Source organism: Nicotiana attenuata, unplaced genomic scaffold (assembly GCF_001879085.1).
Source record: "Nicotiana attenuata strain UT unplaced genomic scaffold, NIATTr2, whole genome shotgun sequence".
Classification (NCBI taxonomy): Eukaryota; Viridiplantae; Streptophyta; class Magnoliopsida; order Solanales; family Solanaceae; genus Nicotiana; species Nicotiana attenuata.
The window spans coordinates 25,331-97,419 of record NW_017672646.1 but is presented as its reverse complement, the minus strand read 5'-3'; the positions used below and the strand labels follow the sequence as shown (position 1 = coordinate 97,419).

Sequence of the window (72,089 nt, the reverse complement as noted above, 5' to 3'; positions counted from 1 at the left end):
CAGGCTGTATGCAAAGGTCCTCATAGTTTAGCCCCTCGATTCCTTTGCTTCCCTCGACGCCCTGAATCCGACTGGTCAGTTTCTTAAGTTCTTTGGCCAAGTTCCTGACAAGCAGATCCTTTTCATCAGACTCAGGTATGTATGAGATAGGTTGGGTAGAGTGTGGCATGGTCTCCACGTAGATAGGATTGTTATGGTGGCCTGGTGTATGGGTGTGGAAATGGTCGTTTGTGGAGTTCTGAGGTTCTGGGATGAGTAGTGGAGTGTTGTTTGGGGTATGGCAGGTATTACATTGGTTCTTTGGTGGAGTAGCGTGATGGTGAGGTGCGGGATGATTCTGCTGTTTTGGGATATTTTGAGAAGGTGTAGGGTTTTGAGCGTTGGGGAAGTTGATGTCTGGGGCGTTGAGGGAAAATGACAGGTTTGCCAGATTTCGAACCTGATCGAGCTCTTCCTGGAATTTCAACAGTTTCTGTTCAAGCTGTGACACATTCTCATTAGGAACCCGAATACCCTAGCCATCAGTGGCCTCTACTCGTTCAACTTTGTTCTCCTTCCCGATGTTGTTTAAATCTTCCATTTTATTCTTGCCTTTGTTCTTGCCTTTAGAGGGACTAGGAGGAGGAGTGGGTGGAGGGCCCCTGGATCTTGTGAAATAAGATGATGATGCCAGAGTGCACGAACTAACCTCTGGGGAGGAGAATAAAAAGAAAGAAAACAAAATAAAGAAAAAGGTAATCAAGTCAGTGAGGATCATAAAAAGTATTGCAATATTTAAACACATAGTGCAGGAACATAAAGCGTGTCCTAATTTGGGAACCTCTTTGTGCTCGAGGTAGGCCTAGCGACAAATTGATTTGGAGAACTTAGAATTCTAAATGCCTCATTTTATTGATAAAAATAGGCGAATCCCAAAACGACACTAAATAAGCAAGAAATAAAGGTCACTAATGGCCATTGGCCTTATTACATTCATAAAGCAAAAAAGTATATTCCTATCTATTTGGTCCCAGAAGGACCTTCCCCAGTCTCGACATCCTTTGCTCTTTCGAACAGCTTCCCCAATTCGCGAAGTCCCAGCAATAGGTATGCTCTGTCTAGATGTCCACCTTCGGTCCCTTCAACCTTTTGACAGTCTTCAACCCTTTTGAAAAATTTTCCCTCTAGTTCTACTATGCCTCGCTCTAAGTATCCTAGCCTTTTGTTGACACTGATAGCCATGTCTTTCCATTCCTCAATCAGCTTCTTGTTGGACTCGTGTATCTAGCGGTGTTCGCTCTCGCATTCACGGATCCTTTTGCACACCTGGTTGCATTTGACTTGCGCCTCGGCCTTTTCATCTATAATTCTGTGGCCTTGAACGAACCCTGGCTTGCTCAGACCATCCCAATTGTCTTCCAACCAACCAGAATAGAAAGGGGTACAACCGGCATGATATCTGTCTGGTTTAATGGTGTCTTTCTCCATTACGATCTTGCAGTGCCACATGTGCTGGGCTTGGCACTTGTGGGGACTATCATCATTTTGGAAGTCAGCTTAAAGATGGCTCATCTTGTCGACCATGGGTATGACTTGCTTCCTACCTGCTTGCCTCATAACTCGAAGAGGGACGTAAGGGTATGTTCCTCTTAGACCAATTAGTATCAAGAAAGGTGCATCTCTGGATCGGGCGATGAACTCCTCTGTCAGAAACCACTCGAACATCCATTGAACATGTTCTTCAGTCAGGTTATCAAAGAGCTCGACCCATTCTTTGGCATTCTCAGGCTGAGCGAACATGTAGGGGATGTAATTCATTCGCTTTGGATGGTGGAAAGCGATGTGGTCATCCCAGGCCCTTCGCTGAATTTCTTGTCGGTATTCGCCCTTTTGGAGATGTTCCATGAGCCAAAGCTGAAGTAGTAGATTGCAGCCTTCGAAGTGTCTCGCTCCTTGTTGACACTTCTCTAAGGCTCGGTATATGTCTGAAATGATCATGGGTACAATACTGAATGTCTGCCCACCAATCCCCTCCATTAGGGTCTTGGTTACCATAGCCAGCCTAGTATGGATTCTCTCTTTCTTCATTGGAAACACGATCAAACCCAGGAAGCAAAACATGAAGACGAATACTCTACGATGGATATGTCCCAAGGATGTGATGGCAAACTCGTCATGGTAGGTACAGTATGATTTGCTGTGACCGTACCTTTCATACAGGTAGTCAAAAGGGATGTACGATTCCTTTAGGTATACCAATTCTGCATTCTTCTTCAAACCCATCATTTTCAGGAAACCCTTGCCTGTGCGGTTCTCAGGCATTAGCAAACCCGGGGTTTCCCACACTAGACCGGCCGGTCCTCCTATCTCCTCTAGCAAAGGTGTCATTTCGATGTCCCCAAAGCGGAACACGGCTCTTTCACAATCCCAAAATAAGGTAGCAGCCTCTATTATCATGTTGTTAGGCTGGCTCTCCAGGAGGGATGGTAGATTACCCAGATATTTTCTGACGAGGATTTTGTCACTAGAATGTAAATCTTCCCACCAGCTCAGCAATCTTGGGTGGATATTGGTGGCCATGCCGAATCTGGGGACTTCGTGCCTCATGTTTCTGCAAGGCAAACAAGGTTAGGCCCTTACCCCCACTAGACTCGACTATTTAACATCAACAATTAGCATGAAGCATTCAGTTCTCCAAATAAATGCACAGAACGTGATGATATCCGTTTGGGTTTAGGGAAACCCAGTGGACTTTTGGACAAGGCTATCTTAAAAGCTATTGTGCGGACAACACTTTTAGCTTGGCTAGGTTTGACCATGATGCATGCAACAACAATAACAGAGTAAGGTTTCTATGGGGTTTTAGACTGGTACCCTTGAGCGGACAACTCAAGGGGGAAGGCACGGGACTGTCGACTGCACCGCTGATCGACTAGTTTTACCGCAAATAAGCCTTTTCGAATTTAGGGGGTAATGATATAGGAAGGGCGCAACCACTCATCAAGCGTTGCTATAGTATTTTGTTTGGAACGAGTGGAGTATGATGTTGAGCATGATTATGCAATAATTAAAAGCATGTTGTCATGTATTTGCACGTTAAGAAAGCGATAAATACAGCAGTTTTATAATTTAAAACGGTTATAGAGGAAGGAAACAAGAAAGATACGTCAGTTTGCTTTTGAAGAAGAAATTAAACGCTTAAAGGAATTAAACAAATAATTGCACATAGGAGGTACAAATTCACAAAAACGGTCTGAAATGGTAAAAGCCTTAAAATCCCCAGCAGAGCCGCCATGCTGTCGCGCCCCATTTTTCTCGCGAAATCGGGTTTATGATATTTTGGTTGAGACAACTCGTTCCTTTTGGGAAAGGGGTTTGCATTTTGAAGAGCCTCCACCTAACGATTTAAGGTGTGTTAGGGCACCTAGGGGGTTCATTGATAACTACGTTTGGTAACCAGAGACAGGGTAAGGGCTTGAAATTATCCTAAGGGGAAGGTGTTAGGCACCCCTCAGGATCCACCAGTGTGGTTCCCGGCCAAACAGCTTTTGTGGATTTGTACAATTTAGCAAATAAACAAGTATGGCTCAAATACTAGGGGACTTAAGTATAAGTACACGGATGTTTGAAAAAAACAGTTAATGAAAAGCTAGATTTTGAAAAGAATTACAATCTAAGCATATTTGTGAATGTAAGGGGGTATCCTAGGTTTGTTTATAATATGGATCACATCAATGAAATACCCGGTATGACATTCCTCAAAGAGGGGCTATACGTGGTATTAACGCACCGGTCATCATATCCATATCTACCCTTTCCAGCCACATGAAGGTAATTAAAGCGAGGTTGGTCTCGACCCCTATTGCATGCTGTTACCCGTCCCTTCCTATCAGTCCCGGAGGAGTTTAGGACTCCTATCCTATAAAAGGGGGGTTCTAGGCAGACCCTCAAGTTTAAAGGTAAAATACTAAGGCAACATATAATGAACAGATAGGACTTCAATTAAAGGGGAGCATGGAAGACAAATAAAAGGCTCAGATATACCTCCACACATAGTACACACAAACAGCATGACTCATACACAATTAAGGTCTAAATTCAGATCCTAAGCATGGTAGCAGAGTCTGATTTATTACATAACTCAGAGAGGAAGTCCTAATCAGGCTTGCCTACTGATTTTAAGCTTGTTAACCATTAAGCAGTAAACACAAAGAACAGTTTCCAGTTTTATAGAGGTTGATTACCTAAGGCTTGCCTAAGCGTAGGATAACGCACAACAATTACCAGAATTATTAAAACAGTTTAGAAGTTATTTTTACCTAAAGCATGTTATTCTAAATGTTGCAAAGATATACAGGGATTATGACCAGTTTCACTTAAACAGGATAATCAAACGTGAGACTATTTTATGTCTTTTTCATGCATCAGTAATTTAACTAGGTGTGATTGAGCGAGTGTGATGAGATCCTAAAACAGGGTATCTAGCATGCACATATAAAAATGCAGAATGATTTCAGGATATGCAGATTCCTAAAGCATGATTTCTAAATGCCCAGAAAGTTACATCATGATTTCAAGATGTGCAGGAGCAACAGTTTTATGTTAATGCTGTTATTTAGCCTAAAGCAGGATTTCTAAGTGATAAAATAATGTGAAATGAGATACTGAAACAGTAAACCTAAGAACATGATATCTAATGCATGACATGCTTTGAATGTGTTGGTCTTAGACATGGATTCTAATGCGCATATAGAAAATGTAAACCTAAGGCATGGTTTCTACCCATTGATGTTGATAACATATATAACTACCCTCCCCTTTTCACTAGTCAACCCCAATATTCGTTTACAACAAATTATTACAGACCAATATTGAAATGAATTACATAAGTAGAAAAATAAAATAAGAAGTTACACTATAGAGAGCCTGAAAACGGGCCCCAGATTTCCAGAACCTCAAATGCCAAGATTGTTTTCATAGCCCTTCTCATATCCGGGTGTGTCAGAGTTCCCTAAGGACCTCAAGGGATCCCGGGCAGTGCTCACACCCAGATTTCATAGCCAAGACAGAGTAAGTGCAGTGTGGAAAGGCCAGCTTTTGTGTGTCAAAGTTCAGAGGGAGCTCAAGGGTCCCAAGGCAAGGTTCACACAAAAGGGGCAGAATTTAGTGGTCTAAGAGTAAAGTGAGAGTGCTCGACATAGTTTTGAAAAGATTTAAGCAGGGAAACAGTTTGAAAAGAGACTTGTTTGAAATAGATTTTGTAAAACAACAGGGGGAGTTATTCAATAGGACATTTTTTGAAAAGAGAGTAGAGTAACAAGCAACAGTCCAAACACAGCACCCAAAACAAATTCATACAAGAAAACATAGGGCCAAGGCAGGTTCAACAACCACAAATAGGGGTAGTGGGATTTGGGGACACATAGGTCACATAGGTAAACACATAGTTGCAGGAGCACTTAAGTATATAATCAGCAATATGCTAAGGGGTTAGGGAACTGTAGAATTAACACAGAATCATGTAACTTAAGGATAGCCAACTACTTTGCACAGAGAGGTTCATGCCGGAAATCAGAGAAACATAAGTAAGGAAGGGCCATATTGGGGTATACTAGGAGGGGGATAACATTTCATAAACATGATAAGTCTAAGGGAGGGGACACATTCAGAAGCATGCTGATAAAGTGATGAAGTAAACATTTTTGTTGCAAGTCGACCAACAAAACCATAAGTGAAAACATACTAGAAACAGGATGAACTGAAGCAGTAAAAGAAACATATTGTTTTTGAAACTTGAATTGAAATCAGAATACCAGTAAAGAAGATAGTAAACATAAAGTGAGGAGCAAGAGAGTAGAGTAATCAGCCTTGGCTTGCAGCCGGCTGACTTAGAACAATAGCAAGTAACCGGAGAAAAGAGAGCAGAAGAGTGTTTTTTTTGTGTGAGAGAGAGTTTTTGAACCAATGTGTTCGTGTGTTGTGTTAATGAAAAGCAGGGTACCTATAGTTTGAAAACAGGTAGAAACTAAGGCAAGAATCAAAGTTCAGCAATAATTATGGAACTAGGTATCAATTAGTATCAAATCAGTATAGGTACTTCCTTTAATTAAGAAGTTTAAAATTCAACAAGCAGTGATAAAATAAGGAATGAAATCATGCAATACTGATCATGACACATAAGGAAATAAGCATATTACAAAGCATGTAGTAGAGGCTAGGTTCGACAAATTCTAATTAAGAAAAATGTCTAAGAATCAATTTGACAGCATAATCAACCACAAAATAAGCCAACAAAATATTTAGAGGTTGAAATCAGGAGGGAACAGAGTGTACCAATCATAGGAAATCAGGGATTCCCTTAGAAGGTAACACCGACCAAAGGAAAGTATCGCAACTGGACGAAGAAAACATAACACATACAAGAATAGGGTAAAGAATAACATAAATCCGGGATTCAAAGTGAGAGATGGTACTGATGAGAGTAAATAACCACAAATTTCTGGGAGTAAACACATAATAGGCAGGAATAGTCGAAGTCAAAAAACCTGATAATCAAACATAGGGTAAAAATCTTAGAATCACAGAATGTTCATGAGAAACATATATTAGTTGAACATATTTATCACAAACAAACTCAGAAACCTAGGATTAGAACTAGGAAATTTAGGGTTTTCAACATAATGAATCAAATAAAAGGAAAAACTTAAATAAACCGTGTAAGCATAGTAAAAATCATAGGATAATGCTGAAAATTAGAGGAAAAGTCATTTTAAAAAGGGGTTAAGAAACCCTAGTTTGAAGATGAAAAGGCGCTTTTGAAAAACCGGAGAGATTCTTAAGAAAACAGTGAAAATAACTCAAAATACACTCAGATCTATGGCAGATCTGAAGAGTCAAGAGATGAGTTAGGGTTTCAGAGAGAGATACCCCAGAGATGGAGAGATTCCGGCTTAGAGGCCATGGATCTGGCCGGAAAATAGAAAAATCTAACTCAGACGGGCCAAGGGTGGCCCGAGAACGGTAAGCACAGACCCTAGGTGTGAGTCGAACAGCCATTGGTCCTTTGAGAGCCTTAGGGTAGCAATAATCCGGCATGGGGGGAGAGCCATGGAGGCGAGGGGTGGTGGTGGAACCACCATTGATACCGGTGAGCCAACGACTGGCGAGTAGAAGCTTAGGTTTTAGCAGAGAGAGCTTGAGAGAATGAGAGATGTAATGGCGGAGAGAATGAGAGGGAAATGAGGGTTGGGGGGTAGTCTATTAGGTCAATTAAGGTAAGGACGGATCTGGTCCGTTGATCAAAATTGATCAACGGTCCAAATTAAACAGGGATTGGGTTGGGTAGGATAGTGGATTGGGCCTTAGGGGTATTGGGCTGATTTAATCAGGTTTGGGTCTGGTTTAATTTAGGCTAGAATTGAAATGAAAGTAGGCTATTTGTTAAATACCCAATTCAAATTAATTAAAATAATTTACAAAATAGCTAATAATTATATAAAATGAATTTCATGCACAAAAAATAATTAACAATGATTATTTAATATTTTAAAATACAAATGATTAATTTCTGGTCAAAAAATAGTATAAAATCATATGCTTGGGCTATAATTGCAAAGTTATTGCAATTGTAGCCAAACGATGCCAATTTGGCTGATTATGAAATAATTTGGTTTAAATAGGACCATAAATAATAAAATAAATCAAGAAATGCTTTTGAAATCGCTTGTGATGCAATTCTGTAATTATTTATTGGAAATAAAATGCTGGATAAATTAATAAAATATAGGAAAATTATGAAAAAATACCAATTGCTGTTGATGCATGATTTTGAAGGTATATATGCAATTTAAAAATATTTTTGGAAAAAATTGGGTATTAACAACCGCTGAAGGCACCCCGTGCAGGAGGTGCACTAGAAAGTGGCTAAGCAAAGTGTGCAACCTAAGACCTCGGAACAACCAGAGCACCACTAGAAGCTGGAAGTTCTGAATGAACTGGACGGCTCACATAGCCTTTACCATGAGGGGCCGTAGCTGCAGCGTGACCAGCACTAAATCCCCTCGTACCACGAGGCCTCTTGGCCTCCCTATCATCTCTTTCACGGTCTCGCATACCCTCCAACCTCCGGGCAATCTCAACCACCTACTAATACGGAGTATCTGACTCCAACTCCCTAGCCATGCTGAATCTAATACCATGGTTGAGCCCCTCGATGAATTGACGGACTTGCTCTCTGACAGTAGCAACCAAGGCAGGTGCATGCCTGGACAAATCACTGAATCGGACAGCATACTCCGACACTGTCATAGCACCCTTGAGCAGTTGTTCAGACTCCGCGTGCCAAGCATCCCGAAGGGTCTGAGGAACAAACTATCTCAAGAAAAACTCTGAAAATTGATCCTATGAAAGTGAAGCTGCCTCGGCTGGGCTACCCACCTCGTACGCTCGCCACCACTTATATGCCGCTCGCTTTAGCTGGAACGTAGCAAAAGCAACCCCACTTGTCTTCACAATACCCATAGTGCAGAGGATATGGCGGCACTCCTCAAGAAAACTCTGTGCATCCTCTGAAGCCAAACCACTGAAAGTAGGAGGGTGGTACTTCTTAAACCTCTCGAGCCTAAGCTCCTCCTCCTTAGATGTTGTTGCCCTAACCACGGGCTGAACTGGAGCAACAGGTTGTACCGCTATAAACGCTGGGACCTGGTCAACCTGGACCCGCTCAAGGGTGGCTCAAGCATATACGGGGCCTAAAGACAAAGTTTAATATGAGGCCTAAATTTTTAAAAGAAAGTTATAAGATATATTTTTATTTGAAGTCTATTCTTCTAACTTTTTGAGATATAAAGTTATTAATAATTTTTGTTATAATTGATTTTCTATAATAATTCTTGGTCGATTGATAATATATATATATAGCCAACCTATTTAATCTTTCTTGAGATATTGTTGATCTTAGATAAGATTTTATAAAGCAATAAAAGTATAGAACTATTAGAAGCTTAAAAGTGTTGTTGAATACTTGAACTAGTGAAATCTTGGAAAAAGAGGGTGAGTAATGAAATCTTGGAGAAAGAAAGTTAGTGAGAATATCAGCTGAGAAACACAAAAAAATATGTAGGATTTTCTGAAATATGAAGAGATTGAAAAAAAAAAGATTGACTTGGACAAATTAAGGAAGAAAGAGCAAATTATTAAACGAAGGAGTAAAAAATAGGAAAATGAAGGTTAGGAAAACTATTCATCTAGCCATTTTTAAGTAAGTCAAATTATTATTTTATTTATATATCTAAAAAAAAATTCTTTTCTTTATATTAAAAACTTAACTTTTATATTAAAAGTACTACTTTTTTTAAATACCTATGAACCTATTATTTTTAAAAAATGGGGGCCCCAAATTTGGGGGCCTAAGGCATAAGCCTTACTACACATAAGATTGGAGCCGACCCTGGACCCGCTGCTCTGCGTACGAGCCGCGGGAGGTTATGCTCCTCCCCCAGGCTGAGATGTGGCTGGTGCAAGTGGGATCAACCCCGCTTGAGCAAAGGTACCGAACATGCTCAGGAACCGTGCGAGGGTCTCCTGAAGTGCTAGGGTGGCAATAGGCGCCTGGGGTGCCTGTCCCCAGATTGCAGCTACTGGTGGCTCCTCTATCGTAGCTCGGGCAGGTGCTCTGGTTGCACCACGTGCCCCTCCTCGGCCTCTGCCCTGGCCTCTCGCGGCTCTAGTAGGGGGCGCGGGTGTTTGATCGTCGGATCCAGCAGTGCAAGTCCTCACCATCCGTGAGAGAAAATAAAGTGAAAGATTTAGCTTTCGAAATCAACCAATTCGCACGATAAGGAATCAAAGAAGTGAAGTTTTCCTAACAGTTCCGTAGCTTCTTGAAGATAATTAAAGACGTCTCCGTACCGATTCGCAAGACTCTACTAAACCTGCTTATGCCTCGTAACACCTATAAACCTAGAGCTTTGATACCAACTTGTCACGACCCCAATTTTCCCCTCCGTAGGATGTTGTGATGGCACCTAGTCTTTATAAATAGGTAAGCCTAACAATTAAGAATAATTGAACATATATAATTAACAGGTCACTGAAAATAACTTAATAATTGATAGAAACCTTCAAAAACGGAATCTCACAATACACACCACAAAACCGGTGGAACTGAGTCATAAGCTATACGGAATACAACTAGAGTACTACTACATCACTGTCCGAAAGGAAACACAATAGTAAATGAGAATAAGGGAAGGTGACTGCGAGGCCTGCGGACGCCGAGCAGGCATACCTTGAAGTCTCTGATAGGGCAGCTAGCAGAAAATCTCTAACGACTGGCACGAGCAGATGTACCTGGACCTGAACAAAAAAATATGCAGAAGCGTAGTATGAGTAAACTATAATAGTACCCAGTAAGTATCAAGCCTAACCTCAATAGAGTAGTGACGAGGCCAGGTCAAGACACCTACTAAGATATAAATAAAATTATAAAGTGTAATACGGATATGTAATGGAAAGTTAAGAAACAAGTAATACGGATCAAGATGATAGCATGAACTAGTACCGAAAATCAAAGAAATAACATAAAAGAAGCAACTAAAGGGGCTAGATGATCATGTACGGACAATAACTGCTAGAATAAATAAGAGTGAAACAACAAGATATATTCCCACCAAAACACTTTGCAACATGATATAACAACAAGAATCACAACGAGGTACTTCCTCGTGTATAATGAAATCAAAACCGAGGTACTGCCTCGTATAATCAAAATCACAATCGAGGTACCACCTAGTATTCACTTTTCTCAATTTCAATCACAATCTTTCCTTATACCGCCGCGTAAGCCTTACATTTGAAAATAAGTTTTGAAAAAAGTTTTTCCGAAATAGCTACACGCACTTTAGCCCACCTTATGATGTCGCGTGGCTTCACGTAGTTCCCCTACAAGCAACACGCACATAAGTCCCACCTTATACCCCCGCATGCGGCATATCAACCCCAAGCCTTATACCGCCGCATGCGCGTCAATATCATACCACAATAATAGTCGCACCACAAGTGCCCATATATCATAATTTGCCAACAACAACAATATCAATATTTTTACAATAATAGCCCATGGCTCCACCACAACGTATACAAGAATATCAACAACAACAATGGATAAAAAATGCTCAATAAGATAGATGTTTCAACAATAACCAACATCGCCTCAACGTATTAACGACTTTCACAACTTCAACACCAACTAACTCAAAACGAAAGAAATAATGTATAACCACAACATTAGATAAGACTAACTCACAATAAAAGAGATAATATTCAACAATGAGTCTCAAGTAATAGAAATCAACAAGTAAAGGGATAACATGAACAATTACTCCAAGTAATGAAAATATATAAGGAAAGAGATAATACGAACAACAACTTCAAACAATGATAATTAACAATAAAGAGATAGCATGTAACAATAAAGGAGGCAACAAGTTCAACTAAAGAGTGCAAGGATTTTAGCATGTAGGATGTAGAACAAATACAAAACAAGTCAACTAAGACATTTAAGGATTGTCTAACACAATTAGGGATAAATTTACTATGAGAATTTAGAACATAATATGGCATTTCACTTAGAGCATGAAATAGTCTAAGTAACCTAAATCGGTCAAATACCACGTACAACCCGTGTACCCACTCGTCACCTTGCGTACACGGGTTTTACTTAGCACAATTGAATCAAATAATACCAATTCTAAGGGTTAGTTCCCCCACACGAACTTAGGCAAGACATTTACCTCAACTAGGCCAATTCAACACTCAAAGTACCTTTTTTCTTAAAATCTGCCTCCACTCGGCTCAAATCTAACCAAAATCGACTCAATATCATCAAACAATGCTACGGAATTCAATTGCAATAGATAAAGATAAGATTTTTATACTTTTCTCAAAAAGCCAATAAAAGTCAACCCGGGCTAGCCCGTCAAACCCGGGTCCAATGGTAGATTTCGTCTATCCATGGCCCCACGAGTTCATATATGTGATTACTTTCAAAATCTAAGTCCAAATCGACTCTCAAAACTCAATTTCTTATTTTTCAAGAACTTGACAAAGTTTCATCAATTTTCACTTTGATTCACATGATTTTGATGTTAGAATCTATGATATGTTGATGGCATATGATTAAAAATATATTAGAATCACTTACCCAAGGTTTGTAGGTGAAAATCCCCTCTCCAAATCGCCTCCTACCGAGTCTAGGGTTCAAAAATGAGAGAATGAGTTTAAAAATCCCGTCCCTGAGCTATTTGTCCAGTCGCAGATATCGCAAATGCGACCTGGGGTTCGCAATTGCGAACCCTGCGAATGCGAAGAATCACTCGCAAAAGCGAAGACCTTCCATTTATGTTGTCATCGCAATTGCGATGAAAAGTACGCAATTGTGAACCTTGGACCTCCACAATGCGACCAAGAAGATCGCAAATGCGAACCAGCTCTCCCAGGTACCTATCGCAAATGCGAACATTGCGAACCCAGCAGACTTGGACTAATATCGCAATTGCGATCCAAAAACTCGCAAATGCGAGATCAGAGGCACATGTGAAAAAAAACCCAGCAACTTAAACTCTAACAACACTTCGCTAAGCGTCCGAAACTTACCTGAGCCCTCGGGGCTCCAAACCAAACATCCACACAAGTCTAGGAACATCATACGAACTCGCTCGCGCGATCAAAACACAAAAATAACATCTAAAACAATGAATTGAACTCTAAAACGCATGAATTTCGAAGAAATTTTCAAGAACTTCTAGAATTACAACTAAGCGTCTGAATCCTATCAAATCAACTCCAAACGACACCAAATTTTGCAGACAAGTTCTAAATGCCATAATGGACCTATTCCAAGTCCCAAAATCAAATTCTGAGCTCGATAGTTAAAAATCAACCTACAGTCAAACTTTTCAACTTTAAATTGCCAAATTTCGGCTAGGGGTGTAATGTGGGCCGGGCCCGGGACCGGGCCTTTTAGGCCGGTCCTAAGTAGGCCCGGGCTTCGTGGGCCGGTCCTAAGTGGTCCTGGGCTTCGTGGGCTTTTTGGTAGGAACCATCATGGGACCGGAACCACGAACTAATGGTCCCGGGCTAAGTGGGCCGATCCCAGGCCTATGTGGGCCTAAGTGGGCCCAACGGTTAATTTTAATTTTTAAAAAAAAAATTGTTATCTAAGGCAATTCCTTGTAAAATTATATTATAGAACTGTGACTTAAATTTTTAATTCGAATTTAAACACAAAATATTGCAAAGAGATATTCAAAGCAATGCGTTATAGTTTTATTATATCAATAACAAAACATGGCAATATCTTTCTTAGTGTTCCTCCCTCCATGAAATGAGCACAACAAGGTGCTAATACCACCATTGAGAAGAAAAAGAAACTAATCAAGATGTGCCAAAATACAAGTTACATATTAATTTTACATGGTATCTCTTACATATTTCATAAATCCTTCAAGGTTCGGAGGAATTTCCGTTGGTGGTGGCAGAAAAGAAGCTTGTTATCCATTGAAATTGACATTATTTTATCACTAATGCAAAAATATCTACAAATATCCGTAACCGTACTAGAATAAACTGCCTTGTGTGACGTGAATTAATTATTCTATAAGCGATAATGCGCCTTTGCATTATCCAATCCTCATCAATCCAATGACTGGTAACAGTAAGATAATCACAGTCATTACCAATTCTACCAATATCAGTAGTAATAACAACACGATAATTTATATGAGTAAATAAATAGCGGAAATATTGTTCATATTCATGTTTATATTTATAAATATCACTCTTTACGGTTGTGCGAGGCAATCCTTTATAACTCATGATAGGCGAGAAATCATGCGCACATGGTTGTCGATATGCCCCGCAATTTGTATTTGAATTCCTTTTGTATCCGCTTGTTCTCTTAATTCAATAGCCTTTAGCGGCGAGCGAAATGGGAGCAGCCTAAACCATGAAAACGGGGTTGTGGGAGAGCAATACAAGCGTCGTGCTGCTAGGCGAAGCAGCCCGAATGCTGCACTCTAGATGGCGAAAGTCCAGTAGCCGAAAGCATCACTAGATTATGCTCTGACCCGAGTAGCATGGGGCACGTGGAATAGGATTAAAAACTTTTCTAATATAATGCACAAAGCGAGGGTTAGAAGGAAAACTATAGGGTAAGCACATAACATTAACCATTTTTACCAATTCTTCCCGATCTTTTCTTGGATCATAATATAAAATACCACCGATAACAGTGTTAATTCCCGGTTGAAATTGATTTGACCTGATACTAAGGTCAGTCTGACTAGGTACACTTGTCCCCTCGGCCAAAGCTTTCATACGAAGATATTTAACTTTATCTTGAGGGTGTAGCATTATGTTTCTCCCCAAACTTCGCCCCCCCCCCCCCTTCTCCCCCGACCTCCAACATATTTAAAAGCTAACTCTTTGCCACAAGTTTTACACTTACCCCTATTTTTTTCTCTTAGTTGAATAAAAAATGGCCAAACAAGAGATGTTTCGCTCTTTTTAGAAGGTTGCTTAGAAAAAGTAAGGGTAGTAACAGGAGGGTCAGACGGGGCATCATTTGGATTATTATTAAGTTGGGTCAACTTCAGCAACATGACTAGTGGGTGTATCATCATCCGTGCGTTTCATCAAAATCTATTTCTTCATCATCATTTTCATCAATAGTTGGATTACCATAAAGAGCATTCATATTTCATGGTTTAATTGTTCACCACCTCCAACATTATGCAAATATTGACTCTCAGTAAATTGTAATAAAGTATTATCACTATCAAGAGTAGGAGCAGATGGAAGACGGGTATGGGGTTTGGGTAAGGGAGCCCGGGGAATTGGAGAAGGAATAGATTGGCCACTAGATTCACCACTCTTGGATTTTCCCTTAGTTTTACTAAATATTTTTTTAACGAAAAATCCATCTTAATTAATCAAACAATACAAAGTAAATAAAATAAAATAAAACTATAATATTAAAACTTAAGAGTTGGAACGAGTTTACCGAATTAACGAACAACTTGGTAAAAATTAATTATCGTTGAAGATTTGAATACTTCAATTCACCAACTTCACAAATTTTCACACAAATTGCAACAATAAAGTAACCAATTATAGAAGAAAATTAGAGAGAGATTGATGATTTTGTGAGAAAAAAAAGAATGAGGGGGTATTTATGGTTGAAAATAGGAAAAAAGTGTGATTATAAAAAGTTTGGGGTTAAAATAAAGTTGGGGGAGGGGGGGGGGGAGGTTAAATGGCTATTTTATAAATAGCCAACGGCTAGAAACTGCCATTTTTTAAATGAAGTAACGACTAGAAACGGCCATTTTGGCAGATTTTTTTAAAAAAAAAAATAGCCGTTGGGCCCATTTAGGCCCACTTAGGACCGTTTAGGACCAGTCGAACCGGCCCACTTAACAGCCGGTCCCGGTCTCGCTGGCCTATATCAAGGGACCGGCCCACCTGGAAGCCCACCCCCACTCGATCCCGGTCCTATCCGGTTAGGCCCGTTTAGGCCCACTACCCATTTGGGCTCCCGGGCCTGGGCCTAACCAGCCCACATGCCACCCTTAATTTCGGCAAATCAACACAAATCAACCTACAGACTTTCAAAATCAATTTCGGGCATACGCCCAAGTCCCGAATTACGATACGAAGCTATTGGAGTCATAAAATCATAGTTCCAGGGTTGTTTTCACAAAAGTCAAAGTTTGGTCGATATTTTCAAATTAAAACTTCTAAGTCAAGAATCAAGGGTCCAAATCTACCCGAAAGCTTCCCGGGAACGAAACTAACCAACCCCACTAGTCATAAAAACATAAACACACATGTGTGAAGCAATAAAAGGCCGACTGGGTCGTTACATATATGTATAATTTGTAGAAAAAATCCAGTCAACTTTGATAAATATCAAACTTTAGATATTTAGGGTAAATAACTTTATAATTTAGTACATAAACGAAAAAGTCCCTTCGGTTAAAGATCATATTTTAATTTTGAAAATACAGACAAATAGTTTTTTTATCCAACACTTTTGTGAAGTACCAATCTAAACCCGCATTATAACAAATTTGGCTGATAGATTATAAACATTTACATGAGCAATCTACCACATAATATAATTCAAATTAAGCAATCATAAAAGTCATGATTTTTCACAATAATGAAGCAATTGTCAAAGACTCAAAAGTGTAAAATACACGAAAATTGCAATTTTTAATCTTATCCAAAAAGAAAAAAAGAAGTAAAAGGAAAAGAACTGTAAGTCATTGTTTGTTTGTTTGTGCTATTTTTTTCCCCTTTTTAAATGTTGGTTTTGGAGGGGGGGGGGGGCGCATTCGAACTACTTCCGAAATCTGAACTCACCTGCTGTGCTGCCTGATGCCCCTGTGTGTGGTGGCGTTCCAGAAAATGAATGAAATCTCTTATTACCTCGCATCCGTCTCTGTGGGCAGTAGCTATCTTCGCAAAATCCGCTTAAACCCTTCTATGAATCATCCTTCACTAATCACTCTCTCTTTCCTCTAATCAGATCAACTTCCTTTTCAATTTCTCCTCGATCTAATAAAACAGATTAAAGCTTCCTTAATAAACACTTAAACTCTATATTTCTAGATTCAATTATCCCACCCTATTTTACCCTGTGTACTCCAAGTGTTTGATCTAATTCCTCTGAATTCTGTCGGTCACCAGCTGAATTTATGATTACTACTTTTCAACATATAGATTCTTTGTTCTGTTAATAAATTGAGTTCGCAGATTTGGTGGGGAGATTTTATCGCATTGCTGGATTAAATTATTGAGAAATGAAATCCAAGATAAAATGGGCAGCACTAGGAGGTCTGGTGTTATCATTCGCTTCGTTGCTCGTTCACTTGTTTCTTGCCAAGTCCAGTGCTGATCTTGTTCAATATACTGCTATTACCCTTTTCACTGAGGATTTAACTCCCACTTTAGCCACCAGAAAGGTAAATTGTGGGAAAAAATAGAGTTTCTAATTTTCTACTCTTTACATCTACTTGTGATATCTTCTCATTTAAGATTATGTACATAATTCAACTTTATAATGCTGCATTTATCATGTTGATTTCATTGCCCCATGCTTATATTTTTTAATATAAGTTAATGACTTTAATTGAAATGGTGGATAAAAGATATATACCCATGTAAAGAATCTTACCAAAAAAAAAAAAGACATGATTCTCTATAAAAAGCACCCAAATGTCAAAAGTGCTTAGAAAAAATACAAGCCTTGGTGGTAGAGTTGCTTATAAGTAGCAGGTACACAATGGAATAGTTGAGGTGCGCCGAGACATCACCATCATCCAAAATAAAAAGTGCTCAGAGAAAATGTATAAAAAAAAAATATTGGAAACTTTCATCCGTTTTCTCTGTTACTAACCGGAATGTAGTGTTTGTTATTTAAGAGTATCTACTTGTTTTGACAATACAATGGTACATATTTTTAGGTTGATATGATTACCCTGTGCTTGTATTTGTATTTTCATATTGGAATCTTTGATTAGGGTCCTGGGTTTCGCAAGTTGTGGGGAAATGTGAAGTCATTGGAGCCCTTGCACCCTCATCCAAATCCAAGAAGTACATATCCTGGTAATCATTGAAATTTTTATTATTTACTGCTCTGAATTCGTCACAGGTTCCTGACTGTATTATCTGCTTGATATTTGTTTCTTATTAATCCCTCCGTTTGTGCTTTTTTTGAACTTTACTTGCACATATAAGATGAAAAAATTGCAAACTTGGAAACAAAGGAATATAATGCTATCTAATGTGTTTTATGTAAAGCAAGAATATGAAGGTATCAGGGAGCATATCTTATGGCATCTGATGATGTAGTAGAGCAGCTGTAGTTACTTCAGAAAGCATTTTTGAAAAAACAGGCAACCGTTTTATTGATGGTAGTTGTTTAAGAAATAACTATAGACTTTTTTGAATTGGTAAATAAGTAAGAGATAAATAAAGACTTTTGATACGTAAGCTGAAGATGTATAACATATCATAAGTACTCCTACTCTCTTACTACCTCACGGTGTACAGTACAACATGCCATGTCAATTGCCATGTAAGATGGAATGGAGGGAGTACCATTTGTTACTAAAAATTTTAACGTGCTATTGCTTTTGCTTTCTAGGTTGCAGAAGCATAGAGTTTAGACATGTCTATACTTTAGTTACTTCTTTTTAAGGACGGAGATTCTGGGCCTGGCTATGTCAAAATTTAAATTGACTTGCTGCCTTCTCCAAATTAAAGTTAATTGTATTTTGTTGCAACTACATGTTACGTACCTCCATCATCGATTGAAACTGATTTTTTCTTTTCACCACCTTTGTCACGGTTTCAGTGGCAGTTGAACACAACAATGGCTTCATCTATGCAAAAATTTCTGGTAGTTTTGAGAAGATTAGGAACTCGGTATGCTCATTATATTGTTGAAAAGTTATCTTCCTATTCTGCACCAAATTGTTCGGGAAAGAGTTTCTAACAGGTTTTCTTTTCTCATAGATTGTTGATCTGGTCGCCATATCAAGGCTTTTAAATGCCACCCTTGTAATTCCAGAGATTCAAGAAAGTACTCGTTCAAAAGGCATCAGGTCCTGATTAATTTGACATAAAGATATGGAGCGCTTTTTTGATGCTTTATTGGCATTCCTGAATTTTAAGTTTGCATTTAAACTTTGCAGTTCCAAGTTCAAGAGTTTTTCATACCTCTATAATGAGGATCAGTTTATAGCAGCCTTAGCAAATGATGTCTCCATTGTGAAGAGTCTGCCACCTATCTTGAGGGAGGCTAGGAAACGGAAAGAGTACCAGATTTTCAAGCCCAAAAGTTCTGCTGCTCTAAGATTTTATACTTCTGAAGTTTTACCTAGATTGAAGAAAGCAAAGGTCATCGGATTAATATTGACAGATGGAGGATGTCTAGAGGTATGATTATTTCCTTCTGTTTGGGTTTTGCAAGTCGCAGTGACCTTAGTTGTGTATAAAGTTGTATTTAGCAAGATATTTGGACCCCCTTGCAAAATTATAGTGAATTGTACATTTATAGACTTGGTGACACGGAAATTTTAAAAATTAAGGGAGCACAGCTCTACTTATATATGTGATATTTTGAACGGTCTTAATGTAATGAAAAAACGTTAGAAGACACAGGGCATACCACATCCATTTCATATCATTAACGTCACAAACAATAGATTCTTGTTATTCCCAGTGGCGGACCTACCTTAAGAGTTAAGAGTGCTGGGTGCTAGAACACCCGTTGTTTAAACATTGAGCTATGTTATTTCTATACAAACAATCAAAATTTGTTTAGTGAGCATCCATCACCAAAAAGACTTAAAGGGTGCTCTGGTTGAGATGTTTGATTAAAGTATATGTGTTTAGCGAGAAAAAAAGGGTTCAATTCTGGCTTGGAGGTTTATGTATTTTCCTCTTTAGTATGTAATATTACCTTGGAGCATGGAATGTTTCCCGCCTACATCTTTCTGAAGTCCTACCTTTGCGCCTTATTTCAGTTTAACCTCTAATTTATGAATATTTCATGCTTACTTTCTTAAGAGGAGTTGGACTTAACTTGATCAATGACGATTTTCCCCTATTTAATCTTTACCTGCCTCATGCTTAGTTTGTCTTGCCCTACAATGACTATTTAATCAAGTTCAATTTCTTCTCAGTCCGCACTTCCCCCTAGCATGGCTGAGTATCAGAGGCTTAGATGTCGTGTGGCATTTCATGCACTTCAATTTCGCCCAGAAATTGTAGCTCTTGGAAAACTCATGGCGGAAAGGTAGGGATCTGAACTTCTTTTTTAACTGTATCTTTCTAAATGCAAATTTCCAGCACTTGGCACTGAACAGTGAACACAATGAAATTACGTGTCAAATGGAAGTTCATCTGATCAACTTCTTGCTGCTTTTTTTTTTTCAAGTGGCGAAGGGAGAGTTTTTAAATCTCTTGTAGAAAGATGGTAAAATTTTTTATTCCTCTTTCTGCAGGTTACAAGCTTCAGGCCAACCTTACCTTGCCTATCATCCTGGGCTTAAGAGAGATGCCCTAGCCTATCATGGTTGTGCTGAAATTTTTCAGGTTACTTTTCTTTAATTTTCTTAATCTGATCGGTGTTGTAGGAACTTGGATTTGTCTAACCAGTAGTCGATGTTCTGGACATCCCTGTTGGAACATGGATTAGTTTTGATAAATTCTGGTGACTTGTTCTGGAAATTTAGTACTATAACCATAGCCATATTGGTTTTCAAATTTTGTGGTTGGGGTATCACTGATGAGAACAGGGGATGATACCTGTCAAAGCTAGGTTATTTGGCTCACATATGCAAATAGAACTACTATAAGTATCATGTGCTTTCTCTTATCATTGTAGCTAGTATCAACTCTAGCTTGTATTCTTGAATTTGCTTATGTAGCAGCTTTCAATCTTGGCAAATGCAAGAATTTTGCATGAGGATCTGATGGTTCTAAGGATTCTAGAATAGTTGAGATGCCAAGAACACTCTAATTGATGAGGATCTGGGATTAGAATCAGCAGCATATTCTTATTGCTCTGCATAATATGTTTAGTTCAACCAAGACCTAAAAAACTTTTGATTGAACCAGTGGGAAGGGTTTTGGGAAAGGGGGAAGAAGACCTGTTAAGTTTACTTAAACAGAAGGATTATCATTGCCGCATCCTTTTTGGTATGACAAGGGAGAGTGCATGAGATCTACGTCTTCCTTTTCCTCCAATTCTGAAGGTGTTGACAAAAGCTGTCTAAATCAGGATGCCACATGCAATCTTCAACTTTTACTTCCACTCCTCTTTGCTTCGTAGCGATACTAAGAAGTTACCCATGCCCCTCCTTTAACCATCCTTTTCTTCCGCAAATCAAACTGTCAGTTAATAAGGTGAAAAGTTCCCAGTTACTCTTTCTATTCTATTGTCTGATGCTTCTAATTCTTGTGACCTCACATGCAATAGATGGATAATCTTTCATTGCTCGACTTGTCTTTCCAAATATAGTTATGGCTAATTGTCATTCATTTGAATTGTCTGAGAAAAATGAAAACGAAAGGAAACTGTGTGATTGTGACTGTAAATTGTAATTCCGAGCTGTGAAGTGAGTGCACTAGAAAAGAGAAAAAGGAAAAAGAACAAAAAGAGGAGGGCAGAGAAAGAGGCAGTATTAGCAGTAAAGCAAGGGAGGGTATTGCTGCACTTAATCTGCTGAGCCTCTAAATATCTGTTGTAATGGACCTTATGATGCCTTTTCCTCATTAAAAGAATAACTGATGTTGCGAGATCTGTAACCTATTGCTTTCTATTGGTGTAGGATATTCACACAGAACTTATACAATACAGGAGGGCCCAGTTGATTAAACAAGGAATAATCAGTGAAGAACTTAGTGTTGATTCACATGCTCGGAAGAGAAATGGATCGTGCCCACTCATGCCAGAAGAGGTACTTTCGGATTTTCTCTTCAAATCTCTAAAAACAGTTTATTCATCTGGGTGGAAATACATAATTGTAAGGAGCTTGTATACAATATGTTGCTTCTAGAGTAATCGTTTGAAGCAGAGACTTTTTTGATAGCATCCATGAGGTGCACTTTGTTACCATCTCTGATAGTTTAATTCTCCATTCGGACTTCTCTAAATATAGACTGTCTGCATGTTCCAAAGTTTACTTTATGCTCCTGGACTCTTTTCTCACAACTGGGAACAAGTTGTGGGTTCTTTGTTAGCTTGTACGAAGAGATATAGAGATGAGAGATTAATGCACTTTAAAGATCAATATAGTTTATAATGACGTGTTGTAAAAGACAACTTTCCAGCCACAAGGAGTAAGCAAATATAGTGGATACACCAACCCATGGGCGATGAAGTATGCAAAAGTAGCAAAATAACATCAAGAGTAATACGTAATAAAGAATATCATTAGGGATTTGTACACTTTATCACACATCTATTTGATTCTATACCTATTAGCATCTCCGTTTTTAAATGCTAATTAGTTCTTCTTTAAACAGAAGGGCATACTGTTCGGTTTTTAACTTATTTAATTTTTCTTTTCGTATGAGTTAGCTTAGCCAATGAGATATAGTTTCAACATGGTAGGACATTACCTGGTAGCTATTTTCTATTTCTATATCATGGAACAAATAAAGATTGCTTTAAAAGATATATCTGAGTCGTCAATAGCCTGTTCCTGAAGATATTTTCACTCAAGAACTGTTGATAATTCAAACCCTCTCCCCCCTTTATTGCTCATTGACCTTGGGAAGGTTGATGTTAATGTTCCTCGTTATAAGCCCAAGTTCTTTGTTTTACGGAATTGATGCAAATTTATGCTGTACCGAGTTGCTTCTTCTTCTTATATATGGGAATGATAGGAAGGTACGTGTATTAAGATGATTCTTTGAAGCAAATTTGTTGTATCTACTAACAGTATACATATTTTACCTTCAAATTAGAGAAAAAGAGATTGATTGGGTGTTGCAGTGTAGGGTAAGGGACCATGGGGATAAGAGGCGTGGGTGGATTTGGTGAGGCTTTAAGAGCATCATAGCAAAACTGCTCTCCTTAGAAGAAAAGAAAAGCGAGATAAAGAAAAGCTGGTCTGTACTCTGTAGGTTAGTAAAGAACACTTTTGTCAAGAGATTATCTCACTCACTGACCTGATGTTTATTGCTTTCTTCTCCTGAAATCCTTTAAAGAGAAAGTTCTCATAAATAAAATGTTTAAAGAGGAAGTCGTTGCGTGAATTTAAACTGTTACTAAAAAAGTAAGGAAAATAAGGGATATCTGAGATGAAGTTCTGCCGAAGTAAATGTGGTGTTTATGTCAAAGTTACCAACTGTTTAATCCTCGTATTCTGTAATTACAGACCGAATATAACTGTGAATATGCATGGTTGTCCTTGTTTTATTTCTTAGTGCTTTGTACATTTTTTTGCAAAATTTAGGTAGGACTTCTGCTTCGAGCCATGGGTTACCCACCTAGAACAAGAATTTATCTAGCAGGTTCTGAAACCTTTGGCGGACAACGAGTTATGATTCCTTTACGAGCCATGTACCCCAATTTAGTTGACCGTACTGCGTTGTGCAGCAAAAAAGAGCTAGCCAATTTAGTTGGCCCAGAAACTCCCCTTCCGCCTGATCCTGATCAGCTTTTACCCGCAAAAAGCGCAAATCAACTAAAAGCAGAATGGGACAAGGCCGGGCCCCGACCAAGACCTCTACCACCTCCTCCTGATCGGCCTATTTATCGACATGAAAAAGAAGGCTGGTATGGATGGGTTGCAGAGAAAGATGTGGAACCAGAACCTTCTCCCAATGATCAGAGGGAGCGAGCACACCGATTGCTATGGGATGCTCTTGATTACATAGTCTCAGTGGAAGCTGAAGCTTTTTTTCCTGGTTTTGACAATGATGGTAGCGGGCCTGATTTTGCCAGCTTGGTGATGGGACACCGACTTTATGAGATGGCATCTGCGAGAACATTCCGGCCAAACAGGTAGACCAACGACAGTAATGGTCCTTTCCTTGTTTGGGTGCTCATCCATTTTTTTTACCATTAGTTTCTAAAATCTAGCTTGTACATGCAGGAAATATCTTGCAGAGCTCTTTAATAGCACTGTCGATCATCTTTACTATCCACCTCGTAATTGGACTCTTGCTGTCAGAGAACACCTCAATAAAAGCCTGGCAGAAGAGGGCCTTTTGCAGGAATCCAATCGATCAAAGACTAAGTTTTTCCTCTCGCACCCTATTCCAGAATGCTCATGTTCAACTGTCAAGGCTACTGATATTTCGCATTCAGGAAAGAACAGCAATCTCCATCTGTTGTTTGAAGGGCAGGGCGAGTGCCCCAGATCGATGCAACAAGAAAGAACTCAAGAGACTAACGCGGATGAAGTTGACTCTCAAGAAGATGAAACTGATTTAGATGGGCAGTCTGAATCTGAAGGATACAATGGAACTGATGCAATTCCATCCCTGGAACAGGATGAGGAAATGGATCCTGATGATTAGGATTTGATGTACATATCTTGCCTTCGTATTCTTGTTCATTTCCCTCTATGCCATTGATGTCTAGCCCACTCCGTGGATTAATCTTTTCAACAAGAGCTAAATTTACAGCGGCAGCATGTTGATTTTGGAACATCTCTCGTGCAGATGAACTCCCAATTTTTTCGGGGCAGATTACCTACAAACATGGTTCTTCCGACGTGCTTTAGAAGAATTCCTGCAACCTGCTTAGTGTTCATTGCTTGGCACATGGACTCCATTGGTCTCTTCGATAGAATTCTCCCTTTTCCTCTCCTTCAAAGAGGAACGAGTTTTCCCTTCTTCTACAGGTATAGAGCATACAAATGATGTCTAAACTTCTCGAACTTTGTGACTGCACAAAGCAAAAGTAACACTGTGAAGCCATATATACTTTACAATGATTCTTTGATTTTTGTTTCACCTCAAAAGCTCTCTTAAATTTCCATGTACGTTCAAATCTTTTGCTTGTCGAGTAGCTTCAAAATCTAACTAGCTAGCTTTCAGTATATTTGAAGTTTGTGTCGCTTGAAGAGACCTCTTAGTTCCCCCACAGCACAAATACATTAGCAGGTGAAAGCTGTTCACACGTCAATGAAATTTCGAAGTAGAGAAAAAGCATCCTGCTTCGACACACTATTGTTTGTCATACAAAAAAAAAATTGTGTTAAATTATTGTGTTACTCTAAAGAAGGTGTTAAACTGTCGCTATTGTCAATGGCCTGCGTCCTTAATAAGTTTATCAGCCAAATAAATGAATTGAAGCATGAGTGTTTTGATTTCTTTATGCAGCTCTTCAAAAATTTCTTTACCAAACATATGAATAAGATGAGAGGAGATACGAGGGAAAGTAATGTTTCAATATGTGTGTCCACCAAAACGTCTGTGTCTTTGTTGAAAAGAACGTATGGCTTCCTTTAGTTCTTCTTCTCCAAAGTCAGGAAATAATGTCTTTGTGAAGTATAATTCAGAATAAGCAATCTGCCACAATAAGAAATTACTGATTCTCTGTTCTCCACCAGTTCTTATGAGTAAATCAGGTTTAGCAAACTTGGCATACTTGGTAGCAAGTTCTTGTTCGAATAATTTATAGTCGATATCCTCCAACTGTAGAAGACCATCCTTTACTTTACTGGCAATGCTCTTGGTTGCTTCTAATATGTCATAGTGTCCTCCATAGTTCAGTGCCAACATAAGATGAAGTCCTTCGTTGGCTTTGGTGGCCTTCTCGATTAACTCTATGCCTTTCTGTAGAGTTATGGGAAGTCTAGGTCTATTTCCAAACACTCGTACTCCAAACCTGTTAAATAAAGTAATGAAAAAACTAAAAAGCAGTATTTCCTCTATTCCGTGTATACGTCGGAGTTTATGCGAGTATAAAATATAAGGAGGAAGATATACTTTGAGATTTATGGTCTAAAATAAACCATAGACATTTGTGCGACAATAAATTAATCCCATTTCGAGTAAAATAAATATTTTAAAGTTAAATTTTTTTTAAAAAAATAAATATAGACTGTTCACATTTTTGAGATAAACTAAAAAGAAAAAATATGTCGCATAAAGGGAGTAATATTTTTTTAGTGTATTTCCGTTTTCAACTTTTTCGCTAATGCAATTAATTGTTTGTAAATTTTAACCGATGCATAGAATCATCCATTTTATTGTCAATATAGTGTTTGAGTTTTTTTTCCCAATAGGTTGTCCTAAATTTTGTTGATTTATTGATGGTAGAACTATTTCTTTTTAGAGATTTTTTAGTCCATATATTATCATTATCTTTCTTTGTCTCGTGGGTCTTCATGCGTTTCTCACACTCATGTTTGTTTTATTGTATCGTTAAGGTAAATACTGGGAATATACATGAACTAGGGTGTCAATGAATATTTAAAAACTGACTAAATCGATCGAATTGTACTGAACATAATCGATTTTTAGGTTTCTATTATTAAAAAATAGTAGGTTTTTAAATAAATTTACAACCGTACCGATAATTAGGGTAAATCGAAAAAAATCCGAACCGTACCGAATAAATTTACATGGAAAAAATATATTATATATTAATTTTAAAAATAGTAAAACATTAAATTTTTCCTTGGGCCTTGGAATTATGATAACGGTTACAAGGCAACAAGTAACTAAACTCAAAATCCTAATTCCAAACCTATTATACTACGCCTATTGAAACTAAACTATTTCAATCATATATTAACATACCCAAGGTATTCTATCGATTATGAGTAGCAAACTACAATGTATTGAATATGTTTCCTTCCGTGTAATTTAAATTTATATTTTTGAATATTTAATCTTCTACAGACTTTATTCTTGAGTCGTAGCTTGATTTATATCTTTACACTCCTGTGATTTATATTTTTTTTTGTCTTTGCTTAGTTTCTTTTACACTTGATGGATCTATACTCTCGCTATTTTTCATGTTTTCTTAATTTATCACCCTACAAAAGTTTGTATGTTATTGCATTCTACTTCTATTAGTAACTTTTAAATGACATTTAAAAAAATACCGAATATTAACCGAACTGTAGCAATACCGAAGAGAAAACGACATAATTAATACGGTTTCTAAAAGTCTAATTTTGGTTATACATAATAAAATAACCGAAAAATTGATATGGTACAAATTTTATAAAATAACCGGTCCAACCGAACCATTTACACCCTTAACATGAACCACCAAAATATTATTTGAAAACTTTCTTTCCGGAAGACTTTTAAAAATTGCGAAAAATTTGTACGCAAGAAAAAGGAGGAAAGCCATGAAGTTGGATCATAAATAAAATTACCTCATAAATTCTTCAAAGAACTCTTCGAACAGATTCATCAAGAAATAAACCTCCTCCTGCTAAAAATCAAAGTGTTATGCTTGTGCAATGGAAACAGATCGTTTTATCAAAATCATGTAAAATAAAATCGCAACTTCATGATGGTGAAAACCAAAAAATAAAAATAAAAATAGCTCGGCATACTAAGCTCCAACTATGCACGGGGTCCGAGAAATAGCCGGACCACAAGGGTCTATTGTACGCAACATTGCCCTGCATTTCTGCAAGAGGTTGTTTCATGGAGCCCGGTGTACAAAGGTCCAGCTATGCGCGAGGTATGCTTGAGGTGATGCTAATCAATGAGTGATATATTTTCTCTTCACGATTTAATATACAGGCAAGTTATAAAGGTACGGAGCGTTTGGTTTAGCTTTGGTTATCGCTAATATCGATCGGCAACAGAAAGAAGACTCATATATATCGTCAGAACATGCTTGCCATCATCATAAGAGAAAAAAATCAATAGAATAGATTAGAGTTCTTTCAATATACAAAATTTAACTTGATATGAATCATGAATAGAAAATATATAATTCAACATAAAAAGAAATTAAGTAATATAATATCACAAACATGAGAGAAAAATACGTAGGTAAATTTCGAATTTCAAATTAAGCCAACAAATTGGGAATGAAGCTAAAGTTTCGAGTCCAAATAATGTATAGCGTACCTTGGAACGAGTCCAGTTTTCAGTAGAGAAAGCAAAAGCAGTGAGGACTTGTATTCCCAGTTTGGAAGAAATGTTACAAATATTTTTGAGATTAGGAGTAAGAAACTTGTGACCCTCTTCCACAGGTAAACCTCTAGCCTTAGCCCATCTCCTGTTCCCATCCATTATTATAGCAACATGTTTAGGGATAATTAGCTCTGGATTATGAATTATTTGGATACAATGTCGATCATAATTATCAGATAGGCTCAGCTGTGAGTTTGATATCTTGTAGAAAGCTGCAACCGCAGATACCGATGAATTCAATGGAGATGGAGATGATGATCGACGGCCCAAATTAGAGCTCTTGCATGGGAGGAGCTGCGGCCACACTAACAAATTTGTGTTCATTTCCTCAACTTTAGTTAATTTTACACTTAGGTAAAGTAAAACAGGTGAGGATGGGACGGGGTGCGAGAAGCACGTCGCAATCTCAGTGCTTAAATAGGCATATATATATATATATATATATATATATATATATATATATATATATATGTCGTCACGTGACGCTTGCCCCAAAGTGTATCTGCCCCTGATTGAAGAAACTAGATCTGCACCAACTCAGTGATATCATCTCCCTTGATAATCTCCCATCAGTTTTGATAAAAAGAACTATATATCAAACCCATCAAGTCTTGGATTACTATTATGAAAAAAAGTTATTGTTTAAACAAAAAATTCATTTGAACCTAAAATATTGAAAGCGTAATGGGTTCAATTTTGAACCTAAATGTTGAACCTTTCTAATTATTCTGGATCCACCTTTTTATAATAGTGCACATATTTTTGGAAATTCTGGATTCGTCGTCGCTCTTGTCAACATTGTTAAATCTCTTTCATATCATGTTCTCATTGCCCCTACAATTACACCAAGTAAATCTGAGCCCTATGAAATCAGTGTAAAATATGGTTCACGTGAGTATTTTGGTTTAATAAAATATATTTTGTTAAATTAATATTTGGATAAAATTAGGGAAAGTTAATTATGGTTATAACTCCCCACTAACCCACTTTGATGGAAAGTGGGAATTAACCGATGGTCCCTCTCTCTGCCTATTAAAGGAAGAATAGTTTAACTCCATCATATTCTATTCTGAAACGAACACAGAAAAGGTAAAGAGAGAGAAGTACCGATTTTCTCAAGATTAGCAACTCTGAAGAAGACTTCCGCTCAATATATTATCAAGAAAACATATCATGGATTCAGGTAAGTTTTCTTGATTGAAGTTATTGTATATGTATTTTATGTGAAAATCATATAGTTCTACGGTTCTGAATAATTGATAGGATTTTATATAGATTGTTTATGAATCACAATTTAGAGTTGTGAAAATCCTTACATGTGTTATCGTGAGCACGGTTGAGGAATTGATGATTTTCCATTAAGATTAAAGATTTCTTCTTTTCTGGTGAACCCCAATTTATAAACTAATAGTTGCTGTGACTTCTAATGGATTCGGGATCATCTCTATAAGTTGTAAATTCGAGTACGTGAATTTGGTTATAGCCAGTTAAAAGTTTGATGAAACAAGAATGGTGTCATAATTGAATAATAGTAACACCTCAAGACTACTAATGAATAGAGGCACAAATAATGTCTTAGATCCCGTTTGATTTTTGCGCTATCTCTTTGTGGAGAAAGTTTGTATTTGATATTGAGGAACACAAACAGTATATATGTGTGCAATCATTGGAATTATGAAACTATTGAAAATAAGTATTTCAGTTATAGTAATTTTACAACAATAATGCCTCCTAGAACGTTGTTAGGCAGAGGCCTGGTAAAGTATTACTCTCGTTGGAATTTTAGTTCTTTGCTGTAATATTATTTCTACTTTGAATTGGTACAGTAGAATAACTCTTGTTTCTGGCCGATTCTGTTAGATAATTTCCGAAGTAACTTTAGAAAAATATTATTTTCACAATATTTGAAATTATATAAGTATGATTCGTCAATCACCAAAATGGTCAAATCCTTATGAATACTTAATTCCAAATGATGATTGAATCTATACTCAATTACCCACAAATTGTGATGCTTATCAACGACATTATAAAATATTGGGTAAATTGAGTTCTCGATTATAAAACATTTATGGATCGCCCAAAGGTTGATCGTTTGTTCTTATAATTATTAAACATTAAGTCGATAATTTAAATGTATCATTAGTTTTATTTATTTATCCAAAGATAGTAAATACTACTAACTTGTACATTAAAATTATCGAATTATATAAAATTTATTTAAGCATCATTATGTTAAAAGTTGTATTTTGTGTTTCGCCTAAAGGTGGACATCAATATACATTTTAGAGTAAAACATAAATCATTCTGAATTTAACAATATATTTAATTTTTAACTCAAATCATTAATGAATGGGCAAGTTGAAAAATAGATTTCATGCAAATTGCACACTGAGCTTTTAGTATAGGTGTCCCGGGGCTAATAATCTACGAAGAAAGGAGGGGAAAGGGCAGATCAACCAAAGATCCTACTCCTCTTAGAAAGGGGAATGAATCATTTTTCCGATTTTTCATTTTGTTTTAAGGCCCCATCGACGAAAGAACAAATCGGAAAATAGTAAATTTGATGAATATTCATTTTATACGGTCTCATCTTTATCATACTTCTTTGTCTTCCAAGTCAATATATTTTTGTTACCACGAGATATATTGGCAGCCGCCGATCATTTGATTGGGCTGAAATTTGGAATGGGTGCACTTGACGATATGAATCATTTGAAAAATAAACGTATTCGTTCTGTAGCAGATCTTTTACAAGATCAATTCGAGTTGGCTCTGGTTCGTTTAGAAAATGTAGTTCGGGGGACTATATGTGGAGCAATTCGGCATAAATTGATACCGACACCTCAGAATTTGGTAACCTCAACTCCATTAACAACTACTTATGAATCTTTTATTTGCACCACTTGCTCTTCATTAGCACTCTGCTTCTGTTACGACCTTTAATGGACTCAACTTCTCAGATTGGTGCGAACAGATCAAATTTCATCTTGGAGTTTTAGATCTTGATGTTGCACTTTATACTGAGAGGCCAACAACTATTACTGAAACTAGTAGTACTGAAGAAAGGTCCTATTTTAAGCAGTGGGACAGGTCTAACAGATTAAGCCTAATGTTTATACGAATGAATATTGCGGGCAACATTAAGACTACTCTTCCCAAAACTGAAAGCGCGAAAGAACTTCTGAAACTTGTGGAAGAATGCTCCCAAACTGCTTATAAGTCTCCTGTTGGGACACTAATGGGTACTTTAACCACCATGAAATTTTATAGTTCGCGTACCATGCATGATCATGTCATTGAAATGACAAATATAACATCAAGACTTAAGACATTGGGAATGGAAGTGGATGAGAATTTCCTTGTTCAATTCATTATTAACTCATTACCATCTGAGTATGACCCTTTCCAAATGAACTACAACACCATGAAAGACAAATGGAACGTGCATGAACTGCACGGAATGCTGGTTCAAGAGGAAACAAGGCCGAAGAATCAAGGAACCCACTCCACTAACCTCGTAGGCCATCAAAGAGCTGGAAAGAAAGGAAAGAAACATGGAAAAATAAACAGAGGCAACATAATGTTAACGAGTCCTCATCTCAAGTACGTAAGAAGGAACACAAGAATGATAAGTGTCGTTTCTGCAAAAAACCTGGACATTTTCAGAAAGATTGCCTGAAACGTGAGGCATGGTTCGAGAAGAAAGGTAAGCCTTGTGCTTTTACGTGTCTCGAATCAAATTTAACTGAAGTTCCTTATAATACTTGGTGGATTGACTCTGGCTCTACTGTTCATGTTTCTCATACGATGCAGGGATTCCTTACAACCCAGACCATAAATCGGAATGAAAGATTTGTGTACATAGGGAATACAGTGAAGGCTCCAGTTGAAGCTGTCGACACTTATCGTTTAATCCTAGATAATGGCATCACTTAGACTTATTTGAAACTTTTTATGTACCTTCTCTTTCAAGAAATTTAATTTCCTTGTCTAAATTGGATAAAGCTGGATATTTTTTAAATTTTGGCAATGGATGTTTCAGTTTGTTTAAGCATAATCATCTTATTGGTTCTGGTATTATTTGTGATAATCTATACAAATTGAACCTTGATAATCTGTTTGCCGAAACCCTCCTAACTCTGCATCATAATGTTGGAACCAAACATAGTTTGGTGAATGAATGTTCAGCTTACTTGTGGCATAAACATTTAGGTCACATATCCAAAGAAAGACTGGAAAGGCTAGTTAAGAATGAAATCCTTCTACATTTGGATTTTAGGGACCTTAATATTTGTGTGGATTGTATTAAAGGAAAACAAACAAAACACACAAAGAAAGGAGCCACAAGAAGCACTCAACTTCTTGAAATTATACACACCGATATATGTGGTCCTTTTGATATCACTTCTTTCAGTAAGGAAAGATATTTTATCACCTTTATTGATGACTTTTCACGTTATGGATATGTCTATTTGTTGCATGAAAAATCTCAAGCAGTGAATGCCTTAGAGGTATTTATTAATGAGGTTGAAAGACAACTAGATAGAAAGGTGAAAATAATCAGGTCAGACAGAGGTGGTGAGTATTATGGAAGATATGATGAAACTGGACAACACCCTGGTCCATTTGCTAAATTCCTTGAAAAACGTGGCATATGTGCTCAATACACAATGCCTGGCACTCCACAACAAGATGGTGTGGCAGAAAGGCGTAATCGTACATTAATGGACATGGTTAGGAGTATGTTGAGTAATTCATCTTTACCCATCTCATTGTGGATATATGTATTAAGGATTACCGTATACTTGCTAAATAGGGTTCCTAGTAAAGCAGTCCCAAAGACTCCTTTTGAACTTTGGACTGGTAGGAAACCTAGTTTGAGGCACCTGCATATTTGGGGTTGCCCGGCAGAAATAAGAATTTATAATCCACATGAAAAGAAACTGGATTCAAGAACAATCAGTGGTTTCTTCATTGGTTATCCAGAAAAATCAAAAGGGTATAGATTTTACTGTCCAAATCATAGTACGAGAATAGTTGAAACTGGAAATGCTAGGTTCATTGAGAATGGTGAAAATAGTGGGAGTGAGGAACCACGTGATGTGGAAATTAAAGAAATCAAGATGCAAGTTCCTTTACTCTACACTTCTTCTAAACTTGTTGTTCCTGAAGTTGTTGTACAACCTAACAATTAGCAAGAACAACAAATAAATGATCCTACTACTAACAATGAAATTGCAGTTAATGAACCTACAGTAGATGAACCACAAGAAGCAGCATTAAGAAGGTCTCAAAGACACAAGAGATCTGCTATTTCAGATGATTATTTAGTTTATCTACATGAGTTAGAACTTGACTTTGGAATTGATAATGATCCAGTTTCATTTTCACAAGCCATTGGAAGTAATAATTGTTGCCAAAGGTTTCACTCAAAAAGATGGCATTGACTATAAAGAGACATTTTCACCGGTCTCTAGAAAGGATTCACTCAGAATCATAATGGCTTTAGTAGCTCATTATGATTTAGAGCTACATCAAATGAATGTAAAAACCGCCTTTTTAAATGGAAATTTAGAGGAAGAAGTTTATATGGATCAACCAGGGGTTTAAATTAAAGGAAAGGAACATATGGTGTGTAAACTTAAGAAATCAATATACGGACTAAAACAAGCTTCCAGGCAGTGGTATCTTAAATTTAACGAAACTGTTGTCACCTTTGGATTTAAAGAAAACACTGTTGATCGGTGTATATATCTGAAGGTCAGTGGGAGTAATTTTATTATGTTAGTCTTGTATGTTGATGATATCTTGCTTGCTACTAATGATCTATATCTTGCTTGCTACTAATGATCTTGGTATGATGTATGACACCAAGAAATTCCTTTCTAATAACTTTGAGATGAAAGATATGGAAGAGGCATCCTATGTGATCGGGATAGAAATATTCCGAAATAGATCACTAGGATTATTGGGATTGTCTCAGAAAGCCTATATTAATAAAGTGTTAGAGAGATTTAGAATGGAAAAATGCTCATCAAGTCCCGTTTCAATTCAGAAAGGGGATAAATTTAGTCTCAATCAATGTCCAAAGAATGAATTGGAACGTATACAAATGAAAGATATTCCTTATGCATCTATAGTTGGGAGCTTAATGTATGCCCAGACATGTACAAGACCAGACATCAGTTTTGATGTTGGAATGCTGGGAAGATATCAAAGTAATCCAGGGATGGACCACTGGAAGGCTGCAAAGAAAGTGTTGCGTTACTTGCAAGGAACGAAAGATTATATGCTCACTTAAAGAAGATCTGATCATCTTGATGTGATTGGATATTCAGATTCAGATTATGCTGGTTGTATGGATACAAGAAAATCTATATTTGGTTATTTGTTCCTGTTAGCTGGAGGAGCAATATCATGGAAGAGTGCGAAGCAGTCTGTCATAGCTGCGTCCACTATGGAAGCTGAATTTGTGGCATGCTTTGATGCTACAGTTCAGGCTAATTGGCTGCGAAACTTTATTTCAGGACTTGGACTAGTCGACAATATTGCCAGGCCGCTGAAAATTTATTGTGATAATTCTGCAGCAGTCTTCTTCTCTAAGAACGACAAGTATTCGGAGGGTGCTAAGCATATGAAAGTGAAATACTTTACGATCAAAGAAGAAGTCCAGAAACATAAAGTGTCAATTGAACATATTAGCTCTAAACTTATGATTGCCGATCCTTTGACGAAAGGATTACCGCCTAAAATATTTATTGAACATGTTGAAAGGATGGGCATTCTTAATAGCAATGTATGACTTTATTTAAAGACTTTATTATATTTATGAAATTGACACTTTGAGCTCATTTAAACATATGTTTTTGGTATTCTATACCTGTTTTCTCTTGTATACATAATATTGAGAATAACGATGACAGGTTCAGGCTTAGATAAAGATATTCTAAGCATTAATGTTGGACCAATTAAGTATTACTTTTACAGGTTGTATTGGGTAATAGACTGATATTGTAGTACATGGAAGGGACTATATCGAGTAAGTGATGTACAACCGCCATGGCTCATATTAGTTTACTTATTCAATACTCCCTCCGGTTCACAATAAGTGACTAATTTCCTTTTAGCACGCCCATTAAGAAAATGCTAAATCCTACACAAAAATACCTAGTATGACTAAACTACCCTTATTAAATATTGGTCACATAGTTATAGTGAGGAGTGAGAAAACTTTTTAGGGATATGCACATAAGGGTAAAAGAGTAAAAATAAATTGAATTTTTTCTTGATTACATAACTGGACACTTATTTTGAACCAAAATAAAAAAGTAAACTGGTCACTTATTGTGAACCGGAGGGAGTAACAACGAGTGATGTTTCCAATGAAGGAGAATTTAACATTTTATTGTGCACATAATGATTGAAATATTTATTAAACCATTAAATGAGTAACATCATATGCACCAAGTGGGAGAATGTAAAATATGGCCCACGTGAGTATTTTGGTTTAATAAAATATATATTGTTAAATTAATATTTGGATAAAATTAGGGAAAGTTAATTATGGTTATAACTCCCCACTAACCCACTTTGATGGAAAGTGGAATTAACCAGTGGTCCCTCTCTCTCTGCCTATTAAAGGAAGAATAGCGTAACTCCATCATATTCTATTCTGAAACGAACACAGAAAAGGTAAAGAGAGAGAAGTACTGATTTTCTCAAGAATAGCAACTCTGAAGAAGACTTCCACTCAATATTATCAAGAAAACATATCATTGATTCAGGTAAGTTTTCTTGATTGAAGTTATTGTATATGTATTTTATGTGAAAATCATATAGTTCCACGGTTCTGAATCATTGATAGAATTTTATATAGATCGTTTTTGAATCACAATAAAATCCTTACCATCAGTATCAATCATTTCACACTCTTCAATAATGCATGATATAAACTTCCAATTTTTCTCCATCGTATGAGGTTTGCTACTTCTTTTCCCTTAGATCAATAATAGTATTAAAATCTCTAGGAATGCACAAAGGTCCAATGATATTCTGACTGCACTAACGGATCCATTGCATATGATTATTATTAAGAAAATGTGAACAAATAAAAGCATTGCAGTACGTTGAACAAATACTGATATAAACAGGTTAGATAAGATTTCTGATATGGATACGTCTTTTCGGAAACGCTAAAATCGAGGCCCCTATATAATTTAGGAAAGTTAGATATTTAACATGTCAGAATACTTTTCCCCCAACGTAATTAAGGGATTTTCGTTTTTCCTTTTCCATTATAGGAATCCCATTCTCTTCTTCTTCTGTTGTAATCTTTCTTGGGAGGTCAAGTTTTTGCGCGCTCTCCTGACTCCTATGTGACCTCTTTGCTTAAATAATTAAAGTCGTGTCAGACTACGCATCACCACAGGAAGTGAAAGTATATAGATGGGTATGACTTATTAAAAAAAAAAAAAGAAAGGGAATAATTTTTTATTACAAAGAAAATAAAGTATCGATTTCCGAATTCTTAAAGGACGTCAGATGTTTTGATTCAACTATTCTGAAGAATATAATTAACTTTTATTTGCACCATGAGAATATGAATAATTAGTGCATTTCAGAAATTAAAAAGGGGTAGTAGTATGTCCCTTCTCCAGTGAGCCTCCTCTCCATCTCGCTGCATGTTGTCACAAAAAAGAAGAAGAAAAACACAGCCTCTTATAAACTGCACTATATATGTTGTGAGTCGCAAGTAGTGTAACTGCAACAAAACCCATTTAATTTGGAAGTGAGAGATCGAGACTAATGAGTCGAGCATTAATGGTCGCTTTTCCTCACTGTTCAAATTTTCAATTGACTATTTGGAGATCAAACACTACTACTTCTGATCAACTCAGAGTACACTCATATGCTTCTCCGGCCAGCTCTGGTCGTCGTCGCATAAAAGCAATGGATCCTTCTTCCTACAGTAATAGTGATAGCTCACGTCCTTTGGCCGATTTTCATTCAACCGTTTGGGGACACCACTTCCTCTCTTACACTTCTCAACAAACAGTAAGTACACAAGAATTGCACATTACCCCTACATTAATCACAACGTATAATTACTCATATGCTTCTCTTGCAGGAAATTACTACCCAAGAAAAACTTCAACTTGAAGAATTAAAAGAAAAAGTCAGGAATATGTTGGTGGAAACTTGTGATAACACTACACAAAAACTTGTATTGATAGATACAATCCAACGATTGGGAGTAGCATATCATTTCAATAATGAGATCGAAACATCCATTCAAAACATCTTTGACGCGTCCCAACTGCGAACTAAGAATAATATTGATGACAACCTTTACGTTGTTGCTCTTCGCTTTCGACTTGTGAGACAACAAGGCCATTACATGTCTTCAAGTAATTACTTATTTCTGCCCTATCGCTTCACTATTTCTTTTCGTATTATTATATTTCAAAATTTCACCTGTAGTATGTATTAGCTTTCTCTACTACTACTTGAGAACTCACTTCTCTTTAGATATAACTTAGAAAGATGTAATTACTCTTACTTTTTAAAACTTAACAATAAATAACTATTGAAGAATTTAAAAATTTCACAGAGCTTCAGGACGAGTTTTGTTGTTCCTTGTTACCATTATCAAAGGTTAAACTTGATGGAGAAGTCCACATTGTCCAATCATATAAATTTTCACCTGACCTAGTCTTTGGGCGCTAATTATTGATATTTCTTTAACTAGGAAAACCATAACTTTATTTTTCAATGATATACCATTCAAAAAAAAAAAAAAAAAAAAAAAAAAGGCTGGACATGGTAGGAATTGTTGATCTATTCACTTATATGCAAACTCGCTCCGAGTGGAGTTTTGTGTGTGTTTATATATATATATATATATATATATATATATGTATGTATGTATGTATGTATGTATATGTTGTTTTTGTAATATAACTTGACATACCTATTTTTATTTTATTTTAACTAATCTAGTTTCTGTCAAAATATAAATATGATTTTAATCAGATGTGTTTGAGCAATTTACTAACCATGACGGCGAATTCAAGGAAATCCTTAATAATGATGTCCAAGGATTGTTGAATCTGTACGAAGCAACACATATGAGAGTGCACGGGGAGGAGATTCTTGAAGAAGCTCTCACCTTTACCACCACTCATCTCGAGTCCATGCTCCCCAACTTGAGCAATAACTGGCTTAAGGTTCAAGTTACTGAAGCCTTAAGTCACCCTATTCACAAAACTGTACCAAGGGTGGTAGCAAGGAAATACATTTACATTTACGAGAACATTGAAGCGCATGATGATTTGCTTTTGAAATTTGCCAAATTGGATTTTAACTTGTTGCAAAAGCTGTATCAAAGAGAGCTTAGCGAGCTTACCAGGTACGTACACCATTCTTAGTGTTATCCATGCATCCATCCATACATGCATACGTTCATATATTTATTTCGCTTAAATGAGATCAAATGTAACTTTTAATGCTCTTGTGATATTCTAGTTGGTGGAAAGATTTGGATCTTGCAAACAAATTGCCATATGTAAGAGACAAAATAGTGGAGAGTTACTTCTGGATGTTGGGAGTGTATTTTGAGCCTAGATATAGTCGTGCGAGAAAAATGCTAATAAAAGTATTCAAAATGATCTCCACCAATGATGATACATTTGATGCTTATGCAACCTATGACGAACTTGTGCTTTTCACCGATGCGATACAGAGGTAAAACATACTACATTTATCAATTGCATTCTCTTATTGATGAGTAGAAAAACATGTAAGTATATGCTGTTATTATTGTGAAATGACATCTCCAAGAGGTAAAAGTTAGCTAGTGACTTTGATACAAACCCTTGATGTGTAGATGGGACATAAGTGCCATGGATTCGTTACCGCCATATATGAGACCTCTTTATCAAGCCAATCTTGATATCTTCAATGAAATGGAAGAAGAATTGGCCAAAGAAGGTAAATCAGAGCGCATCTACTATGGAAAGTTTGAGGTACTCCCTTCTTAACTTGCCCTCATTAATCAGGCAAAATAAGTGATGAATAAAAGATGCTCAATCCAAAAAAAGATATGGTATGTATTTGTTAGGTACTATTACCTTTTACATTTCCTTTTTAGATAAAAAAGCTGGTGCGAGCCTATTTTAAAGAAGCCGAATGGTGCGGGCTCCATTCCAACATGTGAGGAGTATATACACTTGTAACCGCTGCCCTTATGACACTTGGAAAATATTCCTTGGTTGGTATGGAGGAAGTTATAACAACAGATGTTTTCGAATGGATCACAAGTGAGCCTTCAATTGTTCGAGCTTCATCAACAATCTGCAGATTAATGGATGATATTATCGACCATGAAGTAAGTACCATAACTTATCATTTACTAATTTGATTGACTATTAGATCTTGGCACAACCAAAAAAAGGGACAAAGGGATAACTTATCAAGTTTTTGTACATAAATTTTAATTTATTGCAATAAAGTCACTAGATTATTTTTTTGCACGAAAAAAATGATTCAACTTTAGCTAAATATCACGAAAAGTCACAAAACTACTTTTGTAATTAAAAAGTTACCCAAGTTTGCCTAAGTATCACAAGAAGTCATTAGAGGGAAACTCAATAGACATTTTGGTTACAAAAATGATCTTTCGGTTACAAAAAATATTGTTTAATTAGTGACTTTTTGTGATACTTTAGCAAAGTTCATTGATTCTTTTGTTATAAAATACAGTATAATTTAATGACTTAGAAAAAGTTGAGTAATTTTTTTATTACAAAAGTAGTTTAGTAATTTTTGTTTATAAAATAAAAGTTAAATGACCATGCATGAAATTACCCCGGAATATGTATTGGAATTGCTTATTTTGGCTTAAAGTGAGCTATATGAAATTTAGACATGACTGAAAAATGCTTACCAGTATAATTCTGATGAAGATTATAAGGAAATTTATTGACGTAGATTCAACAACAAAGAGGACATGTAGCTTCAATCATTGAATGCTACATGAAAGAATATGGAGCTTCAAAGGAAGAAGCATACGTCGAGTTTCAAAAGGAAGTCAAGAACGCGTGGAAAGACATAAACAAGGCATTACTTCGCCCTACTGAAGTACCAACGTTTGTCCTCGAAAGAGTTCTAAATCTTGCACGCTTACTAGATACTCTTTTTCAGGATGAAGATGGATACACAGATTCCAATTCCAAATGTTAAGACATTATATTACCTTGTTGCTTGTTGAATCTATCAATATTTGACTATCATAATGCATCTGCAACTTTGACCAATTACTTATTGTGAGCAAACTTGGAAATTTTTTGTACTCTCATTTTAATTAATTAAATGGAGTTTGTTCATGTTCAGGAAAAAAAAAATTTGAAACTAAAAACAAGTTCAATTAGTTGTATGGAGATTCCTCATACAGTGAGACTGTCAAATAATTATTTGTATAATATAAACTATTCAAAGTATAGATTAGTTTTCAGTTTTCAAGAACTTGCATAAAAAAGTAAAGTTTTTATTGATTGTTTAGAACCTAGTATAGTACGGCTAAAATTCATCCTTGTACTTATTATGAAATTAACGAGTATAAAGTTTAGTTATAACTTATATTCTGGCAACAAAGTGCTCTTTGTCTACAGAGATCTACGCACATCAAATAGATCAGACTAGCGGTGCAGCTTAAACTAATAGAAGGAAAGAGACGCTCGGAGTTTCAAAATGTGAAGATTATATGAACAATACACTTCCAAAGCGCTATCTCTATGACGACTTGGAACAAATTCCTTGCTTTGGTATATATGGAGGAAAGTATAACAAAAGACATCTATAGTGAAGGATCTCTCGGATTTAGCCGGATTTTAAAATGATAAATACGAAGTAAATAATGTATTCATAGATCTAGCCGGATTTTTGTTTGTCTCTGGTGACGAAAATCCTCGAAGCCTCATTCTCAGATCTGACCGGATTTTGGAAAATATAATGTAATAGTGCATTCTCAGATCTAGCCGAATTTTTGTTCGTCTCCATTTTTAGTTTTAATACAGTATATACAGTGTGATGCTTGGCCGGAAGATGCCATCTCCGGCGAACTTTCTTCTCTTCTTTGCAATTATGTTACATATAAAGATACAATACAAACATTGTATATTCATATCTGGCCGAATTTCGAAAGGTAAATACAAAGTAAATACACTGTATCTTAGATCTGGCTGGATTTTAGTTTTTCATCTCTGGTGACGCTAAGCCTGGAAGCCTCATTCTCATATCGTTGGATTTTCAAATGATAAATACAGCGTATAGTGTAATTACGGATCTGAATGAATTTTTGTTCGTCTCCATTTTGAGTATAAATACGGTGTATACAATGTTTTGCAACGCAGAAAAATGCCATCTCCGACGAACTTTCTTCTTTTCTCTGGCTGCATACACTAAGAATGTAGTTGTATTTGGCTGTGTTTGACTTTATTTATCGATGTTGTTGTTTTTTGATACAGTGTATGATTGAGCTATTTGATAATTATATTCTGACTTTCACGTATGGAATGCATTTTTCTAGCCCGTATCTAATCTCTCATAGGTTATATTGATTATCTCTAAAACTGTATTCATTGATTCAACCATTATGAACGAACAAATACAGTTGATAACAGTTTTTCTATCAAAACTATATTTATTAATAAAGCCTGGCAACATATTGATACAACAAATTTGAGTTTGGTTGTATGCATTTGGTAAAACGAAAATGATACATTAGCTACTAATAGTAATTATAAAAACTGTAGTTACGTGAAGTAATTTGCTATCAAACTATGATTATTTCTGAAAGTTTTCCTCTATTTAGTAGTTATATGGAAGAGAGAAAGGGCTAGCTTAAAAAGGAAATTGTTTACCCTAGAACCCGGATAACAATTGAATTTATATGGGGTTTTAAGGATCCGTGAACTAAAAGATACAAAAGGTTTAGGTTGAGGAAAATAAAGATAAAGACTCAACAATTGCTGTTAAAGTAAATAATCGCAGAATATAATATTGCTTAGAACAATTGTGCTTGATAGCGTACAAGAATTTAGAGAGATGGTACTGTAGTGTAATGGTTTTTTCCCTCAATACGTACTCTGTGTCTCCGGGGCCAAGGATATGGCGAGTGGTCCTCCGAAGGTTCTTTTATATAAGACTCCGTCCTCGGCCAAACAAAAACGGGCCGCTTTTGTTCTCAATGCCCTTGATTCTTTGGGGTCCTGTGGGAGTTTTCCTGTTTTTAGATAGTCCACATACCTGTTTCTCCAGTCCCAAGTAAGGCTAGTTGAGTTGACCTCGGCGTGCCCTTCTTCTACGACCGACCTCATTAGCTGTACCACCTTTTCGGACTCGAGCTCGTCGTCCTCGACTGTCGAGCCCAGATTGGCGAGGGCATCGGCCTCGCTGTTTTGATCTCGGGGTACGTGTTGGAGAGTCCATTCTTTGAATTTGTGCAGGGTGTTTTGGAGTTTGTCGACATACCGTTGCATCCGGCTCTCCCTGGCCTCGAACGTTTTGTTCGTCTGATTTACCACAAGAAGAGAATCGCACTTGGCTTCGATCACTTCGGCGCCGAGGCTCCTGGCTAATTCTAAACCTGCAATCATAGCCTCATACTCGGCTTCATTGTTAGTCAACCTCCTCGTCCGTATAGACTGCCTAATGACGTCCCCGGTAGGAGGTTTTAGTATGATCCCCAATCCCGACCCCTTTACGTTCGAAGCTCCGTCCGTGAACAATGTCCATACTCCGGACGGAGTTCCCGAGCTCAGCAAGAGCTCTTTTTCGGCCAGGGGAATAAGGGTCGGAGTGAAGTCGGCGATAAAATCAGCCAATACTTGCGACTTAATCGAGGTTCGAGGTCGATATTGGATATCGTACTCGCTAACCTCTATGGCCCACTTGGCCAGCCGGCCGGACAATTCGGGCTTATGCATGACATTTCTTAATGGGTATGTAGTTACAACATGTATGGGGTGACTTTGGAAGTATGGCTTCAATTTTCTTGAGGCACTAATTAGGGCTAATGCCAATTTTTCTAGGTGAGGATACTTCGTTTCCGCTTCCCCTAGTGTCCTACTTACGTAGTAGATGGGGAACGGGGTGCCCTGTTCTTCCCTAACTAGGACCCCACTGACGGCTACTTCCGATACGGCCAAGTATAGGTATAGAGGCTCTCCGATTTTCGGAGTATGCAACAAAGGTGGATTAGAAAGGTACCTTTTGAGTTCCTCTAGGGCGTGCTGGCATTCTGGTCCCCACGTGAAATCATTCTTCTTCTTTAGAAGATTGAAAAATTGATGGCTCCTATCCGAGGATCGGGATATGAACCGGCCTAGAGCAGCTATGCGCCCGGTGAGCCGTTGGACGGCCTTTACGTTATCGACAATCTTTATGTCCTCGATTGCCTTAATCTTATCCGGATTGATCTCGATTCCCCTATTGGACACCATAAATCCTAGGAACTTTCCGGATCCGACCCCGAACGCGCATTTCTCCGGGTTCAGCTTCATGTTATATTGCTTTAATATAGCAAAAGTTTCCTGCAAATGGCTAAGATGTTCCTCTGCGCGCAGGGATTTAACTAACATATCATCAATATAAACTTCCATGGTTTTGCCTAATTGATTCTCGAACATCTTGTTAACTAGGCGTTGGTAGGTGGCCCCGGCGTTCTTTAGCCCGAAGGGCATCACGTTATAGCAGTAAGTGCCATACTTAGTGATGAAGGACGTTTTTTCCTGATCGTCCTTATCCATCCGGATCTGATTATATCCGGAATAGGCGTCGAGAAAACTTAGCGTCTCGTGGCCGGCCGTGGCATCGATCATTCGATCGATGTTAGGCAAAGGGAAGGNGCGATTCTCTTCTTGTGGTAAATCAGACGAACAAAACGTTCGAGGCCAGGGAGAGCCGGATGCAACGGTATGTCGACAAACTCCAAAACACCCTGCACAAATTCAAAGAATGGACTCTCCAACACGTACCCCGAGATCAAAACAGCGAGGCCGATGCCCTCGCCAATCTGGGCTCGACAGTCGAGGACGACGAGCTCGAGTCCGAAAAGGTGGTACAACTAATGAGGTCGGTCGTAGAAGAAGGGCACGCCGAGGTCAACTCAACTAGCCTTACTTGGGACTGGAGAAACAGGTATGTGGACTATCTAAAAACAGGAAAACTCCCACAGGACCCCAAAGAATCAAGGGCATTGAGAACAAAAGCGGCCCGTTTTTGTTTGGCCGAGGACGGAGTCTTATATAAAAGAACCTTCGGAGGACCACTCGCCATATGCCTTGGCCCCGGAGACACAGAGTACGTATTGAGGGAAAAAACCATTACACTACAGTACCATCTCTCTAAATTCTTGTACGCTATCAAGCACAATTGTTCTAAGCAATATTATATTCTGCGATTATTTACTTTAACAGCAATTGTTGAGTCTTTATCTTTATTTTCCTCAACCTAAACCTTTTGTATCTTTTAGTTCACGGATCCTTAAAACCCCATATAAATTCAATTGTTATCCGTATTCTAGGGTAAACAGAAATGCGCCAGCTTATTCATTTGATCCAATGTGCAAACACCTGGTTCATTAACTAGTATTCAAATTGAACTAAAGTACAACTTAAACCCACACAATTTGGTCATCAAAATCATATTTACTCACAAGTCAAAAAATTCATAAGAAAGAACCATACCCCTTTAAGCGTTCATTTAAGGTCCAAAAAATTTCTGAAATTTGAATATTAATCACTTATTAGAGACTTGTTGGAGATTTGAAATTTCACCAACTGCAGAGAATGAAAGAGAAGGAGAAAAAAAAAGAAAAAGGAAAATCTGCTTGCCTGTAACGACCTGGTCAGTCGTTCTGAGAGTTATAGTCCCGTTTCCCTCATTTCTTTTTCTTTATGTGTTATTCAGCTATGTTGAGTTGTATCGAGTTGGTAGGTTTGGGTTTGTATACTGCAAAATCGGAGGGTCCGTTTTCTTGTCATTAAGGTACTTCGAAAGGTCAGCTCGAAGGCTCGAGGCCACAGCTGAATATCATCCCTCGAGGGTCGCCGACACCCGACCCCAGGACGATGCAGACCGCGATTATGACGAAGATGGGGAGTTCCAAGGCGCACGGCTAAGACTGACAAAGCCTAGTCGGTCTATTCTGAACCCGAATCAGGGTGTCATGTCTAGTTGTCCCATCCCACATCTTTACAATTAATGCATTTTTGTACTATGTAGGGACTCTCCTCCTATATAAAGGAGATCCTTGTTATTTTGTAGAGGCCTGTTGCTCCAATTACTTCACACGAAATATAGAAGAACATTCTCTTTTGTCTCTAACATTTTCTCTTGATATTATTGCTCTCATTTATAACATTCATACTTGTTCTTCATTTATTACTTATCATTGGCCATAAAAAGCCCGTTGATCATCTTACAACTGTTAGCCCTTCCTCGATTACCCTTAATAGCTCGAGTCCGAGCCCTGAAATCGACCTCGAGACCCCGTATCGGTCTACCCGAGGCCCCGATTGGCTAGCTCGTCGGTTTGATTATAACTCTATCTTTAGCTCGCATTTTGTCTCTAAATTTCATACACATAGCATCATCTGCTTAAACAACTAGCATAAAAATAGATCACGTATTTTTAGAGTCCCATCAACAAATTTAATTGTTATTACCATTTTCACGGTAAACAGTTTGGCGCCCACCGTGGGGCTAAAAATAATAGTGATTATTCTCTTGCTGGTTTCATCACATAACGCAAGTTATCTTTCACACTTTTTCTTGTCCAAGATCTTCGGTTTCAGGTTAAAATGTCTGATTCAGTAAACAACAATATTGAGAACCACGGAGAAAATGGTGTGGCTGTTCCAGGTGTTGGTGAGCCGCCACAAAATCTTGAGAACGCGCCAGGACCGATTCCGGCGGACGAGGTCTCATGCGACGCTCGACACGTCGAAATAAGCTCCCACACTAACAGGAGCATACACCAAGGCGACCAACAAGAAGCCCAAAAAACCCCAGCTCGGGAAGAAAGGGAAGTTAGCCTTCATGTTATTGTTGAAATGTTGCAGGCACAACAACTGGCTATTGCTCAGCTGCAAAGTCAGCTGAAAACTCCTAGCGCGATAGCACCGGGGATAGCTCCCCCGGCCGAACAGGTACCGGAGAGGTCAAGCAATAATGGGTCGATAGCTGATCCCGCCATCGTAAAGATGCTCGAGGACCTCACCAGAGGGATAGAATCGGGCAAAAAAATGATAGAGGTCAACGATAAGAAGGTCGAGACTTACAACTCCAGGGTCGACCAAATTCTAGGAGCGCCCCCGATTTTGAAGGGTGTGGACTCGAAGAAATTCGTGTAGAAGCCGTTCCCACAGGAAACGGCCCCGAAACCCATTTCGAAGAAGTTTAGAATGCAGGAGCTTCCGAAATACAACGGTACCTCGGATCCAAATGAACACGTTACCGCGTACACCTGTGCAGTAAAGGGCAACGACATGAAGGACGACGAGATTGAGTCCGTCCTACTCAAAAAATTTGGAGAAACACTTTCTAAAGGGGTGATGATGTGGTATCATAACCTGGCCCCAAACTCTATAGACTCGTTTGCTATGTTGGCGGATTCCTTCATAAAGGTGCATGCCGGGGCCATCAAGGTGGCCACCAGGAAATCCGACGTCTTCAAAATCAAGCAGAGGGAGAACGAAATGTTGCAGGAATTTGTGTCCCGCTTTCAAATGGAAAGAATGGAACTTCCACCGGTCTCTGACAACTGGGCGGTACAGGCCTTTACTCAAGTCTGAATGAGCGAAGCTCGGTATCTTCGAAGCAGCTGAAAGAGAACCTGGTCGAATATCCCGCCGTGACTTGGGCGGACGTTCATAACCGATACCAGTAAAAAATTAGGGTCAAGGACGATCAGCTGGGGGGCCCCTCGGGCTCGGTATACCCAAGCAGGCTCCTGGCAAAGGAGCCAAAGCCAAACAAAGAAAGATATCAGTCGTACATCGAAGACCGAAGGAACGCCCCAAGGCATAACCTACCTCGAAACGACCGAAGGATAGACCGAGGACAGAATCCTTGGGGACTTATCAACCGAGCCGGATTCGACAGGAATGCAGGACCAGCAGAGGCACCTCGCCTGTCAGAATATAACTGCAACGTCGATATACCGGACATTGTCTTCGCCATCAGCAAAATCAAAGACGTCAAGTGGCCCAAGCCTATGCAATCGGATCCTTCGCAAAGGAACCGTAACCTAGTGTGCGAATTCCACAACACACATGGCCACAAGACCGAAGATTGCCACCAGCTCCGAGAGGAAGTAGCAAGGCTACTCAATAAAGGTCACCTCAGAGAATTCTTAAGCGACCGGGCCAAAAATCAGTTCCGGGAAAGAGAGGCGGCTAAGAAGAACGAAACGAATGAGCCACAACATGTTATGCACATGAGCTTGGGAGGCGTCGACGCTCCCCAGGAGCCCGTAATGAGAAGGACAAAAATATCCATCACCAGAGAAAAGCGAACTCGAGGGTACATACCCGAGGATGCCTTCACGTTCAGCGAGGAAGACACTAAGACCTTTTCTCAGCCTCACAACAACGCACTGGTAATCTCTTTCCTCATAAATACATTTCAAATAAACGTGTGCTCGTGGACCCAGGTAGCTCGGCCAACATTATCAGGTCGAGGGTAATAGAGTAGCTCGGACTGCTCGACCAAATCGTACCTGCCGCTCGAGTCCTCAACGGATTCAACATGGCGAGTGAAACGACAAATGGGGAAATCACCCTCTCAGTCAGCATGGTCGGTACGACCCAAAATGTCAAATTTCATGTCATCGAAGGAGACATGAGGTACAACACCTTGTTCGGACGACCGTGGATACAATGCATGAGAGCAGTACCATCCACCCTCCACCAAAAGATGAAATTCCCAACAAAGGACGGGATCAAAACCTTCTACGGGGAATAACACACGACAAGGGAAATGTTCGCGGTGCACGATGTGGCACCGGCACCAATACCTCCACTCGCGAAAGAGCTAAAGGGTAATCAAAATACATCTTCGGTTAGACCCGATTAAACACAATAGAGGATCGTACCGTGTCCTCATTACAAGCGACAGGGACGTATCAGACCTCGGAACATCACCGTCACATCCCACACTAAGGTGCGACCGTCTCTCTTTTTATTTTTTATTTTCGCACTAACCCTTATGCAGGCGCCTGATCAAAGCATTCAAAGTGCTGACCCAGCCCGAAGACCTTAAGGTTTTAAAGCATCTGTTGCACTCTTTTCCTTCGACCGAGTTTTTTTTCCAGAATAGGGTTTTACCGGCAAGGTTTTTAACGAGGCAACGCCTATGTGCTACCTAAGGAAGATCCAAACAAATGTTCGAGGCTTCTTTTTCAATCAACCTCGAACACTGGAGGGCATCCCACCGGAAGATCATCCACTCGGAAAAGCCAAAAAAATGCCAAGTGGGGCCTCAATAGGAAAATGATGTGCCGGGCCAAACGGTCGAATGAGCCATGTCCGTATAGCCGGCCCCCGATGGCGGAGACATATGTACTTGTATCAAGCAATCAAAGAATGCCTTTATTGAAGCATCTCATACTCCAAAGGAAACTCAGCATTTTCGCAAAAACAAATCCTCCATCAAAATGTCCCGAGCACTCGGGGACTGGCGTCGACAATTCAGCACCTGAACGACCTCTAGGTCAGGTCTCCAAACTCATAAGCCCTCAACGAGGCAACATGAAAATCACGAAACATCTCCAAGGCCGAAAGTACCCCGAATTCTTGGGGACTGGCGTCAAAATCTCAAAAACGCACGACCTCAGGGTCGGGATCTCCAAAATTGTAAGCCCTCAACGAGGCAATACGAAATCTACAAGTGACGACTTCCGAGCCAAGGTACCCTCGATGACTCGGGGACTGTCGCCAATCGCCATTCATTAAAAAACCTGAGCCATAAGACCCTGAGGGACATACTCGGTCTCGTAAAACCTACATAAGGCAACAACAATATCTGTAAGACCTCAAGCAAGGCATGAACAATACTTGTACCAATATCCAAAACTGTAAGACCTCAAAGGCATGAAAAATTTGTAAGACCTTACTACAGGAATAAACTCGATCCCGAAGTTTAGGCTATATATCGAACTTTTAAGACCCCTAAAAAGGCATACCCTCGATATAGATACCTAAACTACTTCACTCGGGACCAAAAATGGCTTCGGCCAAGCACAAATGACTACGGTCATACGGCTGCACCAGCCAAACTAATGCGACTCGGGGACGCCCGACCATCGCTATAAAATTGCAGGCCATTACTTCAAATCTACTTCGTAAAGAACCAGTTAAACAGGCTACCCTCGGCATAGGCAAAAGAGCTTCGACCATGTCAGCTCCAAATCACAGGCTTCGAGCTACTCAGCCTCCGAGCCAAACCTTCCGAGGTGCTCGAACATCGTCGAAAAATGACTCGAAATCGAGGTTCTCCCGAACCGTTGACGGGTCGGGTAAGAATTACTTCAAAATCCTTAACGAGAGGAAAATAAAGCCAATAAAAGGTCGCTTAGACCCAAAGCGTTTGAGCCATTGTCTCCAGCTTACATTAAAAGGCTGCATCGGCCCAAAGCGTAAGAGCCATTATCGCCAGCTCACACAAACATGAAAACTTGAGGGTCGATTGAGCTCGAGTCGAAACCCGACTCGTAGACTGAACCCAAAATAGTTAACTACATATGCAGGGCAAAGCGTCAGAGCCGTTGTCGCCAGCCTAATGAGACTCAGGGCCACGTACATAAAAGATCGCTTCGATCAAAGGCGTAAGAGCCATTGTCGCCAGCCCACGCAAACATAAAAGCTTGAGGGTCAAATAGGCTCGAGTCGAAATTCGACATAGGCACCAAACCCAAAATAGTTGAGCAAAAGCATAAGAGCTCAAACACTAGCTTATACTAAAGGTCGCATCGACCGAGCACGTAAGAGCCCCCAGGCCAGCCTAATGAGCCCCAGGGACATATCACGATTCTAAGGATTCTCACTGACTCCGAGACCAATTCACCTGGACAAATTCGAAACAGAAAGGGGTACAGAAGAAGTAAAGCCACAAAGGTTTTTCTTTTATACACGTACGCAAAAAAACACATTCCCCATCTACAAACATACTCTGTAACTGCTACATACAAAATGGCGAAATCTATGCCCTACCCCTGGGAGCTACGACCTACCGGCCTCGTCTTCACTCTCCTCGGTATCATACAGAAGCAACCGAGCATCACGCTCGTCCGCCCTCGCTCGTGCCAACTCTTCCGAGAGGAAAAAACCCCTAGCGTGGATCTCCTCGAGAATCTTTCTTCGAGACTTACAACAAACATATTTTTTGATCCTCTCCTCGCGATCGAGGATCCTCCTCAACTCGGCTTGAGCATCGGTAGCATCCTTCGAATAAATTGCCATCTCCTGATCAGCCTTAGTTTGGCTCAGTGCTGCTCCGATCTGGGCATCAATGATCTCAGCCCTGACCTTCGAAAGCTTGGATTCGAGCTTCGTGATCATATCCGATTGAACCGAAGCATTATCACGAGCTAAGCGGAGTTGAACCTCGAAGGCAGGAACTTTAGCCAAGGCATCCTTCTCCTCTGAAGTCTGAACCTCTGCCCGAGCTCTTAGCTCGTCACAGCCATTCTTGACTCGGTCGGCTTCATCCCGAAGACGTTATAGGGCATCCGTCTTTTTCTGCAACTGGGATAGACGGAAGTGTTAGCCTCAAAAGCTAAAAGGTGGAACGCACACGCACCCGGGACGGAAAATTACCTACTCCATCAAGTAGCTCTCGTAATTCGAGCTCCGGCATGCCTCAAATCGCAAGTGCGCCAGCTCGACTTCCTTTTCCTTGCAAAGGAGCCTGAGGGATCTATCCTCATCCAGAGATTTTCGGAGCCTGGCTCCATGACGGAGCAGCTCGGACCTAAGCCTGTCAAAAGCCTGCAAAAGAAAACTCGATAAGATAAGAAAGACGCGGGATTCAAAAGGCCTATGTCAAAACTCATCGCGATGTGAAGTCGGCGGACTTCTTTGAAGGCCGAGGGCAAATCTATTAATCTAGTCCCCTCAGCCCTGGAAGAAGCGACTTAGATCGAGGCATGGTCGCTCGGAGAAACCACCTTTCCAGAATCAAGAACTACGGGCGCGGCAAGCTCAAATGGAATTTCCGTCTCGAAGCCCCAGCCCCGTTTCGCCTTACTCTGAGCGCCATCGCCCATCGAATGCATATCTCGCTTATTATTATCATTCTTTAGCCCAGGAGCTGGCAAACCCTCCCCCTCTCCGGAAGAGCACGGCCTCGCCTCGGAAGGCTCTCTGATACCTATGGCAACAAGATTAATACGTAAAAAGGGAAAATGTCTCTCCAAATGAACAAAGGGTAAGGAAAAAGTAGTACAAGCACACACCGTGATGTTTTGCCTCCCACTGCCCCGGCACAATGCTCGCCACTTGCGCTCGTCGCAAGTCGAGTGGGTCGCCAGCTTTCAGACCCAACCAGGCAGATCAGGAGCATCGCCTGGCGCCCATGAAACCTCTACAGAAAAGGAAAGAACACGGTTACAAAACTAGCCTTTGCCATAAATGAGTCTGAGAAGGCACGGGATGTACCACTTATGTGTATAGTTCCATTCCTCAGGGAATGGCATAAATTCCACAGGGATAACGTCAGCAGTCCGGATCCGGATGAACTGACTCATCCACTCCCGATCTCCATCTTCCTCATCGTCAACAATGAAGGGCGTGGTCGACAGACACCGCAAGGTTAGCAGACCTCGATGGTGAAAGGGCTGATACAGCCTAATGAGATCATTGAGCGTAAATTCAAGCCCCGCCTTCTCCGCAAAGAACCTCATCATCAACACTACTCGCCAAAACGATGAATGTATCTGTGCCAAGGTAACCCGATACTTTAAATAGAAGTCGAGCACAACCCTATCGAGGGGGCCCAGTGTGATAGGATATGTATGCACGTTCAGGAATCCATCAACATGATCCGAGATGCCCTTATCTGGGGAAAATGTCTGTAACACTACTCTCTCCTCCCATCCGCAGTCTCTCCTCACTATCTCAAGGTGCCCCTCTCCTATCGAAGAAATAATCTTCAAGGTAAACTTTCTTTGATCCTGAGCATCGGGAGCGGAACTCTCCCCTTTCTGCTGAATAGGCCCCGATATAGCAGTCATGGCTATGGCGAGACTAGAGAACTGTAGCAGGAACTTGTGCAAATGCTTCAGCACTGAGGTAATGAAGGGCTCAACACCGAAATGGGAGGATAACTATATAAAATGGTGATATCTCTAAAGGAGCGGAAACGACCCTATATATGGAAAGAAACGGCAGCGACTTGCCTGCCCAAGAAGCTAACGGCATCGTCGCAAATCTCGAGGTGGTACCCGACCTTGAAGATCTGCATCTAAAAGAAGATAGCTCCAAGAAGCTAATAGAATTGTCGCCAATTCCGAGGTGGTTCCCGACCTCGGGGACTTTCGCCAAAAGGGAACTAGGCCCCAAGGAAATAAACATTCGAGCTCCACCCGTATGGGCTTGGCCCCAGGGCATCGCTCGAGCTCGAACTAACCCTCCTCCAGGATCTATCTACATCACCTTAGGGCTGTCTACTCTAAGTGCAAAGCAAGTTTCCAGGTGGTCTGGATTTATACGAACCTCCACTCGAGGACTGCCCTCGAAAGTTCAAAAGGCAGTCCCTGTCCACGGGCCTCCAAGAAAATTTCTCCTCAAAGGATATCACGAAGCCTAAGTGGTAACTCACGATTTTAAGGCTCAAAGCATTACATTCATTAGACTCGAAGTAAGGAGTCTGAAGACCCGGGCTTATCGACTTGATCCAGGCTTGATATTGGCACCGACCGATAGAGCCATACATCTGGAATCTTCATAAACGAAAATAAAAGGAAACACAGCAAGCGTCAAAGACAAAATTGGAGAAACATCTTTGTATCCATAAACATCCAATTACAAAAGCCCATGAAGGGTCCTTACATATGATTAAAAAAGCCCACAAAGGGTCCTTACACAGAAACAAGGAAGCAAAAGGGTACATAAAGAAACAAGGAAGCAAAAGGGTACACATAGCAAATGTCTAAGAGCTTAGCCTACTCTCAAAGGTGCAACCTCGGCAGGAGCGTCTTCGGATAGCATCCCCTCGCGCGCACGACCTCAAAGACAATATCTTCCAAGCGCCGTCCCCTCGGGAGTCTCATCTTGACCCTCCAGAATGGCATCTTCAAAAGGGAAGATGTAGAAGGGGAAAGCGGTAGAGAAGAGAAAAGTGACGAAGGAGAAGCCGAAAGGGGCAAAGAAGTGGCTGGGTGAAAAAACTGGCTAGTATGAACTCCGGTAGTACTACTATTGTAAAGCCACTTCTTGGGACGTTGCCCCGACGTGGGGTACAATAGTTAGTAGATAATATCACCACACCCCAAGGAAATCAAAGAGGGTGTAGTGCACCGGGCGGGGGCAGGAGGGTGAGTAGCGGAGTATAGTCCGATCACCCTCGTGAGCAGCAGTGTATAGTCCAAACACATTCCACAGACAGAAGAGATCGACATCCCTGTCTCGTCATCTCGGAACAACAATGGCAACAACAACAACAACAGCAACAACAACGAAACAACAAAATCTCGCTTGACTGAGGGAAGTCCAGGAGGTAGGCCTTGGCACGGCCTATAGAAGCACCGCCATACAATCGCGAGGCCATGGGCCTCAGACATGGTGGACGACAGTGAATAAGGATGGAAAGAGGAAAAGGTAGGGTAAATATGGGAAGTCACTTGGATGAAAAGTTAATCCCAGGAGGCTCCCATTTGTAGGAAGGATGATAGCGTAACCGACAGTGCCATTATTTTCGAAAGGCGTAACGATAAGCGCAGTTAATCCATCCTTGGGAGCTGAATCGGCGGCGACATTATAGCTCTGATGAGCGAAAAATCATAACACTTTTAATGATTTTGGAAAAGCGAAGCGACGGGACGCTTTTCGCTATCGTGAGGCTTACGTCATAAGTTGTCATCATCAGTGTGACGCCATCATAGGAAGCCCGAAGAATTGGGGGTCAAATTCGTTTCTTATCGTTCCTCTCTAAGAAACGCGGGGACTATCTGTATACGGCAAAATCGGAGGGTCCATTTTCTTGTCATTAAAGTACTTCGGAGGGTCACCTCGAAGGCTCGAGGCCACAACTAAATATCCTCCCTCGATGGTCGCCGACCCCCGACCCCAGGACGATGCAGACCGCGATTATGACAAAGATAGGGAGTTCCCAAGGCAAACGACTAAGACTGACAGAGCCTAGCTGGTCTATTCTGAACCCGAATCAGGGTGTCATGTCTAGTTGTCCTATCCCACATCTTTACAATTAATACATTTTTGTACTATGTAAGGACTCCCCTCCTATATAAAGGGGATCCTTGTTATTTTGTAGAGGCCTGTTGCTCCAATTACTCAACACGAAATATAGAAGAATATTCTCTTTTTCTCTCTAACATATTTTCTTGATATTATTGCTCTCATTTATAACATTCATACTTGTTCTTCATTTATTGCTTATCATTGGCCATACAAAAAAGCCTTCGTTGATTATCTTACAACTGTTAGCCCTTCCCCGATTACCCTTAATAGCTCGAGCCCGAGCCCTGAAATCGACCTCGAGACCCCGTATCAGTCTACCCAAGGCCCCGATTGGCTAGCTCATCGGTTTGATTATAACTCTATCTTTAGCTCGCATTTCATCTCTAAATTTCAAACACATAGCATCATCCGCTTAAAAAACTAGCATAAAAATAGATCACGTATTTTTAGAGTCCCATCAACAAATTTAATTGTTATTATCATTTTCACGGTAAACATGGTTCGGAGTGAAATGGTCACTTAGTCTCTTAGTTAGAAAGCTAAGTTGGAAAAGTCAACCGGAAGGTGACTTATGGGTAATCGAATTCGAATTTGGATTTTTATGATTTAATTAGCTTCGTTGGTTGATTTTATACTTAGGAGTGTGTCCGGAATGTAATTTGGAGGTCCGTGGTAGAATTAGGCTTGAATTGGCGAAAGTTAGAAATTTGGCGATTTTGGTCGGCAGGGAAAAATTGGGTATCGAGGTCGGAATGGAATTCTGGAAGTTGAAGTAGGTTCTTAGTGTTATTTGTGACGTGTGTGAAAATTTGAGGTCATTCGGACGTGGTTTAATAGGTTTCGGAGTCGTTGGTGAGTTTTGGAAGTTTAGAAGTTCTTAGGCTTGAATCCAAGGTTGATTTGGTATTTTGGTGTTGTTTTGGGTGTTCTGAAGGTTCGACTAAGTTCGGGTAGTGATATATTACTTGTTGAAATTATTGGTTGAGGTCCCGAGGGTCTCGGGTGAGTTTCGGATAGGTTTGGGTTGTGTTGCGCTCGTTTTTCTTATGTTTCGACGCTGTTTCTTCAAGCATAAATGATATCATATTGAACAAATGAGCTCCGATTTCTTTTTTGATTGAAGCATTAGATCCGTATCATAATTACGGACCCGTAGCAAAATGAATCGTCGAATTTGGACGTTGTATGAGGATTTTAGGATCATTTTACTAAGAATTAGGTTGCTAGATTTTTCAGATTAATTACGAAATTGCCACTTACGGCGTAATTAAAAATCTCCACTATTTGCAAATATTGAAACCAACATATCTCCTTCATTATAAGGTCAAATTGAGTGATTCAAAAGCCTAACTTGACTAAAATTTCACAGGGAATCCACTGGAGGAATAAAAAGCGAGTTTCGGGATTGTTTGGCATGAAAAACAAGGTAGAATAGCTGGCAGAAAAATATATAAAATAAGGGTTTATTCATTCGGTCATATTTTGAGTTGGGGAGCTCGGATTTGGGCGATTTTGAAGGAAATTTTTACCATATAGATTGGGGTAAGTGTTATCTACTCGGTTTTGGTTATATTTCATGAATCCATCTTTGTCTTAGGATTAGATTGATGATTTCAAAGTGAAATTGAGGGAGTTAGGGTTTGAGTTTTGGAGTGTTTTAAGTGAGGATTTGAGGGACCAAACGGAGTCCGATTTTGATAAATTCTATATGTTTAGACTCGGGAGAGGACGAGGATTATTATTCTGCCATTTTTGACTGGTTTCAAGATATGGGCCCGGGGGCCGGGTTTTGGCCGATTTCGAATTTTTGGCCTCTTTTTCTGTTGGAATTCGATTCTTTAGCCCATGTTGATAGTATTATTCTGATTTTGGTTAGACTTAGAGATTCTGGAGACCGAGTTTAGAGACGAGGGCATCCCGAAGTAGGATTTTACGCTGTTGAGGTAAGTAACAGTTTTAACTCTGGCCTTGAGGGTATAAACCCGGAGAATTTGATATCTTATGTTTTTTTGGAGGTGATACCCACGCTAGGTAACGGGCGTGTGGGTGTATACTTCGAGGGATTGAGACTTGGTCCGTCCCGTGAGGCTTTGAGGCCTAATAACCATTATTTGTGTTTATGCATTTACTTGTTGGTGAATTTGTTTGCCTTCACGTTAGATATCATGTTTAGGCTTCATTCATGCTCACGTTATTTTTACTCAGCCATAGAAATTATTGTACATGTTTACCTCAGTCTCTATTATTTTGCTGATATGTTGTGATACTTGATGTAGGCTGTGTCCCCTTATTGGTGGTGCATTGTGAGGCTGGAGAGGTACATGAGTGAGTGAGGCTGAGGGACTGGATGTGAGGATATTAATACCATAGCGCGTGATCTGTCTGCATAGCACCTGATTTGACCGTGCGGGTCTATGTACTGATACCATAGCGCGTGAGTTGTCCGCGTAACACGTGAGCTGACCGTGCGGATCCAGGTATTGATATTATAGCACGTGAGCTGTCCGTGCCTAGCGCTTGGGCTTTGGGAGCCCCTTCGAGCCTGTACACACCCCCAGTGAGCGCAGAGTGTTGAGTGTATTAAGTGTTGAGTGTTGAGTGTTGAGTGCGAGTGTTGAGTGATGGAATGACATTGCTGTGAGGTTGCATTTACTTTTGCTGTCGCTGCATTTATCTGTTAAATTTCATTGTGGCATTTACTGAGTTATGTAATTTACCTGTTTATTCTGTTATTTTTAAATTGTGAAAATGAATAATTGGACTGTTGTGCTTAGCTCGTCACTACTGCTCAGTTCCTTAGTTATTTCTGTTACTATTGAGCCGGTTGTACTTATACTACACCCTGCACTTTATGTGGAGATCCAGGTGAGTTAGAGCGCGTCGATCGTTGAGTTCAAGCTGGCTATAATTGGAGACTGCAAGGTAGATGCTAGCTTCCGCAGGACCTTGTTACTCCTTTTGTTATTTCTTCTTTGGACTGTATTGACAGTTAGACAGTTATATTTCTTAGTTCATAGTTTTAGACACCCATGACTTTGTGACACCCCGATGTTTGGGGCTCGTTTCCGTATTTTCTATATTATATTTAGAGTCAGTTTAGTTTATGAGAAATTCAAATATTGGAAATATTTTTTAAAATTCATATAATTAATCTAGTAGTAATATTTTGGAAATAGGATTACCTTGTAATACGATAGGCGCCATCATGACCTGGGTTGGATTTTGGGTCGTGACATTGCCGAAAAAGACCCATCAAAAATGGCATAAACTTTGGAGGAGAAGATAAATATTGTATTAAGTAGTAAAAGATTTATGAAAAAGTAAAAAGAAAAATACAAAACAAAAGAAAATATGTTATGAAATATATTATTTGTATGGTTGTCCACTACACAAATATGACTTTCACTACTGTTCTTTATTATGTAGGTAGCCTCCCCACTATTCTTCATCATTATGATTGTAACTCCCACACCTCCATAACCTCCTCCATGATCTCAATAGTTAATACCATGTTCATGACGTATTACCTCAATATCATCTTATAAATAGAGGGTTTGAGCATCACATTATACACACTTGAATGTATGGAAGAAATAAGAATCTCTCATCTCTTTCTCCCTACATTCTTGTCTATTTTCTTATTTTATATTATTACTTTGAGCTAAGTTTCTTAATACATTATTAACACGAATTGCTATTTTATTTGACACTTTGTAAAAAAGACAAAAAGGCAAGGAATTAATTTTGAAAATAAAGATGTTATCAGTGGCTGCTTTCTTCAAGTAATATGCCACACTTAATTTATGATTTTCATTTTGTTTCACCAATGTCCCAGCCTTTCATGAGAGTTTCAGTGTGAGCTTTGCCAAGTGATAAAGGTAAATTTCATCTCGTCAGAGGTATTGTGGTACGACTGATTTTGCAATTACAAAAGATATATGCACATGCAATTACACACAAAAAATATACTACAAAATGCTAGGCGTCTATGACATACAAATAGCGTGAGCACCTAACTTTTGACTATATTTGATTTTTTCATCACCTTTTAATATTTAAATATATCTTAAGTTTAATCTACATATTTTAGCTCTTATTTCTTCTTTTTATATATTTTACTTAAGAAAATTGAAAACAATTAAAAAAGAGTCACATTTTGATATAAGCTTTATCTTCATTCACAAATAAAGAAAAGGTTTTCTAAAAAATAAAAATATTTTAGTTTGATAAGTAAATTTTGAGGTATTAGTATTTTATCTTGCTATTCAAGTTTAGGAGTAGTATTTTTATTTTCCATCTATTAATCAATAAAAAAAAATCAAAATCACAAAAAAAAGAAAGAATATTTAATTTGGACTAATTCTCCTAAAGTCTTGTTTGATTCAAATGTCCAAGTCCCGATCCAAATTGGGCCAAACCTGAGCCCAATAGCCAATAACCTCCTCCCCAAAACCCTACATCTTTTATATATCTCATTCTCTAATTCCTACACCCCTAAGCAGCGGCAGATCCCAAAAAAGAGAGACATCCATCGTACTCTCTCTTCGACAAAGGAGAAAGCAACCACAATTTCCTACACCCTAACAAAACCCCTTTGGTTGCTGAAAATTCAGCAATGTAAAAGCCATCAAAACTCAACTACTCTTCCACCATTTTCAGCCACAAACAATCCATCTTCTTCCACCAAAAACCTCCATTAATCCATCCTAAAATCAGCACCTAAAACTCACAAAATTCACCCTAAAATCGCAACAAAACAAGCTGTGATCGCTGCTAGGAAGAGCAGCAAAAATCAGCTGCAAAACAGTCCAAATCGCTGCCCCCTTTTCTACCCAAAATCAACACCAAAACACCACCTTAAACCATCCCAAATCGACTATTTTTTCTGCTAAAAAAATACCTCAAACCCAGCTGAAATTCAGCTCCAAAACAGTAAAAAAAAGAGCAATAACTGATCGGCTCCAACCCTATACCATTATAAAATGGCAAAGAGTGGTCGATAGAGCTTTTATCCGAAAAGTCTGGATCGATATCCACAAATAGCTAATATTGGTTGGGAATTGGATTTCTATCCAATCTAGCTATGCGTGTTGTTCCTAATTGCACTTCTAAACATGCTTTGTTTAGTTTCTATTCTATTTTTATGCTAGTGAATGCTGAAAATAATCTAAGTATAATATTTTTGTAAGGGTTTTCTCAATTGATAAAAGGCACTAGGGAAGTGACATACACTTAGGTGAGTATCTAACGGGGTCTCAAACTTAGGACAAGCTTGTTATATTTGGGATCATGATATAACCTTTAGACATAGTTACTCACTTTATACTATTTTGTTAGTGACTTTGCCTTAATTGGCTTTCTCAAGCCCAACTGGTTCAAACAATGCAAGCAAAATTGGCTCAAGTCAGGTATTACTATCTCTAGGTTTAAACCCTTTAATTGGGGCTATCAATCTCTTGAATGCACCCCAATTCCTTGATAGCCTAAATTTCCTAGACTTAGTCTCTCTTTCTCAAGAAGAGGCTAAGTCATAAAGGCACGAATCAGTGTTTGCAACCACCAATTCAACAATTAATGCATGAATCAAGCTAAATATCATTAACCCATAAACAACTAAGCCCTAAAATTAAAGACCCATTAAATACCCACACTAGGGTTGGGTCACAACCCTAGCTAATGTGTTTAGCTACTCATAATCAAGGTAGAAATCAAAGATGGAGATGAAATATATGCCATAAAAATTAATTACAAGAGTAAAATCTAAGATTAATAGCTAAAGATGCTCTAAAATTACTCTAAGAAGTAAAATACAACTGTTCACGTGCTTCTCAAAACAAAAACTGACCTAAAAATTGAAAAAGAACTATTTATACACAGCTGAAATTTCTGGACAAAAATACTCCTACGGAGGTTCTGCTGTCCGCACAATATTGAGCGCCTCAGCGCTTGAACTTTCGCGGCCGCGCAAAAGCAAGCGCGGACCGCGCTTCTTCCATTTTGGACAGGGACTGGGCTTGATTTCACTAGAAGCATATAAGAGACCGCCTCAGCGTTGTTTTCAACCGTGGCCGTAAAAGATTTTCGCTGACCGCGTTCTTCCTTTGAGCTCAGATTTCCAAGCCTCTCATTCTTTATTTCGCCCTCAGCGAAATTTGCACCGCGGCCGCGTCAAGTATTCCGCTGCCGTGCTATTTTATCGCGGTCAGCGGTATCTGTTGTACCCCAAAATACCTCTCAGAATCTCAATTCCGCTATCAGCGTAATTGTGGCCGCCCCAGCGGTGGACCTTTCGCGGCCGCCCTTTTCCTTCGTTGTCAGCAATTTTATCTCAGCTTTGATCTTGTGCAGGTTTTAACTCCTTTATGAGCTATTTTTAACTTTCTTGCTTTATTTTGACCAAACCATACAAACAATCTCAATAAGTTAGTTTTCGGGAATAATTTCACATGTTTGATCCAAAATCTAAGCAAAAGGAGCATAAGATAGACTAGAATCCCTAGTTATCAATAACAAACCCCAAAACCAGCCATTTTCAGCTCAAATTCCTCGCCAAAACCCAGCAAAATCCAGCTAAAAAAAAGAGCCAAAAACGCAGCTGGATATCACCCAGCAAAACAACTTCAAAATTAGTCCGAACTCAGTTCCGAAACCATCTTTGAAGTGAGGCGATGTTCGAGTTTGCCGGTCCGAGGTTTCGGCGACGTCGCCGTTGAAGTTTTCGATCTAGTTTCTGTCAAAGTTTTCAACTTTCTCGGTTCGAGCTTATCGGCCATTGATTTTAGATGTTATAAATTTTAATCAAATGAAAGAACTTTATTTCACTCAAAGGTTCATTTTCTTCACCTTACTCTATGAACTTCTATTTTTAATTGTTATTGCTCATTAGTTAGATAATTTCTTTTATGATTTTTTAAAATATTGTTTTTTCTGGTTATTCTCCTTCAATTGCTTTGTTTAATCTTTTGATTTACTTAGTGTATTTGAAGCTAGATTAACGAATGCTTGAAACCGTGAGTTGTTCACCTACACGCTAAATGCGAGCATGATATTTTGTAACGACCCGGCCGGTCGTTTTGAGAAATTAAGCTCTGTTCGGCAGCGCAAGGTCTGGAATTACTTCATAATATGAGTATCGAATTGCGTGCATGGTTGAATTCAGTTAACGGATGAGAGTCAAATCTGAAAAAGGAATCTAGTTTTGGAAGTTTAAACGGTGAGAATTTGACCGGAATCAGACTTTTGAGTAAACGGCCCCGGAGTAGGTTTTGGGTGATCTCAACAGCTTCGTATGGTGATTTTGGACTTAGGCATGCGTCCGGATTCGGATTTGGAGGTCCGTAGGGTAATTTGAGGCATTTCGGCGGAAGTTGGAAAAGTTGATGTTTCGAAAGTGGAGAAGTCTGACCCATAGTTGACTTTTGTAATATCAGGGTTGGAATGCTATTCCGAGAGTTGGAGTAGCTCCGTTATGTCATTTTGGACTTGTCTGCAAAATTTGGCATCATTTCGGGTTGATTTGATAGGTTTCGGCACAAGTTTTCGTAGTTGGAAGATTTGGAAGTTCATAGTGCGATTCATGGTGTGATTCATCGTTTCGGTGTTGTTTGATATGATTTGAGACCTCGAGCGAGTCTGTGTTAGGTTATATGACTTGTTTGTGTGTTTAGACGGGATCCCGGGGGACTCAGGTGTGTTTCAGATCATTTTGGCCTATTTTGGACGCTGATTATCAGATATCTGGTGCTGTTCTTCGCGTTCAAGAGGAGGCTCTCGCGTTCGCGAAGAAGAATTTGGCTTCTGGAAGTTCGTTCTTCGAGTTCGCGAAGAGACACGCGCGTTCGCGAAGAAGGAAATCTCGGTTGCACATGTTTGACTTCGGAGGATCATATCTCACAATCTATAAGGAATTTGAAGATGATCCAAAAATGAAAGTTGTATCCCTTTGTGTGAAGTTTTGAGAAATGTAAATTAATTAGAATTTAGATTTGTTTGCAAAAAGTTATGGTAGTTACACTACAGGCTGTACGGGGAGGGTTCGGAAATCTCTGCTGCACAGGGTTGACTTTGGAAGCTTATATCTCATAATATATAATGACTCAGGAAATGTGCAACCTATGGAACTATAGTCCGTGGTGTCTAGTTTTCAGAATATCAAACCATTCATCATTCGGAGTTGTGTGCAAAAAGTTATGGCCATTATACTAAAGGCTGTCCGGAATAAGTTTGGAAATCGTTGACGAGGAATTAGTCATCGCGAACGCGCGAGTAGGGTCTCAAACTCGAAGAACAACCCCTGGGCAGGCAGAATGTCAAAAATGGAGGGGTAGACCATTTTATTCATATCTTGACTTGTGGAGCTCGGTTTTGAGCGATTCTTTGAGGGTTTTTCCACAAATCGATTGGGTAAGTGTTCTTCACGTAGAATCTAACATATTCGATGATTTTATCTTCATTTTCATCATTTAATTTGTGTTTTGGGTTGGGAAAAATGTTAGTTTTTGAAGAAATTCCTAAAATAAAAAATCATGATTTGAGGGACCAAATGGTATGGGAATTTGATAAATTTTGTATGGTTGAACTCATATCGGAATGGGTATTAGGTTTTTGTAAAATTTGTTGGGTTCCAAGGTGCGGGCCCGGGGGGTCGACTTTTGGACCGATTTTTGGATTTCGTTAAAGATTGAGACTTTATGATCCGGAATAGTTTCTTATGTGTTTTATTTGTGGTTTGAAGTTAATTTGGTTAGATTTGAGGCGCCCGGAGGTCTTTTCACCCGAGAAGAGCATTTTAGAGTATCGGTTTGTTGTCTTTCAGGTAAGTATCTTTCCTAACCTTGTGTGGGGGACTGCCCCTTAGGATTTGAGTCTGCTATGTTGATTGTAGTTCGTGTACGCGAGGCGGCGAGTGAGAGCTCGGACTTATTTGTTGAAAAATTAGCCTTTTAGGGTTCTTAGGTCCTTATATTCACTATGTATGAATGTGTACTTGATATGCTTGAGTTTTCCACTTACTAATTAATTGCTTATGATTCATTCTTATTGCCTATTTGACTCTTATTTTGCTTAACTGAAGATTTTTACCTCTTCTATTGTCATGCTATCTTTCATAACAGCTCGTCTTTATTGAAAATCATTATTATCTCCCCTGTAATTGTTTAGTCTTAGTTGAGGTTATGATTATCTTCCCGCTACTCATCCTTAATTGAAATTGTTGTATATTCTTCGTAAATTGCCCAACCTTAAAAAAAGTTTAGATATCCTATATTTAGTTGACATTTCCTTATTTGGAATTATTTGATTCGTGTTAGCTTCCTTGTTGTGGAGTTACATATTATGGGATCATTGCTTCATATTATTTTCTCCCTTGTTGGGCTGTTCTTATTACGCTTAGTATTCTCTATTATGGTTATTCCTTGTGAGCTAGTTTTACCGTCTCCTTGTGATCGAAAGTTCTTGAGTTGATTTACTTGTCGTGTTCTTGTATATATATTGTCATTGTTGCTGTTGTACTTGTTGTGGTGGTGTACGAGGTTTCTGCCGTGCAGTTGTTGATATTGTGATGCACGAGGTTTCTGTCGTGCGGTTGTTGATATTGTGATGCACGAGGTTTCTGCCGTGCGGTTGTTGTTATAGGGTTGCACGAGGGTTCTGCCGTGCTATTGCTACTATTGATATATTGCACATGCGGCGTGATAAGGCGGGGTATGTATATATATGCTTACATGTGGGTTGCGCATGTGGCGAGACAAGGTGGGAACATTATGATGCACGTGTGGCGAAACAAGGCGAGCACTTATTATGTTATTATTTGCACACGTGGCGAGACAAGGTGGGCTTTGTCAGGGATTGATTGTGATGATTTGTGATGGCCTTGGGGCATTCTTGTTGTTTGATATTGTGTTGTGGTACGCTTACCTGTATGAGCTTTATCTCGTGGAAGTTGTGAGGAAAAATCTTACGTGCTGTCAGTTCTTTTCCTTATGCTTATTAGCTGGTAGGAACTATGTTAAAGCACTTGCACAAGTATACACGTAGTTTAACACTCCTATCGGATGTGAAGTCCTCCTGATTTTGCTGAGTATAGATGCACACCCTCGTTTACTTGTTATATATGTGAGAGTGGCTCTAGTTAGCAAGTGTGTTGTCAGCATGACCATGAGGTGTGATGGGGGCACAGGATGCCAAGTGTAAGATTTCAGTTACTGGGACTCATGAGTTGTAATTTGTTCGAGATTCGGTGCTTCGTGGAAATTTTTGGATAAGACCTGATGTGAACACTGTCGTAGGATCTGAGTTATTGCTTACCTTTACTTTATTGTGAATTTAGGATTTGGGTTTGTGTTTTTGCTCGCTCTTCTATGTCATTATTTTGGTATTTCCGCTGTTACTTGCTGTTTTCTACCCTTATTGTATTGTAGTATTGTTAGCCATTTCGTGTAGTCTTTATATATACAGCATGTTCCGTTGTTCCTATATTTGTACAGTTTATTGGACTGGTAGGTGTCTTGACTGTTCCTCGTCACTACTCCACCGAGGTTAGTCTTGATACTTACTGAGCACCGCTGTGGTGTGCTCATGCTACTCTTCTGCACATTTTTATTGTGCAGATCCAGGTATCGATCATTAGTAGCTGTGCGGATCATTGCTGAGGAGACTCAAGATAAACCTGCTGTTGTGTTCGCAGGCTTCAGAGTCACATTCTTACTTGTATTCAACTGTTTTCACTCTTTTCCGAACAATTATATTTAGAAGTGGTAGCTAACTCTGTAGAGTTTATGACTGGTACTACCGGGTTTTGGGAATTATAAATTTTTTAGAGATTTCTGCTTCCAGACTTTTAAATTTCATTTATTATTGTGGTATTTCAGTATGAGTTAGGCTTACCTTGTCCCTAAGACTAGGTGCCATCACAATACCCAAATGGAGGGAAAGTTGGGTCATGAAAATTTGGTATTAGAACTCTAGGTTCATAGGTGCTACGAGTCATAAACGAGTTTGGTAGAGTCTCACGGATCGGTACAGAGACGTCTGTACTTATCTTCGAGAGGCTACGGAACTATTAGGACAATCTCACTTCTTTCATTCCTATCGTGCAAGCTTATTGATCTCGGTGTCTGAACTATTATCATTCCATTCTCTCACAGATGATGAGGACATGCGCTGCAGCTACCGATGATGCTGCTCCCGGAGCAGGTGTCGCTGGAGGCAGAGACAGAGGCCGACAAGGAGTACGTGCCACAGCTAGAGCACCTACCAGAGCAGCTATTGAGGAGCCGCCAGTAGCTCCAATTGGGGGGCAGGTACCAGAGGCACCTGCTGTTACCCCCGAACTTCAAGAGACCTTAGCACAGTTCCTGAGCATGTTTGGTACATTGGCTCAGCAGGGTTGATTCCGGCTGCACCAGCTACTTCACAAACTAGGGGAGGGAATCAGAATCCCGCTGCCCACACTCCAGAGCAGCAAGTTCATGTTGGTCAGGTTCCAGGCGTCATGGCAGCACAGCCTGTGGTTCCGGTTCAGCCCGTAGTTAGGGCAGCAGCATCTGAAGAAGAGCAGCTTAGGCTTGAGAGGTACAAGAAGTACGACCCTCCTACCTTAAGTGGTTTGGCTCAGAGAGTGCACAGGGTTTTCTGGAGTAGTGCCATCGCATTCTCCGCACTATGGTTATTGTTGAGACGAGTAGGGTTGCTTTTACTACATTCCAGCTTAGGGGAGCAGCTTATAAGTAGTAGCGGGCATATGAGTTGGGTAGCCCGGCCGAGTCAATTTCACTAACATGGGTTCAGTTTTCAGTAATGTTCTTGAGAGAGTTCGTACCATAGTCCCTTCGGGATGTATGTCATGCAGAGTTTGAGCATCTGCGCCAGGGAACTATGTCAGGATCAGAGTACGCCCTCAGATTTAGTAATTTGGCCAGACATGCACCGATTTTGGTTTCTACTATTCGGGAGAGGGTCTGCCGGTTCATTGAGTTACTCCATCCCAGCATCAGGACTAGCATGGCCCGGGAGTTGGAGATAGATATTTCGTATCAGCAGACCGTGAGTATTGCTAGGAGGGTGGAGGGCATGCTGGCTTGAGAGAGAGAGAGAGGAGAGAGAGGTCAGGCGAGGCCAGGAGAGAGGACAGGCGGGGCCATGAGAGAGAGGGCAGACGAGATCAGGAGAGAGAGTTTAAGAAGGCAAGGAGGCCTCGTAGACCGGGGAGAACTGCTGGTCCTTATTTTGGAGGCAGGGTGCAACATGGTAGAGGTTTTGTGGGTCAGCCAGTTCAGTTCGAGCTTCAGGATTTGCATAGTGACTCAGGTGTTCATGGGTCTCAGAGTACCCGTACTGCACAGTTACCACAGCCTCGTCAGCAGAGAGGTTGCTTTGAGTGTGGAGATACTAGCCATATGGTGAAAGATTGTCCCAGACTTCGGGCCGATGTGTCATAGCGAGGTATTCAGGCGCCCAAGAGGGGGAGGCTTGGCTTGTTGATGTGTTTCATATAGTAGGCTTAAGGCCGCTATGCCAGCTGAATGTCATTCAGGTATGATTTCGACTTGTTATAGAGGAGCACCATCCGTAGTTCATTATAGTTCTGCTTATCGGGGTAAGTTCCCCTATTTGTTGCTCCACTTATGGGTGCGTTTCATGATTAGCACTCTGTTTATGTGATTACCCTGTTGGGAGGTTCTATGAGTGATAGCCGTGTCTATCGTCTGTTTCTAGTTATTGTCGAGAGTTATGAGACTAGTCGTAAAATCCTGTTGTCCATTTCGGTAGGTTTGATATGAAATCTGAGTATTTTTGGCGACGCGCTGTGATTTTTATGCTCCATCAGTGTGGGAGCCAGTATGTGTTGTAATTTTTTTGGAGGAACTGATCTAGTGAAAGGTTTCAGCTGGTTTGAGGTACACCCTACTTGTGATTCAGAGTGAAGGGCGGGACCCTCGTGATTTCATGTGATTTGATGTGTTGAGACCGGGCTGTGTACCGCAGTGGGAGTTATATCAGTATGAGATCCTTGTGATTCTTTTATATGCTTTAATTCTTTCTTATTAGATTGTTTTGTAGATTAGTATTGATAGAAAAATTTGTGCTTGTCGGGCTTGTTTGATTATTCCCTTATGTGTTTCCCTTTCCATATTCAGTCATTTTCATTCTGTGCTTCTTGAGTTTTAGCTTGTGGGGTGTGCTTCCGTTGGTATTAGCTGAGATTTGGTGACTCAGGTGTTTAGTTATGTGGCTTTCATGGTTATTGTATCATCGCCAGTGTTGTGGAGGTTTGAAACAGGTTCCTATTGAATATGAGGCTTATGGCCGGTGGTGAATTTGATTACGGGCGAATATTATGATAAAAAATGTTACTGTGGGCCTACGTGTGATGTGTCATGTTGTACTATATGGCCGTTGGCATGAATTGATATAGTTGGTTGAGACTGATACCAGGTATGGATTTAGAATCGGGTCTTTTGGAAATGGATGGAAGGTGAGAATTCTGGTTCTAAGGCTTATTGGTATTGCTAGAAAGGCTAAATTTCAATTGAGATGGTGTTGTCAGATTTATGTGGATTGGGGTGATGTGGGATCACCCGCGGGTGTATGTTAGAAGTGTGCACTTACTGACTTGAGGACTTCGAGGCGAATCTTGGCACGTTCGAGGATGAACGTTGATTTTAAAGAGGGGAGGAAGTAACGACCCGGCCAGTCGTTTTGAGAAATTAAGCTCTGTTCGGCAGCGTAAGGTCTGGAACAGCTTCATAATATGAGTAAACGGCCTCGGAATGGGTTTTGGGTGATCTCAACAGCTTCGTATGGTGATTTTGGACATAGGCGTGCATCCGAATTCGAATTTGGAGGTCCGTAGGGTAATTTGAGGCATTTCGGCGAAAGTTGGAAAAGTTGAAGTTTGGAAAGTGGAGAAGTTTGACCCATAGTTGACTTTTGTGATATCTGGGTCGGATTGTGTTTCCGAGAGTTGGACCAGCTCCGTTATGTCATTTTGGACTTGTCTGCAAAATTTGACGTCATTCCGGGTTGATTTGATAGGTTTCAGCACATGTTTTTGAAGTTGGAAGATTTGGAAGTTCATAGTTCGATTCATGGTGTGATTCATCGTTTCGACGTTGTTTGATATGATTTGAGACCTCGAGCGAGTCCGTATTAGGTTATATGACTTGTTTTTGTATTTAGACGGGGTCCCGAGGGACTCGGGTGTGTTAAGGGTGTGTTTCGGATCATTTTGGGCTACTTTGGATGCTGATTATATGATATTTGGTGCTGTTCTTCGCGTTCACGAGGAGCCTCCCGCGTTCGCGAAGAAGAATTTGGATTCTGGAAGTTTGTTCTTCGCGTTCGCGAAAAGACTCTGGCGTTCGTGAAGAAGGAAATCTCGGTTGCAAAGGTCTGACTTTGGAGGCTCGTGTCTCACAATCTATAAGGAATTTGGAGATGATCCAAAAACGAAAGTTGTAGCCCTTTGTGTCTATTATGGTAGTTACACTACAAGCTGTCCGGGGAGGGTTCGAAAATCTCTGTTGCACAGGGTTGACTTTGGAAGCTTATATCTTGCAATATATAATGACTCAGGAAATGAGCAACCTATGACACTGTAGCCCTTGGTGTCTAGTTTTCAAAACATCAAACCATTTGTCATTTGGAGTTATGTGCAAAATGTTATGGCCATTATACTAACCGCTGTCCAGAATAAGTTTGGAAATTGCTGATGAGGAATTTAGTCGCGAACGCGAGAGAAGGGTCGCGAACGCGAAGAACAACCCCTGGGCAGGCAGAATATATTCCCTAATCGAGGGCAGACCATTTTATTCATATCTTTACTTGTGGAGCTCGGTTTGAGCGATTCTTTGAGGTTTTTTCACACAAATCGATTGGGTAAGTGTTCCTCACCTTGAATCTAACATATTCCATGATTTTATCTTCATTTTCATCATTTAATTTGTGTTTTGGGTTGGGAAAAATGTTGGTTTTTGAAGAAAATTCCTAAAATGAAAAGTCATTATTTGAGGGACCAAATGGTATCGGAATTTGATAAATTTTATATGGTTGAACTCGTATCGAAATGGGTATTCGGTTTCTGTAAAATTTGTCGGGTTCCGAGGTGCGGGCCCGGGGGGTTAAGTTTTGGATTGATTTTTGGATTTTGTTAAAGATTGAGACTTTCGGATCCGGAATAGTTTCTTATGTGTTTTATTTGTGCTTTGAAGTTAATTTGGTTAGATTTGAGCCGTCTGGAGGTCTTTTCACCCGAGAAGTGCATTTTAGAGTATCGGTTTGTCGTCTTTAAGGTAAGTATCTTGCCTAACCTTGTGTGGGGGACTTATCCTTAGGATTTGAGTCTTCTATGTTGATTTAGTTTGTGTACGCGAGGTGACGAGTGCGTGCTCGCACTTATTTGTGGAAAAATTGGCCTTTTAGGGTTCTTAGGTCCTTATATTCAGTGTGTATGAATGTGTACTTGATATGCTTGAGTTTTCCACTTACTAGTTTCACCTCTACATGCTCTAATTAGAATTACTTGCTTATGATTCATTCTTATTGCCTATTTGAATCTTATTTTGCTTAACTGAAGATTTTTACCTCTTCTATTGTCATGCTATCTTTCATAACTGCTCATCTTTATTGGAAATTATTATTATCTCCCCTGTAATTGTTTAGTCTTAATTGAGGTTATGATTATCTTTCCGCTGCTCATCCTTAATTAAAATTATTATATATTCTTCGTAAATTGTGCAATCTTAAAAGAAGTTTAGATATCCTATATTTAGTTGACATTTCCATATTTGGAATTATTTGATTCGTGTTAGATTCCTTGTTGTTGAATTACATATTGTGGGGTCGTTGCTTCATATAATTTTCTCCCTTGTGAGCTGTTCTTATTACGCTTACTATTCTCTATTGTGGTATTCCTTGTGAGCTAGTTTTATCGTCTCCTTGTGATCGAAAGTTCTTGAGTTGATTTACTTGTCGTGTTCTTGTATATATTGTCATTGTTGCTGTTGTACTTGTTGTGGTGGTGCACGAGATTTCTGCCGTGCGGTTGTTGATATTGTGATGCACGACGTTTCTGCCGTGCTGTTGTTGTTATGGGGTTGCACGAGGGTTCTGCCGTGCTATTGCTACTATTGATATATTGCACATGCGGCGTGATAAGGCGGGGTGTGTATATAAATGCGTATATGTGGGTTGCGCATGTGGCGAGACAAGGTGGGAACATTATTATGCACGTGTGGCAAAATAAGACGGGCACTTATTATGTTATTATTTGCATAGGTGGCGAGACAAGGTGGGCTATGTCAGGGATTGATTGTGATGATTTGTGATGGCCTAGGAGCATTCTTGTTGTTTGATATTGTTTTGTGGTACGGTTACCTGTATGAGCTTTATCTTGTGGAAGTTGTGAGGAAACATCTTACGTGCTGTCCGTTCTTTTCCTTATGCTTATTAGCTGGTAGGAACTATGATAAAGCACTTGCACAAGCATACACGTAGCCGAACACTCCTATCGGATGTGAGGTCCTCCTGATTTTGCTGAGTGTAGATGCACACCCTCGTTTACTTGTTATATATGTGAGAGTGGCTCTAGTTAGAAAGTGAGTTGTCATCATGACCATGAGGTGTGATGGGGGCACAGGATGCCAAGTGTTAGATTTCAGGTACTGGGACTCGTGAGCGGTAATTTGTCTGAGATTCGGTACTTCGTGGAAATTGTTGGATAAGACCTGATGTGAACATGTCATAGGATCTGAGTTATTGCTTACCTTTACTGTATTGTGAATTTAGGATTTGGGTTTGTGTTTTCGCTCGCTCTTCTATGTCATTATTTTGGTATTTCCGCTGTTACTTGGTGTTTTCTTTCCTTATTGTGATTGTAGTTTTTTACCGTGAAAATGGTAATAACAATTAAATTTGATTATGAGGTTCTAAAAATACGTGATCTATTTTTATGCTAGTTGTAAAGCGATAAAAGCTAAGTTAAAGGTTAGAAATCAAGATTGTAGCTTAGAAACTGTATGATAGCCGAACCAAAGGGTAGCAGGTCGGAGGCCTCGAGCTATCGATTGTGAGGCCTCTGGGTCGAGCTGGATGGCCGATTCGGGGCAATCGAGAGGGGGATAACAGTTAGGAGTGCTATGATGATGGCCCTTTATGATCAATAATAAGCAATAAATGAAGAACAATAAATAAAACACAATGAATGTAAGCAATAAATGGAAGTAAAAGCTTAAGAGAATATGTTAGAGAGCAGAGAGAATATTCTTGTTTATTTCGTATTAAGAAACAGATGTGTACAAATGACAAGGATTCTCCTTTATATATGAGGGGGAACATAGTACGAAAGCATTAATTACAAAGATATGGGGCAGGTAAAGCCACTTAATGCCCTGATACGGGTCAGAGCTAGCCCTCTAGGTTTTATCAGCCCTAGTCGTGCGCCTAGGGAACTTCCCACTATTCTACCATAACCGTCAACTTGCGCTGCCTCGAGGTTGGACACCGATGGCCCCTCGGGATAAATCTAGGCGCGACTAATAAACATCGTGATTATGGGTACGGTTTCCGTGGCATGGTCACGATACGTAAATCCCAATTTGAGTGTGCGTTTCAGGTGACTCGACCATAACTTCAAACAATAATTAAAATAGACATGTTGTAAATTTTGGGTGCATTTCAGGTGACGCAATTCGCAATGTGTACAAAACAAATGAGTGCACGACATCACGACTTGTTCAAACAAATTCCATAAATAATAAAAGCGGTTAGAAAAAATAAAAACGCACAATAGGTTCTAGAACATGTAATAAATCAAATAATTAAGCCAATTGTAAATAGTTGAGCGACCGTGCTAAAACCACGGAACTCGGGAGTGCCTCACACCTTCTCCCGAGTTAACAGAATTCCTTGCATGGTCTTTTGGTTTTCGCAGAC

General features: G+C 39.4%; 2 protein-coding genes and 1 pseudogene across 3 annotated transcripts; 2 read left to right on the top strand and 1 right to left on the bottom strand.

The window, feature by feature from the left end:
* The first annotated feature begins 16,366 nt into the window (after positions 1 to 16,366).
* On the top strand, positions 16,367 to 24,545 carry LOC109213952. Of its 2 annotated transcripts, XM_019377800.1 has the most exons (11): positions 16,367 to 17,006; positions 17,565 to 17,649; positions 18,401 to 18,471; positions 18,562 to 18,650; positions 18,741 to 18,984; positions 19,734 to 19,846; positions 20,055 to 20,145; positions 21,384 to 21,512; positions 23,016 to 23,566; positions 23,658 to 24,092; positions 24,229 to 24,545. In XM_019377800.1, the coding sequence occupies exons 1-10, from the start codon at positions 16,845 to 16,847 to the stop codon at positions 24,082 to 24,084; spliced, it is 1,962 nt and encodes a 653-aa protein (XP_019233345.1). In that variant the 5' UTR covers positions 16,367 to 16,844; the 3' UTR covers positions 24,085 to 24,092; positions 24,229 to 24,545. The 2 variants fall into 2 exon arrangements, with proteins under 2 accessions (XP_019233345.1, XP_019233344.1); XM_019377799.1 differs by having other exon boundaries at positions 23,658 to 24,545.
* A 412-nt stretch (positions 24,546 to 24,957) lies between these two features.
* Positions 24,958 to 28,002, bottom strand: LOC109213950 (dimethylallylcistransferase, chloroplastic-like). The gene is made up of 3 exons (XM_019377798.1): positions 27,613 to 28,002; positions 26,904 to 26,959; positions 24,958 to 25,399 (listed from the first exon to the last, which is right to left on the bottom strand). Exons 1-3 carry the CDS (start codon positions 28,000 to 28,002, stop codon positions 24,958 to 24,960), a joined length of 888 nt encoding a protein of 295 aa, XP_019233343.1.
* An 8,240-nt stretch (positions 28,003 to 36,242) lies between these two features.
* On the top strand, positions 36,243 to 40,105 carry LOC109213951 (annotated as a pseudogene).
* Positions 40,106 to 72,089: the final 31,984 nt, after the last annotated feature.

Coding starts and splice junctions, on each gene's coding strand:
- LOC109213952 (XM_019377800.1), top strand. CDS start 16,845: ATGAAATCCAAGATAAAATGGGCAGCACTAGGAGGTCTGGTGTTATCA. Junction 18,472..18,561: donor TTGAGAAGATTAGGAACTCG/GTATGCTCATTA, acceptor CTTTTCTCATAG/ATTGTTGATCTGGTCGCCAT. Junction 19,847..20,054: donor GGAAAACTCATGGCGGAAAG/GTAGGGATCTGA, acceptor CTCTTTCTGCAG/GTTACAAGCTTCAGGCCAAC.
- LOC109213950 (XM_019377798.1), bottom strand. CDS start 28,002: ATGAACACAAATTTGTTAGTGTGGCCGCAGCTCCTCCCATGCAAGAGC. Junction 26,960..27,612: donor AAAACTGGACTCGTTCCAAG/GTACGCTATACA, acceptor GATTTTTAGCAG/GAGGAGGTTTATTTCTTGAT. Junction 25,400..26,903: donor TTCTTTGAAGAATTTATGAG/GTAATTTTATTT, acceptor TTTATTTAACAG/GTTTGGAGTACGAGTGTTTG.